The sequence below is a fragment of the Barbus barbus genome (assembly GCF_936440315.1).
Source record: "Barbus barbus genome assembly, chromosome: 5".
Lineage (NCBI taxonomy): Eukaryota > Metazoa > Chordata > Actinopteri > Cypriniformes > Cyprinidae > Barbus > Barbus barbus.
In genome coordinates, this window is record NC_136733.1 from 27,740,621 (window position 1) to 27,796,324 (window position 55,704).

Genomic DNA, 55,704 nt, shown 5'->3' on the forward strand with positions numbered 1-55,704 from the left:
GTGCATTACAGAGTCAAGAAGATATTTTGAAGAATGTTAGCTAACCAAACTGTTTGGTGACCGTTGGGGGAAAAAAAACACTAGGACATTTTCTCAAAAATGCTCCACAGACAGACAGTATGACATGTGCCTGTGTAAATGATGAAAGGTTTTCTTTTTGGGTTATTGTATGTTTCTATTTAGTCTTAAATATATATATATATATATATATATTAATTTTATGAAAGGCAAACATAAAAATCAGCTTGTTACCACATGAAAACTCAGTAACATGATGACAGACTAATCTAGTGACCCTACAGCTGTCAACTTTCATCTTATTTTTTTAAGGAGTATTATGTTGTGTGTTGAAATTCTCACAAATTTATATATTTGGCAGATGCTTTTATCTGAAATGGCTTGCATTCAAGGTGTGCATCTTATCAACATGTGTGTTCCCTGGGATTCAAATGGATGTTTTTAAGGTAGCTAGCAGGTATGGACAGACAGGCAGGTTGCTACATGCTAGTAAGAACCAGTGTAAAAAACAACAAATATAAGCATCACCAAAGGGTGTTTATGATTTATAATGGCAGTTGATCATTAACTGTGAAGTACTCGCAAATGTAAAAGTGATAAAGACACTGGTTTTCGTGCAAGGTTTTAGCCAGGGGGTTGTTTTTGCAGGCAAGCCACGACCCAGCTGCTGAAATAAAACCAGGAAGACTTCAGCATATGCTCATTATGTCATGCATAAAGCATTCTTCAGCATTCATCCCTTCCTCTCACTCGTCTTCTTTTACTTTGCTGTCGTAGGAGCCATGGCCTTTGTATGCTGAAACGTATCCACTGGTATCAGGGATGTATTCTCTTCCTGAACGGCCTCGTCCCTTTCCCGAATCATCAAAGCGCTCCTTATGAGAACCAGTGTACTTGCTGGTGTCTGTTAACCTGTCTACTGCAGAGGCTTTTGCCACTTTCTGTGCAGAGAAAAAGATTATCAGTGGTTATTGTGCATGTTTATTGCTTATCTACGAAATCCGACTGGCTTGGTACTCACAGTGACACCGACATTGGCAGGTTCTTTGCCAGCAATGAGACCGTAGAGAAGCTGTACTGCCTCTTCCTGGCTCTTCCCTTTAAAACGTTTTGTAGCCAACTCAGCCATGGCTTGAGCGAACTGCTCAAATGTAATTACACGTGCTGATTTAGCCCTAAAACACATAAACAGAAACAAAACAGCACAGCCTTAGGTCCAGTCATGCATTTGTCTATTGTGACGCACAGCATTTCATGAAAAACTGTTCGCTGTCAGTCATTGTGAGGATAATCATACTTGACTTTGCTAAAGATGATGTCCACATCTGTGCTGGTGACAGATTTGCCATCGATGACCTTGCAGTCCTTACACATCTTAACAAAGTTTTTCCCGTTCATCTCCTTCCCCATTGCTTTGGTGTCTCCATGAACTGCAAATTTATGAAATGCCATCTCAACATCTGCCAGTGATACTTCACCCGAACCTTCAGCCATGCTGTCAGATCAAGTATGAGAGAAAGAAAGAATTTTAAAGAAAGACAGAAAAAGAAAGACAGGTGTTTTAAGGTTTTGCTTATGAAATTTTATTGCATTATTATAACACTGATCTTTCCACTCCTGGCCTCATGATTGATCCAGTTATAGTATTACTGATATACTATTAAATAGTTAGAATTATTATAGAATTATTTTAAATTAGCATTTATTGTTAGATTTTCATATGTATTTTTGTGCTTTTGTCATTTGTTTTTTGTTTAAATATTTTTGTTTTGCTTTATTTTTATTTCAGTTCTAGGTTTAGTAGTTTTTTGTGTAATGTTTTTGCAAAATTATTTTAATAGTTCCAGCTGTAAATCTTAGACATGGTAACATGGTTCACGTCGCTAACTCAGTTAGCAGGATTTGATTGTTGCTGATTTCTCTTGATCTTGGATCATTTGGTTCTTCGAAGCTCATCCTGGACGTGCTGTCATAGCAACAGGTCCGTAAACTTAAACCTGCTCGGGAGCAGGCTTATTTCATGGAAACAGAATTAGATAGCATCTTTTTAAACAGAAATGATCATTAAAATCTGTCCCAGCCACCGCTACTTTATTACAAGATTTGCAAGACCCCTACAGGTCCAGGGGCAATAATTTAAAATAATAATAATTAAAAAATTAAAATTATATATATATAATTTTATATATATATTAAATATACTAAAATTGTATTTTAGCCCTTTACTGGGGCAGTAACCTCAAAGGTGCACCTATACTCCTAAAAGGGAGCATATTAGTACTATACAAGTATGCATGCTTTAAGGGTATCGATAAGTTACAAAGGTGCACCTTTGAGGGTACCTCACCCAATGAGGTGGCATTCATTTAATAATTTGAATTAAAACTATAATTTACACTCAATACGTTATTATTGTGTACTGTTTTATAATGTACTACAATACTGAGGTGCAGATAATTGCCACTATTTGCAATAAGTAGTATAAACATCTTGCTATTTTAACATAGTGTAAATAGAATCTATAGAATTCTAATAGAATATCGCTAAAAATACTGCTATATTCACTTTTTGTAACACAGAAGCATTCCAGATCTTCTAGTGGAAAGATGTCACGTAATGAACTCGCTTAGCATTTTAATGAAAATGTGTGTGCTTTGTGTATTGTTTTTTTTTATATAAAGTTACTTTTTTACGCAGTGTTGTACTGTTTTGTTAAAATTGTCATATATTTATGTCTGCTTATGTACAGCTTCTGTAATGTTCTAGTTACACCCAGAGTTACTGTTCCACACTGCTCCATTATCTTCAATCCTCACAAATATCATGCCCCCCCCCCCCCCCCCACATATCATAATGTATATTACTCACACTAAAAGCCTTAATTTAATGAAGTCCACTTTAGCTGACTTTGAGCTTCCGCTCTCTCTCTCTCTCTCTCTCTCTCTCTCTAATATTGGGTCTTTTATCCATAAATATATATAAAATATAAACAAATATGCATCTATTTATATTTTTATAGTCAGAATAATGGAATACAAGTAGATTGAATCACAATTACTCAAAAAATGCATGAAACTCTTGCTTTATTATAAATGAAAGGACTTTGGTAAACAAGTAATAGAGCTTATGTTCCTTTATTCCATAGGCACTTATTGTACATAGTCAAATAATGCATCTACATGTGCACTATCATCTGAAAACAGTACTATGAAAACATGCTAACTATAGCTCATGCATAAAGCCCGGTTTGGTCTTGTAGGCATAACAGATTCTTCCGGATGGGTGTGTGTTATTGAGAGGGAGATCCAGCCTACCTGACAGTGAGTTGGACAATCCTGGATACTGATGCTAAGCTGCTACTGAAAGGATGCTGAATGTGGGTGTGTGTTCCTCTGTCTTCGTCTCTGCCCTTGGTAAGTGTGTGTGTGTGTGTATGTGTACAATGACGCAAGACAGAGGGGAGGAGAGAGCACAGCCCAGCACAGATAATTACATCACTCGCTCTTCTCTCTCTCTATTTCTGCCACAGGCCCTCTTGTCTTTCTGCTTTTTGATTTTCTCTGCCTCTTTGGCCCTTTTATTTGTCCTCTTTTCTACTTTTCTGACTAGATACAGTAGTCCTTCACTTTCAACCCTCTCCCCCTCCTCCCCCTGCTCTCCTCCTTCTGTCTTTGTTTTTGTCTCTCTGCTGCCACACCCGTTCCCATCAGTCTCTGTGGATCAGCGTTCAGATGTTACATAGTGAATCCACACACATTGTGATGCTCTAAATGTTATTTGCTCTTCTGGCTTCAGGGCACCTCTGTCTAATGTGTCTGAGCAACTCACCACTTACAACACAACCACATATAGATGAAGACCCACTCACAACAGACCACCATGGCTGACAACACAACTAAAGGAAAAAATGACTGTTTACAATCTTAAATATAAAGGTTATTTATTGGCATTGGTGGTTCCATGGAGAAACTTTAACATTCACAGAACCTTTCCATTACACAAAATTTACTATATAGTGTAACAAGGTTTATTCTTTTAAAAAACTTTTCACAGAAAGATTCTTTGTGGAACTCAATATGGTATTTTTCTTGCATCCGTTTGAAACTCCCCCTTTTGAAACCTTTTTTAAAGAGTGTACATTGACAAGAATAAAGGGAATTTGGTCATATTCCAGTTGTAAATGTGATTTTGCAGTAATGACTTTAACAATGATTGCTACAGCCAGAATAAGCCAACATAGCCCACCGTAACTTCACATATAAACATATAATTATATATGTCCAAACTAAGGTAAGTCCTAGCGATACAAAATGTAATAAACACATTGTTGGATAAAGAACAACACTAGATTTGTTTGCTAACAATTTACAAAAATTGCAGTCAACTTGATGGGCTACATTTTGCAATACATTTTGGAGTTAAAATAATGAGCTGATCAAAGTACAAAATGAGTTAAATGCTTTGTAATTAATGTATTTCCAGTATTTCCTCGGTCAAACAATTTATTTGTAATAAAATATTTATTCAGCAGTACAACAGTTTAAAACCAGTAATGGAAAAAGACTGAATAATAAGCATAGCATAACTTTGCTTTATATAAACTACAAGAGCTCCCTCTACAGTGTGCTAGAAAAATTGGTCGCATATTACATTCACCAAAAACAACCTGAAGACAGATGAATCCTGAAGGTCACAAGCATTATACACATCCATTCATAAGTTATTACTTGTTGAAGGTATAGATTACAAGCTGCAAAAAGGGTTATAAATGTCTGCAATACTTCAGCCTTATAGAGAATGACAATTGGAAAAAATACCAAAATGTCTGGAGACATTTGTTCATGTAAATGTTTTGAGATCGGTGGAAGAAGTTTGGAAATTTAACATTGAAGACACGAATATGAATACTCGTAAAGGTTACTTTACAAAAGCAGTATTGAAGCTAAATGTATCCATTTACTAACAAATGGTATATACACATTTTTCCACGTTTATGGTCCATGTGAACACAAAAGCATTAGGTATGTAGCTGCTGCATATTCAAGAAGATGAATGGATTGTGATCATAATTCATAAGGAAGCACATGGTCACGGCTGTGGCTTATAAACAATATTCAAATGGTATTAAGAGGGTGTTGCAGTGTGTACAAAAGAATGTGTGTCTTTTCTCTGAAGTGCAGGTCTGGCAGCTCATCCAGATGGTGGCTCAGCATCCTTTACTGTTCCCTCCCTGGGCCTGCAAGGACACCACTGGGAATGCACAGGGAAGCAGGACTTTTATTATTATATTCATCGTATTTTTGACTTGATGTAAGAGCAAGGGCATTGCTGTGTGGTGTTGCAAACCAACCAGTATTTATATTATTTTTATTTCTTCAACTAAACAAGAATAATTTAATTTATTCTTCATGAATTTAACGAAAGAAAGAAAGAAAGAAAGAAAGAAAGAAAGAAAGAAAGAAAGAAAGAAAGAAAGAAAGAAAGAAAGAAAGAAAGAAAGAAAGAAAGAAAGAAGGAAAGAAAGCAGTGGGATTGCAGTCAGTTTGAAACAACATGGTACATGAAATCTTAATTTTAATGCACCTCTGGCAGATTACGTGCTTTTATTTAACTATAGGGTGAAGTCAGCTAAAATGGCCTATCAGGTAAAATGGGCCAAATATGGTTGTAGCATCATATCTCTTTACTTTTTTACAGAAAATCACAATAACTGATCTTGCATTGTTGGTTCAACACTTGATGACATGTAACAATAATTTTTTAAGGTGGGCAGGGAATACATTTTCAGCTAAAATGGGCTGCACACACACACACACCTTAGACAGAAATGAGGGTGAAAATAGGTTTATAGCCAGGCCTAGATATGTATCCATACAAAATCTTAATAGTCTCTAAAAAAAATAGCATTGCAGACAGTATGGCAGGAGGACAAGCAAAGAAAGGAAACAGAGAGACGAGAAGAGAAAGGGAAAGAAAGGAAGATGTCAGTAAAATGGGCTGCGTACACTCACACACTTTTACACAGAAATTGAGGGTGAAAATAAACAAGAATAATACATGTAAAAAAAAAAGAACTAAAAAAAATAAACTAAAATGAGACAAAAACAGTGAACAACTACCCAAAATAAAATAACAATAATCATTTTAGTACCATCTGTGTTAACAGATTCATGGGTGCAAGAAAAATGGTCAGGTAATGGAAGAAATATAAATATACGTATGCGAACCATGCTGTATAGTGAGTTTCCCTTCATGTCACCAATCAGTTTGACCTTGACATTCTTCATATCCAGCATTTAATTGTGTTTATGCTTTACCTGCATAATACTATGCTGAGTGTTTACAGTACACACTGAGCTGTAGTTTACTCAAAGAATGCAAGCACTGACTAGACAAATTAATTCTAACCAGTTTTCTTATTTACAGGCAAAACAGTTTCAGATTTCACTGCAGTACAAATATGCTGAAATAGAGAGTGTGCCTTGGCTATTCACTTTCATTTGTTAGAATTGCTAGAACCTTAAAGGAATAGTTCACCCAAATATGAAAATAGTCAAAACTTGTATAACTTTGTTTCCTCTATGAAGCATAAAAGAAAATACTTTGGACAAATGTATTGTCCATGAAAGTCAGTGGGCTCTAATATTGTTTTCAACATCACTTTGGAACGACATGAGAAAATAATTTTCTTTTCTGGATGAGCTATCCTTGCTTTAACATTTGCTATAATGCTGAAATTGTGTTCTGAATGATTTTTCTGGAATAGAAAAGCAAGTTACATGTGCCTTACAATCCCTCATCTACATAAACTACTGTGGTCCCTTCCTCCACCCTTCTTTCTGATCTATAAATACGGGTGCGTGTTCCAGCTTCAGTTGCTCTTTCAATTCACCTTTCTTTCTCACATCTTTGTTTTAGAAAATGGCAGAATCTGACTACCTCGACTACACCTGCCCCCTCTGCACAGACAGCCAGCGAGACCCCGTCACCATCCCATGTGGAGACACCTTCTGCCTGGAGTGCATTAAGATCTACTGGGACCATTCTGACCACCTTGGTGTGTACAGTTGTCCGCAGTGCCAGACGACCTTCACTCCTCGGCCCATACTCAGACGTAACGTACCTCACGTAGGGAACCCGGAGCCTCGGCCGCCCCCACATGAGATCACCCCGTTTCCATACTTCAAGCGTGATGCGCTGTGTGATTTCTGTACCGGTCGGCGGAACAAAGCAGTGAAGTCATGTCTGATGTGTCTGGCTTATTACTGTGAGACTCACATCAAGCCTCATTACGAATCAGCCACATTTAAACGACACAAACTTGTGGATGAGACGGGACATCTGGATCGGAAGATCTGCCCTCAGCATGAAAAAGGCTTAGAGCTTTTCTGCCGCTCAGACCAGATGTGCATCTGTGTGCTGTGCACAGTAAGAGAACATCGCAGCCACAACATAGTCAGCGCAGATGATGAACGCACAGAGAAACAGGTGAGACATTAGATTAGAATTATTGTGAATAAATCGGGGCAAGCTGTGACAGGGGTCAAATCTGAGAAACTATAAGTCAAAGTGTGTGTTTTTTTTTTTTACCAATGGTTTTGTACTGTGGTTTCAAAAATCTACTTCAAAAACTAGAATAATGAAAATTAGAATAATGTTTGTGATTTCAAAATCATAATTTTGTGTTATAAACGTCAAGTTAAAATGTAATGAATTTATATTTAAATATTAAAAAACTTTACAAAAATAATAAATTCATATTTAAATGGCAATGTTAATTGGCTGAAACAGTGTTATAGTATTGTAGTTACCAAAACTTCCTCAAAATAATGTTTACATTTTGTGTTTCATATTGAATTTAATGAATTGTTTCCTGGAAATAAGAGTAGAAATGTTCAATAGCTTTTTACAGATAAATCTGCAATTCTTTGAAATTCCAGAGTAAAGAGTCAGCTGACAGATAGCCATATTCCATGCATTATGCCTTATACTCTGTGGACTGTCACAGGTTTGAACATTTTAATAAAAGTTTGTGTTATAAGAATCATTTAGGATACATTTACAATACCGTTTGTAAGATTTTTTCCTTGTTACTGAAGGAAGTTTCTTATGCTCACCAAATCTGCATTTTTTATTATCACAAATACAGTAAAAACAGTACTATTGTGAAATAATACATTTTAAAATAACTGTACTATACTGTGCCATATGTTTGTTTGTGATTATAGAAAGTCTTGGTGGCGACTCAGACAGAGGTTCAGCACATTTTCCAGGATCGGGTGAAAGAACTTCAAGAACTCAGACACAATGTGGATGTTCTCAAGGTTAGTCCAATCAGGAGAGTCCTAAAGAAGCTTTGGGGCAAAACATTTCTCACTTTTATGTAATTTAAGTGTCATTATAACTCTATACTTCTTAATTTTCAGACATAATCAGAACAGTTCAATGACATTGACTTTTAAGATATGTGACCCTGGACACATAATTAGTATGGGTATATTTGTAGAAATAGCCAACAATACAGCATATGGATCAAAATGATCGATTTTACTTTTATGCCAAAAATCATTAGGATATTAAATAAAGATCATATTCCATGAAGATATTTTGTAAATAAATTAAATTTCCTACCATAATTATATCAAAACTTGTGTTTTGCATTGCTAAGGACTTAATTTAGGCAACTTTAAAGGCGTTCTTCTCAATATTTCGATTTTGTTTTCTCCCTCAGATTCCAGATTTTCAAATAGGCCTAATTGTATCTCGGCCAAATATTGTCTGATCCTAACAAACCACACATCATTGGAAAGATTATTTATTCAGCTTTCAGATGATGTATAAATGTCAATTTTAAAAAAACTGACACTTATAACTGTAAGGTTTTGTGGTACAGGGTCACATTTATGTTATTATAGGTCATTTACTCTTTACGAATTTAAAGAAAGAAAGAAAGAAAGAAACAAAGAAACAAAGAAAGAAAGAAAGGAAGATGTCAGTAAAATGGGCTGCGTACACTCACACACTTTTACACAGAAATTGAGGGTGAAAATAGGTTTATAGGCCTATACTGTATATATCCATACAAAATCTTAACAGTCTTTAAAAAATACAAGCATACACACATACATGCACACAAAAGACACCAATGCACAGAAACACACACCTATACAACATGATCAGTTCATTTTAAATTGCATTGTTTAATTAAATATTCATTCAACTTTCTATTTAATGAAATACATTTATGGTGTTGCTATGGCACGCTAAAGACAATAGTGTCAATTTACTGTTTGAAAATAAAATGATTTAAGCTGAAATTACTTTTTATATTGGCCCATTTTAACTGAACAGCTGGCCTATTTTACCTGAATGTTGTGCCATGGCTCAAGAAGGTACCTGCTGATATTCTAACTCTCATAATTTTAGAACTTTTATACTTTTTCACATTCAAAAAATATAAATCTATTTAAGAGACCCATGCTAATTTATAAGAATATCATTAGATCTCATGCATAGCTTATTTGATGGTATTATAAGTCATTTACCAAACGTGGCCCATTTTAGCTGACTTAACCCTACCATCATCACTCTTCTGTTTCCTGCTGGTCATACAAATTCAAGTCATCAGACAAATAAGATACTATTAAAAGTTCAGTAACAACAGCATCTCAAATTTATCAAAGGTAGAAAGAGTATAGAGTTAGATAATGTATTGTTTAATAACATGTACTTAGTGACCATTCTCTCAAAGGCGCCTGACTTTGATGCAGTGCTCTGTGCTGCCCCCTGGCGGTGTGGATGTATGCTGATGCTGACTGTTGCACCTTCTCTGCAGGGAAATGCACAGCGGGCTCAGACTGACAGTGATAAAATCTTCAGCGAGATGTTACAGGCGGTTGAACGCTGGCATGCTGAGATAAGCCAACTCATACAGGCCAACCTACAGGCCTCCATGGCTCAGGTACATGCTCATTAGATTCAGATTCATGTAGAGCGTGGTACTAATAACGCCAACATCATGGGTTTGATTCCCAGGGAGAGCAAGTGCTGATTATAATCCCCAGCCCCTTACTGTGGTGAGAAAACTTTTTTAAGTGAAAGTTCAAGTTAATGTTTGTTAGTCTATATGAAACTGTGTAATTCTACATCTCATACTGTAAAAAACTGAACCACGCTTTGATGAAGCTTTATACGAGTGCTGAGATGAAGAAAAGTCCTGACTACAGTTGCTAGTCCCTGCCCTCTGACTGTGATAGCTTTAATGCACAGGCACAGGGTTACGTAGAGAGACTTGAACAAGAGATCATGGAGCTTCAGAAGAGAGATGCTGAACTACGTCAAATACTTGATACAGAGGACAACATTCACTTCCTACAGGTAAATAAAATCAAACAGCCACTCACATTTAACTGGATTTTGGTCATTCAGAACGTTTACTTGCCTGACTGGATGTATATTATGGGTATTCAGGAATATTCAGGAAAGCTACTTGTCAGCACCGATTTTGTTAAGTGCCTTCGTTACTTGTGCAGAATTTTCCCACACTATCTGTTGCACCGGAGCCCATGGTGCCCAAAGTGCTGATAAACCCAGAGTTTTCTTTTAGCGAGATCACCAAGACCGTCTCTGACATGAAAGCACACCTGGACGACATCTGCAAAAAAGAGCTGGGAAACATCTCCAAACGAGGTAATCATGAAGACTAACATTTAACCACTGCAAGACAGAGGAACAGACATGAGATTTACCTCTGTTTTGGCTTTATTATGTCTAAAATTGTCAAAATAATGTGCAGAGATGGAAGGCATTACTCTGCATCAAACACACAGACAGCAAATGAAATATAATTAGCTCTGCACCCCTAAATTATGGATGTAAATGCAGAGGCAAAGATTTTTCAAATGTTTTTGAAAGGTGTATTTTTTGCTCACATAAGCTTTGTTTATTTGATCGCAAAAACAATAAAAACAGTTAATAATAAAAACAAAAAATTGGGAAAATTCATTACAATTTAATTTTAATACATTTTAAAATGTCATTTATTCCTGTAATGACAGCTGAATTTTCAGTCTTCAGTGTCAAATGATCCTTCAGAAAACATTTTAATATGCATGCTAGCTCACAAAACATTTCTTAGTATTATCAATGTTGAAAACAGTTGTGCTGTTTAATATTTCTGTGGAAACTGATACCTTTGTTCTTTGGTGAATAGACCTTAATCAGGTTAGATGCCATATGTGAGGGATAAACTTACAGTTTTTACAATGACATGCAGTAAAGGTCCTATCATGTCATTTTCACAACTTTTACAACTGTTGTATGGAGTTGTATCTACTATTTATTTATTTGTATGACATTCGTAACTGTTTCATCTTAGTGAGTGACACCTCAGTCTATATCCTGATTCCGAGATCTGGAGGACGTTTGAATGGTGAGAGGACTTCCTGAGATTTCATTTACATTTCACTTTATGTAGAATAAAGTTTGTTACAGAACAACTCTTGTCATTTATGTACCACATATTTTCAGCTCCGATAAGATCTGATTTGCCAGAGCCTAAAACAAGACTGGATTTCCTCAAATGTAAGTGTATAGACAATTCCACATCATTAATTCATCTAATTCACTTTACAGATAATAACATATCCCCTTTTTGTTTCTTCTAAATGAGCCTCTTTTCTCAACAATTTCATTTCACAGATTCTTGTAAACTTACTTTTGATCTCAACACTGCGTATAAAGAGCTGGTCCTTTCAGACGGCGATCGTCGGGTGACCCGGAAAAGAACAACCCAGTTCTACCCAGATCACCCAGAGCGGTTTGATGGGTTTTGCCAGATCCTGTGCAAGGAGCCTCTCGGTGGAATACGGCATTACTGGGAGGCAGAGTGGCAAGGTGAATTTTCCATTGGAATTGCTTACAAGAGCATTATCCGCAAAGGTAAGAACTCAAACAGCCTTCTGGGATACAATGATAAATCCTGGAGCCTCCTATGCTCAGACTCAGGATACTCTGCCTGGCACAATAAGATGGATAAAGATCTGCCGGGTGCAGCTCGTGTCTCACGGATCGGTGTGTACCTGGATTACGCCGGAGGATCTGTGTCCTTTTACTCTGTGTCCGAGACAATGGAGCTCATCCACAAATTTAAAGCCAAGTTCTCAGAAGCACTGTATGCTGGGTTTGGCGTTGGATCAACTGTAACTCTGTGCATGCTGGAGAAGAACTACCGAACATACCACTAATAGGTTCTGGGCTGCACTTTGACCCTGAGCTCTTTCAGACAGAATCTTGGAAGGGTGAACAGTCAAATGGGCAAAATTTAAAGAATCATACTGAATTGAAGACCACATTTTATCAGAGTGGTGGTCTCACAAAGACGTTTCAAGGTCACATTTTGCCATGTAAGAAAAGATAAAAATATGTATTATTTTGCATCAAGAAAAAGTCTACTATTAAGATTCTTTGCATTGTGACTATTAGTATTTTCAGCAGAATTAGGCTTATTTTACCCCCAAACTCTTATTAATGTAATTCAAAATACATCCTCTCATTCTTACATGAAAAATACTGATACTGCCTTTTAAAATCAATTAGTAATTCAAATAATGAAGACACTGTGCTTACAGTCCTCACAGCCTTGATTTAATTTCATGTCAACCATTAAATATAGCGCTAGAAATGAGAATTATAATTTAAATCGAATGGAAATGGGTGTTAAAATGGGACATTTCTTTGTGAGATTCCTAAAAAAAAAGTGGCAGTGAATATGTTTAAAAATAAAGCAGGCTAATCCAGTCAATCTCTTTAAATAATCTTTAAAAAAATATATTATTTCTTTTGAATGAAGTGTCATGTCAAAACCTGCAGCCAATCAAACTTAATGCACAATCTTTGGGTATAGATAAGACAAGATGCAGCTACATCATGAGAAAAGTGTGTATTTGAGGGATTATGCACATGTAAATAAAACAAGCCTTCTTGTCATTACTGTTTATTGTTCATTTGAATGGTTTCTACGAGCTTTTCAGTAATTTCACCCATCACCAAGTAAACAGAAATATGTACAGATGAGAGGAACGATCTGTCACTCTGTTTTTTACATGGATTAGAAACATTCAAATGCAATTCCATCTTCCCCTACAATTAACTGTACCTCTTAACTTTTAAGTTAAATATTGCTCCTTCCTCTCTCTTTCTTGTCTTACATCTACCCCAAGCTGTTACTGTGGCTTTGTTTCCTTAAGCATAAGGTCAAACTGATGATATTGTCATTTAAAACAGGGCAATCTTACTCTGCTCAACAGTATACAGTCAACTCAGAGAGGACAAGTACAAGTAGATCAGGAGCCCTGACATCCAAAGGAGTCTCTATATTACCAACAGAGGGAACCAATCATCATCACCGAAAAATATTCTCGTTCACACCAACAAACAGAAAATCTGAAATAGGCCTATAAATAAGTGATTGTAAATGTCCACAACCATAATGCCCCCACATTAGTGAATAGAGATCAATCTCCACTTTCATAACAATTGAAAACAAAACAGTCAGACAGAACCAATTAAATCAGATCTGTTTTCTATTATAATTTACATATAATTTTATATTGTAATATATTTAAAAAAATGTTTTAATAAAACAAAAAAGTGTTGTGTTGTCATACTTAATATAATTTGGAATGTTTATTAGATGCTTCACAGTTCAAATCATATGCTGGTGTGACCGTAAGCGGTTTGTAGTCTGAAGTATGAAATTTAGCTCTTTCAATTCAAAGGTTTGAGTTGCCATTTGTATCGTAGAATTCCGTGTTGTCTGTAATTTCATCAACTTCTTCGAGTCAGCGCTCTAAATTCTTTTTATCTGACCGACTGCATATCCACCTGTCTATCATATTCACCCCAAGACCCATTTTAGGAAAAGAAAAACATCCACTGTAAAAAACAAAAACATTTGAGAGGTCACCATGAAAACGATGACACTCCACTCAATAAACAACCAATAGTTGGTGTAGCAGTAATAGTAAGTCAACAAGTTTATTAAATACCATTCAACTTCTCTTCAGCTAAATCTGGCTAATAATTTAATTTTAAAAATAGAAAGCCATTATTGTGGAAATAATGAATCTACTCACTAGTGGGATACACAATGTACGTGGTTTGGCATCTTCTAGGGAATTTGGTTCTTAAAGAGATAACTCACCCAAAATTAAAATAATTTACTCACCCTTATGTCATTCCAAAACTAAATGACTTTGTTTCTTCTTAGGAAGACATTTTACCTAAAGGTATCGTATAGAATATGTTGCCTAAACAACATTCCACTCATTTTAATGTGCGCACATAAAACACTTTTTTCACAATTTTAAGACATTTTCTTTTTATTCCTCAGAAGAAAAAAAGTCATACAGCCTTGAACCACCATAAGGGTTCAACAGCATATTCATCTTTAGGTGAGCTATCCCTATATTATAACGTACATGAGATGAGCCAATGAGAGGTTTTACTAAATTAAAAGCTGCCTCCATTGTTATAGCTTTGCGTGATGTCAGGCTTAAATAACTTATATCCTCCATGACTAACAGTATCTAGCTGCACACTCCCATCAGCCTGAACCAAAACCAGCATACTGACATCATACTGTACCTTAAAACAAAATGCACACACACACAGACAAACATAATAGCCTCCACCAAATTCAATCAGACACCACAGTTGTTCAGCTGGAGTTCAAAGGGTCTAATGGCAGAGTAGTGTCCATGTTTTGCAGCTACAGCACTCGCTGTCCATTTATGATGACATCATCAAACTCCTCCTGTGACAGACAGAGAAATAATAAGTACTGAAACCGTCCTGTAAGCATTCTGTTAGTCAATGTGTGTGGATTTGGCTCTAACCTCCTCACTCTCTCGGTACTCCTCTTCTTCCTCATCGTCCTGTGTGTATGTGGCCCCATGGGCACGAAGTAGGGCCTGCACCTCTTTGTTGGGTCGGTAAAGGGCACAGTAGAACGGGGTGTGGCCTGCATATGAGCGCTGATTCACCAATGCACCAGCGCTCAATAATAACTCCACTACCTCTGACCTCTGACTTTCCACCGCCCAGTGCAATGGAGCCCGACCTGACCCCAAATCCTACAAAACCAAAGTTAATGATTTAAAAAATATTGAACACTTTAATTATGATCAAACTGCAGAAGAACCCCATGTTCTTCAATAAAAATATGGTTGGATATTTATCATATCATTGAGGTACTATTATAGTTTTTATTAACATTTTAACATTTTGTTTTTAATTTGAGTTAAAACGTTAGTAATTTTGTGTTTTGTCATTTTACTAGTTTTTAATATGGCCATCTTTTGAGTTATTTTAGTACATCAATTTAAACTACATTGAAATGAGAAATATTACCTTGGCAACTAGGTTTTTTTTTTCCAATTAATGTTTTTTTTCCCCAAGTAACTCAAACGTGTTAGTGGTTTTCATTTTAGTTTCAGTTACAGCTACAATAACCCTTTTTTAAATCAAAATGTAGCTTCTCACCCGTTGATTTACATCTGCTCCTGCCTCCAACAGCATTTTGATGATCTCACAATTGCCCCTATGTACAGCCAGGTGCAGTGCACTCACACCTTAAAGAGACAGACGGACAGAGAAAGGGACAGGATGCAAAACATAGATATATAAAAAACAAAGGTATTATTCAGAGTGAAATATATTTGCTTGAGTTCGTACCTGCATAACTGGTTATGTTCAGGTGCATCGGGGGCGTCCGTGCGCAGCTGGTCAGCTCTCTCACACATTCGGAGCGAAGCTCTCTGACAGCCAGGTGTAAAGGTGTGTTTCCACCCCTCTCTTGGATCTCCGCACTGGCTCCACTCCACAACAGTGCCCGAACACACTCACTCTGGTCTACGATGACTGCTAAATGTAGAGCGGTCTGAGCAAAGGAGGAGGGAGGGTGGAAAGGTTTAGAGATAGGTTGCCACTAGTGTTGCGATCAGGGCTTGTTTGTTTGGTCAGTTGCGGTTTGCATTATTTTCAGAGAACAATTGTGTATTAGGGTTTGCTAGGTCTTGGTTTATGTTTCCCTATAGGTGTATATACATGAGAAAATTTGAGTTCTACGTGAAAGTTGTTTAGTAATTAATTATATATATATATAAAACAATTACAGGAATGCATAAAACATTAATGATAAACTGCAATATTCCATAAAAATAAGAATTGGAAAGTTTGCTTTTATGGTGACTTCAACAGTAGGATGAAATGTATTGGTTCATTTAAATATGCAATGTTTTATGCAACGATAAATCACTGGAAGTAAAACAATTCTTCTTGATCCACAGGTTCTGGCTTGTCAGAGCAGGTTGTTTTCTTTTCTAGAGGGATCTGGCAACACTGTTGAACATTTACCTGACCCAGGTCATTTTGGATGTCCAGGTAAGGTATCCAGGTGTTGTCCACCACAATTTCTTCAAGCAGGCACTGAACAACACCCCACTGCTCATGAATTAGCGCCAAATGAAGTACCCTGTGAGACAAGAGGAAATCTAATAGCCTTCCAAATTGAACACATGTACAGAAAATGGAAAACTACATATACTTACGTGTCACCGTCCTCTGACAGAAAGTTGAGCGTGTTGAAGAGCTGTTCCCTTCGCTGCCGACCCTCCTCAGTGTTTGAAACCGCCAGTCTGTCTGTACCTGCAGGCTCGCTCAGGATCATGGAGCCGATCCCGTCGGAGAGGCACCCCACCACAGCATCCTCATTAATCGAGTCCCCTATGGCAGAGTCGAGCCTCTCTCCGCCGCCAATCGACACACAATCCACGGTATTCCTGTTGTCGGGCTCGTCCGAGGGAGGGAGGTCGGGTGTCCACATGTGTTCAGCCTCGGTGTAGGGAACCTCAAAACCGAGTCCGACCCCGCTTAAGGAGTCTAGCCCGCTGTCACACCAGTCCTCCGGGACAGAGTCCACGGCGCCCCTTTTCTCCATAGCGTAGCTCGGTCCAGGCCGTGCATTGTGTCCCCGGGATTCACCCTGAATATCTTGCGCCCCGTCCATTTATATATGAATGCGCCGTTTAAACGATGTCAGCTGTAACAAGAGAAACTGCCTTTCCTGACAAACAACTATCTGTTGCGCCGTTTTCGCTTCTATCCAGATGGATTCCGTCTGAGGGTTTTTGATGTTTTTAGGGGAACAGGATGAGCTCTTTCTGGACAAATTCCCAAACAACAGCGCCAAGCGCTGTCGCACAAGCCTCAGATTCCCTCCATGTCCGGAGCATTATAAAACTACAAATTGCAAACCTTGTGAGCGGTTTGCTATTACCCAGTTTGTCCAGAAAAGGCCGTATGGCTGCGTAGGTGTTTTCCTGGGGAATTCCCAAAGCCACTCGTAATTAGACACCGTGCGGGACAGCGCATGCGCAAGGCTCAGAGCGCGCATGCGTCGCACTTATAATTAATTGTCTGTTACATTAGTTTCTTTGGGAATTCCAACGCGTTGCGTTTCAAGTGGCCATTAATTTGAGCTGGCATAAAAAAACAAGCTTGGGTGAGTCAAAATAATAATACCCAGATAACAATAGGAGAGATTGGAATGTTTTATTTTTGTCTGCTACAATTACAGTAGTTAAAAATGTACAGAATTATCTATAAACTAGAAATGTATCAGGTCAAGTATAAAGAGTGTTGTTGTTACAAAACACTGCACTACCAGGACGAGTTGTAACACTATATTAGAAAACATAGACTTATAAAAATGTTATTAATGTTATTTACGGTGTTTCCTATCTGCTGTTTAAAAATTAAATTTACCACCCCACCATTATTTAATTTTAAACAGCAGATAGGAAACACCGTAAATCAAAACAGCAAATACAACTAATTACATTAAATAATACATGATAAAATATAACATTAATAGTCAGTATGTTGTTAACTCTGTACAGAAATACACTGGAAAGTGTTAAGAAATCTCTCGGTCTGCACAGCTACACTGAAAAAAGATATACTAATGTTTTTTTAAGATAAAGTGGTTGCAATCAATCTATTTTAGCTACATTTAAATAATCAAATTTAGTTGACTAACTTTCAGCAAAATTTGTTTATTTAAATGTAGCTAAAATAAGTTGATTGCAACCACTTTATCTTAAAAAAAATTTGTAAATTCAAATTTCAGTGTATGGTATTTCTGTTTTTGTATGTCGCATAGGGGATATTGTAGCCATATTTTAACAAGTAGCCTAAATCTGCTCATGCGAACAATGAAACTATGACCAGATGTAAAATTATAAGCTGCTCTCTGTCCTTTTTTCCCCCTGTAGATTAATGTATGTATGTATTTATTTGTTTGTTTGTTTGTTTAAATATGGTGTTGTACCTTCTGTCATCTTAGGAGGACATGGTGGTCATGGTAATTTCTAACTAATGGTGTTACAATTCACCCTGTATTACAACACTCCTTAGTCCTCCTCTATCTATATTTACCATTGTCAGTTCTCTCTACTGGCCCTTTTTTATCAAAGTCATTAAATAAAATAAAATCTTACAGGGCAGGAAGTTTAGTAAGGATAGTTGGTGGTATTTTAATCATATCCGACACCAGGTGGCAGTGTATATGTTAATTGCATATTTGTGTAGCTATCTCTGGTAAACAAAATAATTAATCCTCACCAGTATGGCAATAAGTTTTGACTTGCCACACACCAGTGGCAAGGAATCTATTTCTATTTATTAAGGAAAATTCTGCAAATAAATAAATAAATAAATAACTCTTAATCATAGTACATTTTTTATTTCCTTTTTTTTTATTTTGCAAGAAGCAGGCATAATGTTTAATATGTAAATTTGTGACTCAGAAAGTGTGTAGGTTCACCAGAAACTGCACTAAAAATGATTAGAGGCAAGGACACTCTTTTTTTTTTTTTTTTTTGCCCTGCCTTATGTCTTAATCATAAAGTGCCACTGTAGATTGAGGGAAGGATGATTCAGAGTGACTATGAAAGTAGAAAGAGAGTGATGAAAGAAAGAGTCACTGGATATGGTGAAAGGAAAGGTGTTTTGAAGGTGACTGTGTGTGTGGTTAGGTTTTACACTGTGAGGAAAAAAGTCCCCACAGGAATAGGAATATAAAACCTAAAAGCCAGAGGTCTCTGCCATGAAAACAGTGTAATAAACACACTAAGCACTCATCTCTTTCGGCACTACTTGACTTCGTCCTAAACTCAAAAAAAAAAAAAAAACCTTAATCTTTCCCTCTATCTTTCTTTCCTTCCCTTGCTAGCTTGTACTTATTTGAACAATGACTGAGACTTGGTGTTACGAGCACTTCCTCTGTCTGATTGCCTCTTCAAAATGAATCGGTTTTGTATTCTCCAATTGTAAGTCACTTTGGATAAAAGCGTCTGCCAAATGACTAAATGTAAATGTAAATAGTTTTTAATGAAAAGTTTTTTTTTGTCGTGTTTTTTTTTTGTTTAAGTGCAAAGGTTTAAAGCCAGGATTAGGGTTAGATGATATCATTAGCTCAGTATAAAAACAATGAAAACTCCCTAACATGACAGAAAACCAGACATGTGTGTGTGCATGGGCATGTGAGAATCCTAAAAGGTGCTTGGCTGAATGGAGCGTTACTGGAATTTGAGGTGATTACTGACAGTTTAAGTTGGCCTCTCCCTCTCTCTGTCTTTCTCTCTCAGTCTCTGTGTATCTGCATTGCAGTTTTTTCAGCGGGACAGACTCCTTATGCCTCTGAAAAGAAACCCACTCCCATACCCATCAATCTCCTTCTAGAAGAGAGGGAGTGTGAGATAAGAGAGACAGAGAGGCATTATAGGCATGTTTTCTCTTTGACTTATAACTTGATCTCCTACCCATATTCAGACGCCCCTGCGCCTCTCTGTGCTCCACTGCTCTGTCAATTGCTCATTGCCTGGACTGTTTCCTCTCTTTGTACTGTATACCGTACTGTGATCTGTGCTTTTCTCTGTTTACTGTGACGTCCTTTGTGTTGTGGTCTGTACTGTGATGAACGTTCGCAGCCTCTGTCGAGAGCAATTAGGAAATAAGATTAGCCCTGCACTTAATTTATGCAGCCTTACAGAGACCACCTATTGATCTCAGCATGGGGCTATGTAAAAACGTTCTCCTTAAGAGAAGATGTTTTTTTTTATTATTATTGTATAATAATAGGATGTAATTATTATGGAAGAAAATATTTAACTGATATTATATTTCTACAAATTACTCTTCTCTTCTAAATACATAGGCATTAAGTTAGTCCCCCCTTTGCAGTTATAACAGCTTCCACTAGGAAGGCTTTCCACAAGTTTCTCCATTCATCATGCATTTGTGAGGTCAGACACTGATGTTGGATATGAAGGCCTGGCTCTCAATTTCTGTTCCAGCCCATCCCAAATGTGTTTGATGGGGTTGAGGTCAGGTTCTCCCACACCGAACTCATCCAACCATGTTTTTATGGACCTTGTTTTGTGCACTGGGTCAAGTCATGCTGGAACAGAAAAGCACCTTCTCCAAACTGTTCCTACAAGTTGGAAACATAGCATTTTCCGAAAGTTCTTGGTATGCTGAAGCATCAAGAAACTTTTCTTCACTGTAACTAGGTGGCCTAGCCCAACTGAAAAACAGCACCATACCATTATCCCTCGTTACAGTTGGCACAATGCAGTCATGTGCAGGTAATGTTCTCCTAGCATTCGCCAAACCCAGACTAATGCTTTAGACTGCCAAACAGAGAAGCATGATTCATCACAGAACACATTTCCACTGCTCCAGAGTCCAGTGGCAGTGTGCTTTACACCACTCCGTCTGGCACTTGGCATTGTACTTGGTGATGTGAGGCTTGCATGCTACTGCCCGGCCATGGAAACCTATTCCATGAAACTTCAACTGCACAGTTTTTGTGCTAATATTCATGCTAGTGAAAGTTTGGATCTATTCAGCTATGGAATCAGCTCAGTGTTAGTGACTTTTACACACACCAAGCGCATAATAGTTTACTTATGTTTTGGTGCAATTTTTGGTGTGTATATTCAATTGCAATTTTTATACACTGAATTAAGTATGAAATATGTATGTGTATCTTACACATTTTAATTCCTAGCCTGCCTGCATGGGCAATTCAAAAATGTGTATGTGAAAGTCTTATGTGTGTGTTAATGTAGGAGAGAAAGAGAGATGGGGTGGTTCGTCATTATCCTGTACTGTTCAAATTTGCCCAAGATGGGCATGCCAGTTATTTAAATGGAAATGAGGAGCTGTAGGAGATTCCCTCTCTAGGGGTGAGGTTGAGATTTGACGGGGGGCTGATGGTGAGTGCTGAGCTGCAGACCAGATCTGCTGTCACTGCACTTTTCTCTGGTCATTCCTCAAGACACACACACATTGCTTTACACACAGACTATAAGAGGCTCCTAATCTCAGTAATACTCTCAGTAATGTATCTCTGAATCGGCACTGCAGAGTGCTGCACTGCGCTATATACAATCAACATTCACACACAAAAGAACAATACACTTTGTAAAAATACATCCAAGCCCTGTAACTGTAATTGTATCTAGACTGCACAAAAGGACCCCTTGCCTGGAGTGCAGTTTTATGGTGTTTATAAAGAATATTTTAAACTGCTTGGTTTGTTTACAGCATAAAAAGTCTCTGGACTTGAAACGGTGTGCTAGCTTGTGAATGTTTAGTAGAGGAAAACTAGCTCAGCCCACACAGTCAGAGTCCATCTCAGCACTGCAGAGGACTCTGAACCAGACCCGAGGAGTCCACTATGATTAACACCCTTTGTTCAGGATAACAGCAATCATTGTTTTGTCATCTAGGTGTGTGTATAATCAAATACTCATCATATACATTACCTCCCAGTAGAATATTAGTTTGTATAAAAGCAGCATTAGCCAGGCTCTATACAGTCTGTCTATCTTCTGTCAGTAAAGTGCAATTGCACATAAATGTTTTTTTTTTTTAGAACCTGATGAAGCTCATACTTATTTGAAATAATTTGAGCTGTATTTGCGTTATGTAACACTGTTCCAGCTGCTGTTATACCCCTGCTCCTATCCTCTAATTCACAGAGACGCCACCATCTTGTGCTCTCTCCCTCCGTTTCACCTTTGCTTAGCTTTTTTATACAGCCTGGCACACTCACATATGTTTTTTTGGCAGGGACTTTCCATTGACTTCTATTGTTTTGATACCAAGATAATGATATTTTCTATGCCTAAGGGTGTGCGATGTTGTAAAAAAAAAAAAACACCTGACTCTGAAGCTTTTCATACTTTTTGTTTTCTATTCAGTGGTCATGACAGCCGTGACGGAAATTCATTTTTCTGTTAAGGAAGGCTATTTGCCCCCTTAAATTGATTTCCGTTCTTACCTTTCATAAATTCGCAAATGTCATTTTTTTTCTAACCTTATTAAATATGACTTGCATGTCATCAAAACCAAAATTACTTTATTAACATACACCCCTATCTCACAAATTAAAACCTGATTAATTTTTATTTATTGTATACCCGTTATTTGCATTTGTTAATTTTGTCTCCTCTTAATGGAACTTTAATGAGACTTTAATTCATCTTTGTTCATTAAAACAGTTGATTAAATTGTTAGAAATGTTATGAAACATGCTTAAACATCTCTGCGAAACAACTGCAGTACTTTTCCATCCCCTAGGTAAAAATCCTTTTTATGCTAACCTTCATGTACCCTTCAGTCCTGTTCTGAAGCTATATGAAGATAATCGGTAATCGAAAATAAACAAATGATTCTCTGTGACCCATTGATTAAAAGGAAGGTTCTCAGGGTGCAGATGTGACCTAATTAAGACTGATAATGAGCAACACACTTCTAGTGTTCACTGGTCCACGCTTCAAAAACTCACCAATCACATCACTGCTCACAGAACTTACGTTAGCAACTCATTGTTACCTTGCAGTGACCTTGGCAGGCAATCTCTGTTTATGTTTGTTTGCAGTCTCACCTGCCAAAAGGGCATCTTGATGGCCTGTCCACGTGCAGGTTATTCTGAACATTGATAAATCAATCTAGCACTGAACAGCTAAGCCACTTATCCACCTTATTTTTAACCTAAGAGCAGACTTGGCCATTTGTAACTTGAATGTGTTAGACTTTAATTGTCAGCCACTTCCAGTTGTTTTAGCTCAACAAAAACAGTCTCGTACATTCATAAGAAATAGCTTAATTTCTTAATGAAAAAAATATAGTGGGCAGGCCACTGCCTCGCCTTTATAGCAATAGAGCTTGAATAGTAAGTTGTATATTCAAGTTTTAAGTATCAGTCAGAATATGAAGAATTTAGGGAGCATTTGTGGATTAAAAGAAAAAAAAAAGAAGAAAGAATCACTGTACTGTATGTCAGACTGAATCACAACACACACACACACACACACACACAAACACAAAATGCCAAAAATGCAGCTTTCTGTCCTGTGTTGACATGAAGTTTGTGTGGGCCTTATCAAAAGGCTCATTTGTAATAGCAGTAAAGCTCATGGTACACATACACTTTTAGATGATGTAGATCGTTTTGATCAATGTAGCCATTTATATGTGTGTGTTGTTGATGGGTGTATGTGGTAGTCTTCGCCTCAAGATCATTTTCTGAATGTCAGAACATCTTTACTGTCTCTATCTATCATCTCTCTCTAACTTGATCTCTCTCTGCGCTCTCTTTATCATTCACATGAGTCTTGTAAGAACCGTAATGTCTGGCTCTGCTGCTCAAGTACAGCTGGGATGAGACTGTAACTTTCCCTCTCCTGGTAAATATTTGATGCTGTTTGCTGTTATATGCCTGTCTGAACACACTTTCATCACACTGTGGTTCTTGTTCCAGAGAATAAATCTTTCTGGTGTTTGCATTCTGAGGAAAACACTTTTTTGTGGAAAGTTATCGTGTAATACTTCACACTAAGATTCAGGAAAACCATCTCAAGAGTGCACTGGCAGTCACAGGGAAATTCACGAGAGGTCTAGAGTACTATAGCACTGAACATGTGAAGCTGAAGTGACAGTGTGTTAAGCGTTCATCTGTATATGCATGACTGTGTGGTTTTGTCTGGGAGTTGGAGCACAGCAGATTAGCTGTCAGCACTTAGGTCTACTTTCCTTCTCTGATGTGATTCTTTCTGATTCCCTTTTCTTCTTTTTTCTTCCTTCATCTCTCTCTCTCTCCGTGGTGAATCTCCTCTCCTTAGAAAGAAATTAATTTTGATCTTTAACATTTGTTCTTTCAAAGCCATTTTGTATCTAAATGTGAGAAAGATGGCATTCTCTCTGTGTGTGTGTGTGTGTGTGTGTGTGTGTGTGTGTGTGTGTGTGAACTCTGTGTGAGTATAAATATACTGATTGATTTCAATATATTGATTTGTCAATGTGGTTCTCATTGCATTGATCTATTCATTAATGGATTTTCAGGTCAATTCCATAACAGTTAAAGCTGAACTTTCTAATTTTCATTATATTCACACACAAGTGATTTAGGCATTGTATATCATTAACGAACAGTGTTGTTGTTGTCGTTATCATTTAATATTCATTTGGCCCCTGTTCATTTTATTAATGATGTTCAGTTAAACAAAAACCAGCAGTGATTATTCTCTCTTTGGTCACTTGACTTTATTTACTGCTCTCCTCCATCAGTGGCTAACCAGTATCATGACAGGTGCCACTGTTTTCCTGTAATTCTGTCCAGTTCATTTCCTCCTTTGTGTTTTAATCTCCTTTAATGCTCTCACCATCTCTATCTTTCTGTCTCTCTTCCCTTTGTCCCTTTCTCTGTTTGCCCTCCAAATCCATGAACTGTCGCTTATTATGTCATCCTCCCTTAGATAACATGATTTGAGGATTAGGATTATAATAATATAACAATGAAATACAGGGTAAATCGATTCTGAAATATTCCTGCTTTCCCATTGATGATTACCCAACTCTCTCTTATTATATCATAATTAATATTAATTGTCAGTTTTCACTTCATGCATTTTATGCACTGGCTCATAAATTCTTTTATTTCTTTTTTTTTTTTTTTTGCTAAAGAGAGTTCATGTCAGAAAACATCAGGAAATATCAAAGTAAACTGATATTGATGACCACATCTCAAATGCTCCTTCTGCTTACTGTTGTTTTACTGCTTTGCAGTTACAGACCAAAATAGAATTTGCTTCACTGTCAAAGTTCAGCAAGATCAAAGGTCAGAGAGGTTCATGTTATGCTGTGCATCTATAATTTTCACTTGTTTAGCAGCCAAATACACATGCTGCTCTACTGTCTATTTCATTTACAGCAGCACACATTCTGCCGTTGCCTTTCTCTTTCACTCTCTCTCTCTCTCTCTTAATTTTTAATGCTGAGACATTTGGTGTATACAAGAGGGTGTGATTGCAGTATCACTGTTATGGTGTAAATAATAGATGTTTCTGGTATTATTGAAACTCTAAGTGTTCCTCAGCACAACTTGATGCTCACAGCAGCATGCATTTCTTAGTAAGGACATGAGTCACCAAAAAAAACTAATGTCAGTGTTGACACAAAGTACATTTTTGGCAGATTTTATACTAAGAAAACAGCTTGAAATGAATTTAACTACTATTTCTATAAAAGGTTTTCTTCACTGACTACACACATTGCAGAGTTTACAAGTGGGATCCATTTTGATGTGTTTTATAGCTACAAGCAGCTTTTTGAAGAAGAGTTTTGTTAGAATAATTGTGTGTTTGGATCAGTTTTTGCCTACATTGTGGGGACCAAAGGAGGAAATAAGCTCAACAAACACAATAAATAATGTCTAAATGAAAGTAATAAAATGCAGAAAGGTTCATGTAAGGGTTAGATTTACGAGGAGTGGAAAGAAAACATGTTTGACTCAACAACAGAAGTCAATGGAAAGTCACTACTATAATAGAAAAACAAGTGTCATCATAATGTGACCAAAGCCCTTAGCTTTTTGTGGAAGTCTCAAATGATCAGGTGTGCTAGATGATATGAGAAAAGGGGGAAAACATAGGTACTGTCATATTTTGTAATTTGTGTTAGTTATTCTGAAGAGCTATATTTGTCTTTTAAACTTCAATTTTCATTAGAATTCTGATATTGGCTTGCGATCATCTACAAGTAAAAACTATAAATATGATAGAATACCTATTTCCAAACATTTATTTAACTGTAATGATTTAAAATTGAAATAATTCTTAACACGGCACTTGTCCTGAATAAAACATTGTTGCAGTGAAGGATCATTTGTATTCTATATGAAGAGAAATGCCAGCAGCACAGACAATAGGAGCTATACTTAGCTTGTGTAAGAGCTCTGACTCATTCCACATAAATTAGCCGCCATTACATTGTCTTATCTACACTCATTTTCATTTAATTTCTAATGTATTAATTTAGCAGCTTCTCTCTTTACTGGTAATGTTTTAGGCAAGCTCGTGGGATTCATTTGGCTATTCGTGGCTTACACTCACTAGGTTTCTATCCAACAATTTTTATGAAAATTCTGAATTTAGAAATACTGAATGTAAAAGCTTGAAATGTGCATAAACTCCAAAATGCGCAGTTCTATACTGAGGTTGGTTTTCTCGTGTCAACAATCACATTAAATTGATGGAAACATTACATTTTTTACAAAAATAATGACATTTAGACTATTTAAGCATGTGTTTCTGATCTTACAACAAAGATGCTGACAGAGAGGCTTCTTCCAGTAATGTGTATAGTAGATTAAAACACACATAATGTTGCACATTTTCTTTGTGAAACATTTGGATGGAAACGCAGGTAGTGTCATCCTTTTTAGTGTGTGAATGCTTTTCCAACTGGGCCAAGGTAAACACACACACACACACACACACACATTCTCTCTGTCATTCAGAAAACATCTATGCAGGTGATGCAGTGCTGTGTATTGGTTTGTGATTTATGCTTTCACCGCCTTCATCCCTGCAATGATTGCATCCTGGACAAAAATCCTTCAGCATAGCATGCACACTTAGATGGAAATACACATTTGTGTACACACATGCACAGAATCAAGTAACAAAGAAATCATTATGCCATTATATTCCATTTATTTCTTTAATAGTTTATTCATTTATTTTTATAACATATATTTATTAATAATTTACGTATATCTTTATATATTATTGCTGCATTGGAGCCTTAGTCAGTATAGACTCTCTCTGCCATTCCCATAGAGCTATTAGATCTCCTCCCGCATGCTTCAGAATACACCTCAAAAATATTGGGTGCAAAAAAGAAACAGTCTGTTTCTATACACAGCTCGTAACACTATCTAGCCATTCTAATGATGCATCGTAACATGCCTTTGTCTGGAAATGCCCATAGTATAAAATCGCTATTTTCCTGTCCATTACAGAACAAATGCAGATAAACAACACAATTTAGTTTTTTTTCTTTCTTTTTTTGTTTTTGGCAATCAATGTGTAATTCTTTTTAAATAATGGCAAAAGCTACACTTCATTGTGTGAAATACATGGATGCTGCAATATCGATATTCTGAGATATGTACAGTAATGAATGGGGGGGTTGGTGAAACAGAGGAATCCTGGGATTTGGACTGGGGACTGTGGTGTGTCAATGTTGATTTTTGCGTGAGGATGGAATCTCTTATGGCCCTCTAGCAAATGTGGGGGTGGCTTATCAGTACATGAATGTTCATTCTCTCTTCTTGCCTTGTATACTTAATAGCTATATCTATAAAACTATGCAGAAAGAGACAGAAAATGAAAGAAAGCATGTGGGGGAGAGGCGTAGAGGAGTCTGTGCTGAGGTATGGTTTTATACTCTTTTGTTTGTCCTCCTTTTTTCTCTTTCCAGTTGTTCAAAATGTGAGGGATGTCTTAGCATTGACCCTGGAGAACATTTTTCATACTTTACAATGCTTCTGAGTCACATGCTGAGCTGCCCTCTAACTTCATCCCTCCATCTTAATATCTCTTTTGACATCAAGCAACTCGAATCAGTTTTGTTTCTTAAATTTCTCTTTTTCTGTTGGAAGACTATTGTTGTTAAGCAGGGCTCAGGGATATCAGTATGTGTGTGAGTGTGTGTGGTGTAAATGTGTTTGTCTATTAAGTATGATTCCCGCTCTGTTCCCCAGCGCTCGCCATTGAAGTCCGAAAAAGCAGTTTTATTCTCCATAAAGTTTAGAATGCCAAATCTGATTTACTCCAGTCCTCCCTCATCCATTTGCTTTTTTGTTTTCACCCTACCCCTCTCTCACCCTGTCCAAACTATGCATAAAATTAGCAATGTCAAGTCTGCAGCACAGGGCGTGGCTGTCGCCTCGTCAGCCACTCCCAACCTCGTCTAAGCCCCTCCCCTATTCGCTGTCAGACATAGGCCGATTCGCTAGACTGGGTGCGGCCCAGGTTGGGCGCAGAGGAAAGGTGGGACACATCCTTTTTCCGGATCTCACAAATGGACTTCCTGCGAGCCTGGACGCCACGGATGGCCGTCTTAATCTTCCGCCAGCCCAGATGGTTGAGCTCAGCCAAATTTAGCACCACACAGATCCCGCTAACTGCGAACATGAACACCAGGAAAACTGTCTTCTCCGTGGGACGTGACACGTAGCATTCGACCTCCTTCACGCAAGGGTAGCGGTCGCACTCAAACATGGCAGGAACGTTGAATCCGTACAGGAAGTACTGGCCGGCGAGAAAGCCGATTTCCAGAACGTTCCGGAACACCACTTGTATGACATAGAAACGGGAGATGCCCTCCTGCTGACGGATCTTGGCACTTTTGGAGTATGTGACCCCTTGCGGAATGTTGGGAATGTCTTTCAAATCCAGACAGTCGCGGTCGTCTTTGCTATCCGGGTGCACCAAGATACCGTTGATGTTGCGGAGCTTGCGGTTCACCCCGTGTCCGTGGTCGATGTACGGGCCGTGCAGGAGGGTGTAACTGCGATCTTTGTGCTTGGCAGACTGGTGCACCGAGTAAGTGATAAAACAGAGGCTTGGCGTACACACCAAGATGATCTGGAAAACCCAGTAACGGATATGGGAGATGGGGAAGGCTTTATCGTAGCAGGCCTGGTTGCAACCCGGTTGCAGCGTGTTACAGATAAACATAATCTGTTCATCCTCGTACACCTTTTCTCCCACTATACCCACGATCAGGATCCGGAATATCACCACCACTGTCAGCAGGATCCTTTGGGGGAGAGAAAAGAAGAGACAGAAAGAAGCAGAGGAAAGCAGTAGACGGGATTGAAGAGGGGAAGGAAGAAAAAGCGAGAAGAAAAAAGTTAGATTAAGTAACTAAAAGAAGTTAGATTTAATTTTTTTATTCAACGGCACAGCGTTAAACTGCTTTTCTAACTCCCTCTATCTCACAAACGCAGACACGTGCACAAAACACATGACAAAATAGTGAGTAATTGCTGTAAGAAGCAGAGGTAATACAGGCATTTGGCATTTCTAAATTACCTGCTACTCCTTTTATGCTCTAATTTGTAATTTTTTTAATTTAAAAAACATGTTTCTGTTTCAGCTTGATATGAAAAGTAAGCCATTCCTATTTCCCCGACATTCCATATTTTCACACTTTTTCATTTGAACACCCTAGTAAAAAAGTAATATATTTAAAATCCATTTATTTCATACTAAGTATAGTTCAAATCTATTAACATATTTACTAATATATCCTTCAAGACTTATACTGATATAAAAATGATAATGAAACTTTATTTGGCGTACTAATTTTGCACAATGCCCATTTCTTAATAATACATCTAAAATGTGTGTTAATGTCACAATGAGGATGAGGATTGTATGATCTTTGAATAATATTGGTCTTTAAATGCACAATATTTAAAGTGTACCTAAAGTATACTTGCGATAGTCCCACTTTAGCACAATCAAATATACTAAGTATGTCTTTAATTGGACTTCTGTACAATTAAAGTGCATTAAGTACAAAATTAGTTGTTCCAATATAGCAGACTTGAAGTATACGGGTTTAGTATACTAAAAGTACAATTGCAGGACATTTTATTAAGTACATAAATATGAAAATGTATTTGAAGTATACTTAGTATGTTTAATGTCTGATGAAGAGTGTTTAAGCTCGAAACGTCACCTGTGGAGAGAACATAATTAAATACTTCTATATCTCTGGAGTTGTGGTGTTCCTACTTTGATGTTTTCGCCCTTAAGTATACTTAGCATGAAATAAATGTATTTCAAACACATTTAAGTATATTTATTTTTCACTAGGGCAGTCTGACTCTGTTCAACAATGTGATTTTGTGGAAGGGCAATCAGTTTGTATGACTAATGGCAGACCTGTTTGACAAAGTATCATTGGGTGTATTTTACTTAATGTGATGCTGCACAGACCAAAAAGTAAAAATTATTTTCATGTAATCTTAATGTTATATTGTATAATAAAACTGATCAAAAAGATAGATCCCACTTTATTAGTATTTAAGTAGTCTAGGCACTGATGAAGCTGTAAAGAGGGTGAAAAGTGAAGAATGTGCAGGTCTGGGCTGGGTGTGTTTCATGCCTTAATTTTAAAGTGTTATTATATATTCCAAATTAATATGTTAAATAAATAGCTCTACTGTTTATTTGACAAATATTGCATCTAATCAATTCATCTGCACTAAAGAAAGCAAATACCATGAGAGGGTCACTACGGGAAGCAGAAAGTATCTGACTTGACAGCTTCTTTTTCAAGTCAATGTGACAAATCTTGCCGATCTGTAAGGTGCCACAGTTGAAGACAAAAACATCTAATATTTTGGCTAATGCATGGAGACCTGGATATGACATGCTGTGGATAAATAAAAGATATTGTGGCCCCAAATTAAGAATTAGTTCACATGACAATGAATTCATTGCTTTGTTTTAGTCAAATCGTGGACACGTTGTACTACTCTGCTCCTTAGTTTTAATTTGGGTAAATTGTGGCAATAAATCAAGAGACAGAATGAATATATTGTGGGAATGAATTAAGACAATGTGGTCACAATTTATCTAAAATGAGGGGGCAAATTCCTAATTCATTTTTTTTTATTTTCTGTAAGTGATGCACAGGGCTCTGGACTAGTGGCACAGAAATTACACACTTCATGAGCTTCAATGATATTGAAAATATCTGTGTAGACCATTCAACAACAGCTTTTATGTTTTAACATTCATTCACGTGCATGCAGGCATATGTTCCCTGCTGATGATAACTGGGGCATTCTGCATCAAGGCTATCAGAGTTTGTGTTGGGGCGGCTGACCCCATCTCTGCTCTCTTATCAGCTCTTCGCAAGCTTAAATTGGAACTCAGTGAAAAAATTAATGAAGAAACACAAACACACACACACACACACACACAGAAATCAACACACAAGCACAGACTCAGACACATCTGATCATAGTGGCAGATAAGAACAGAGGAGATGTGTGATCTCACGATAACACATGCAGCATACTAATGTGACATACAACACACAATGTGAGTGTCATGAGGAGAAGTACAACACCTTGAAGCTTTGCACATGGGACTCACGTGAGTGTGCCATTTAGAGCGAAACATCTCCACCCTTGTGCCTCACACACACTGTCTCTCTCAACAGATGCAGCCTGAGCACACAAATCTTCCTCAGTCTGCCTAGCTCTTTTCCTCACACACACCTACACACGATCCACACACACCCTTATGCTGAGACCGTCCTTCACTCACAATAACCTTGCTCTAGTACCAGCCATGACGTTATTTCATTGCAGGCTGGTCTTGATGCATGAGCACATACATTTTCTCTCTTTCTCTCTCTCTCTCACACACATACACACACACACACACACGGTGAGCTATATAATACATATACAGTACCGGTATTTTGCATTTAGTATTAAGACTTAGAATCATAAAGTACTTCATTTAGGTCCTGTCGACCATGTTAAACTACTAACTCCGCAACAATGGCATTTTCTGTTCATCCTTAAAGAATGATTCATATAGCCCTCAGTCCAAGTCCCTCAGCTTATTTTTAGCACATTGGGTGGTGTTTCTTAGTAGCTGAAGATCTGTTGGTAACAAAAAGGTTGTAGGATGCTTGAAATCTAACTAGCACTAGTAATATAATATAGCATAGCACTTAACCCCAGGTTTCTCTACGGAGACTGTCCTTGTAACTGAATATAGTGCCATTCTACAGTAAACTTGCATAAATTTGTAGAGACATTGAGCATCGGCCCTGGTTGTGTAGCAATTAATAGTAAAATAATTGTTCTTTTCTATATTTTATATTGCTGTTATTCAGTTGGCATATTAAGTTTTTATGCTCTCACCAAGGTTCATTTGTTTGATTAAGAACACAGTAAAACATTGATTTTGTGAAATATTATTAGAAATGAAAAATTAAATTTTATATTTTCATATATTTTAAATGTAATTATTCCTTTGAGGCAAAGCTCAAATTTTCAGCAGCCGTTACAGTTGTGCTGCTTTATATTTTTGTGGAAAATGTAGTGTTTTAGTGTTTTTCAGGATTCTTCAATGATTTGACATTTTAAAAGAACAGCATTTATTTGAAGTACAAATTTTGTAACAAAATAAATATCTTCACTGCCCCTTTGATAATTTTAAAAGTAAAGAATAAAAGTATTCGTAAAAAAAAAAAAAAAAAAAAATTCAAAGGCCCCCAAACTCTTAAACTGTAGTGCATTTTACTGGATAGAGAGTAATAAAGACAAACTTTTGATTCCCATCAATGGTGGAGAGTCTCAAGTGAAATTTCCTCCTTCCAGACTTAATTGAGCATAGAGAATGAAAGTGAATGAGCTGAAGTGATGAAGGCATTCCTGATTCATTTTCAGAATGACAGCTGTTTATACAATATTAGGGAAATACAATTAAGGACAGTCAATGCAAAAAAAAAAAATTGACTGGTTTTTATATTTGTATACTCTCAAAGTTAATGTTAAAATGTAATGTCATTATTCTCAATTCTTCAAGGGATGCGTAGTTCATTGCCTCAAAAAGGAATTTGAATACTTGTGCCTTTTTCTCTTCTTTGTCTTCAAATCAAGATTCACAATGTTGTGATTAATTCCATAGCTCGTTGATTAGATTCATGGCATAGAATTCTTCATTATAGAATGAATATTTGAAAATTGTTTCAGAGAAATTGAATGTGAAAAGAATAATGGGAAATAATTTGTGCTCTGAATCAGACAGACTAATGTTAGCTCTGTGCTGTCTAGGACGGTTAGCACTGGTTTTAATGGACATATGGTGAACATTTGTGTTGCGCTAAGTAGGACAGTTATGACTCTTGATCAAACTCAACGGCACTTTACTGTAGTATAACAGCAAGAGATGTTTCTCGGTTCAGACGACAGACGGTTTAACCTTTATTTAACACTTAATAATGATTACCGTAGGATACGAAAAAACTAACGTTAGTTCTTCAGCACTGTATCAATGACCAAAGGCCCTGGTGGGTCTTTAAATTAGCAGCACATCCCCCACTCCCTGCTGGCGTTACTATAGCAACCACATAGTGAACCACTCAGCACTCTGCACTGTACCAGAGAGAGAGAGAGCGATAAGGAGGGAGGGAGAGAGGAATGATTGATGGAATATTGGGAAAGAGAGGAAAGAGTAGAGCCTGGAATGAGAGAGAACGGGAGCAAGTAGGCGTACCAAGGGCACAGGAAGGAATAAACCTGCATAGGCTACTAAAAGTGTGGAAATGGGGGATGATGAAAAACACATAGGGAATGAGAAAGAGAGACATTTCAAGGTGAACTCAAGAGAGAAAGAAAGAACATGAATATGAAGAGAAAAGGTAGGAGGCAAGATGAGACAGACAGATGGGCAGAGGCAGACTAGAGGAGCAATGAGACAAATAGACAGATACAGAGAGACAGATGGAGACAGACGACTGGGAGCAAGTACCGAGAAATAGCATATTCAGGAAATAAAACATACTGAAAGGACTCCTTTTAAAGCACCTGGTGTGTGTGCATTAACACGCATATTGTGAATAGCGTATCAGTTTGCGGCAGTGTAATTTACAGTGAATGGAGCGTGTGTGATGGTGGAGCTTTGTGTGTGTGTGATGGTGGAGCTTTGTGTGTGTGTGTGTGTGTGTGTGTGTGTGTGTGTGTGTGTGAGCAAGCAGCTGGAAATGTGTACGGTACACTGACTCTCTCCATGTTTGGACATAAGACTGTCAAGGTTTCTGTGCTTTTGTTGTTCCTAAAGTCACACAGACCTTTAAACACATTATTTCTTTATGTAGTATGTGTGCCCACATTCCACTTTTCAAGCACAAAAAATATTTTATTACTCATTTTTTGTCTTTTTTTTTTGTACAAATATCCAGAATCTTTTAAATCAAGAAAAAGAATAAATATATCAAAAATAAGTGAGTTTAAGCATAAAAGCTGAAAAAATATAATTAATATGCCATTGGGGAAGGAAATTTTTTTTCCTCAAATAAACAAGACAAAAATACTTTTTTCAGAGTACATGCATACACACAAGAATAGTATATAAGTATTTTATTTCTCAAGTACTTTCACACCCACAAACCAACAAAACAATTTTATTTGGGTGAACAAAAGTTTTGTATTTATTTTTACACACCAGACAGAACAAGAAACGTTTACTAGAACTAACAGCATCTTCTCACATCAATTATTCATGAACAATTATGAATAATTAAGCTTTTATGAGATTTTCAGCTCACTTTCTCTGTGTCTCTCTCTATCTTCTCTCTTTCTCCACATCAAAACACACTCGTTCTTCAAATAAGCAATGTCCTTGGTAGGAAAGCATCTCCATGCCATGTATTTATAGCTGACTATCTCATCTGATTGTATACAGCTGGCCTGACCTGTGTCATGTGTCCCGGTGCCCCACCTAATATGAAGAACCTGTGCTTTTTCTCATTTATGCATGGATGTGTACTAAGCTATCAAAATGAGGCCATCACAGTTGATGTTTTTATAAAAAGCTAATTGTAATGTCTTTAACCCCAACATTTTTTTTTTTTTTTTGCATTTTTAGGATTAAAAAATATTATAAACTGATTTTCCAAATGAGGGTGTCCTCAAATGGACGTTTTATCATATTAAAAACAGCTGTAGACACACTTGTCTCCAAAGGATAGCTAAATAAACCACAACACACACACACTTATTCAAACATGGAAAACGAGGACACCGGGATAGATATGTGTTTGCAAATGACTATCACTCTAGAGATTTACCTCACATGCTCTCCATCTCTTCCAGTAACTCACTCACTCTCTTTCTCCTTTTCCGTCTCTTCTGTGTCAATAAAGACTTCCTACTTCAAACAAGATACAACTAGTAATGCCCTACATCCTAAATGAAAGAAGACAAGTGAAGAAAAAAATTAATTCCAGAGGGACAAAACCAAGTAGATGAAAGGATGAGGAAATGAGATGTAATGTTAGTTGTATGCGTGCACCATGACTTCAGAAAAACAATTTGTACACAGACTTTATCAAAGCATGCTGAGCTGCACTCACAATGTCTGTATGTGTGTGTGTTTGAAACGATAAGACAAAATGAAGGGCTGCGATTTTTACTTTTAAATAGTGTTCCTGTAGTGCTGTCAGTACAGCATGGTGCTCTACTTCCAGGTTCCCCCTTAATACTACATATCTAAAGTTAAGTTTCTTAAATCTTTTTGAAAAAAGGTCTTTATTGCTCACAAAGGCTGTATGTATTTGACCAGAATACAGCAAACATTTTATTATTTAGAAGTATTATTACTATTTAAAATAACTGATTTCTATTTTAATAAATGTAATTTATTCATGTGATGGCAAAGCTGAATTTTCAGCAGCCATTTCTTCAGTCTTTAGTGTCACATGATCCTTTTGAAATCATTCTAATATTCTGATTTGGTTAGATGCTCAAGAAATATTTCTTATTAGCAATGTTAAAAATAGTTGTGCTGCTATTCTTGTGGAAACTGTGATGCATTTTTCCAATGGATTCTTTGATGAATCTGTGTGTGTGTGTGTGTGTGTGTATTAATAAAATTATATAAATAAATACATTTTATTGCATATGTACAAATACTTTTTTTAAAGAAATAAGGTTAGTGACAAATTTCTAAGTAATTAGTATAGTTGCTAATAATTAAGGTTGGAGACTTCGTAATTGTAAAACTGAAACAATTTTTTTTTGTAAATCTGCTTTGAAATAATATCTTTTAGAAAATGTGTTATACATATACTTGCATTGAATTGAATAGGGGCTTGTTTCACTCCTCTCTCTAGTGCTGCAATAAAGATTGAGTGATATATGACCACATGACTCTTTCTGCTTCCATCTCACAGGTGCCGCTTAATCATCTGCGTTTGCACAGGAGGTGTGTGCATGTGCGTGTGTGGCAAGAGATTATGAAAGATAGAAAGAGAGTGATGATTCTTTCTATATTTAATCTGTGAAAGAATATTAGTAGATTTTAACGTGATTATAGCTGCAAAACATAGGTAAGTGTTATAGTAATGAAATGTGTGTATGTGTGTGTGTTCGTTTGTTCTGCTGACCCATATGTTGTCCAGACCAAAAAGTAAATGGAGAACGGTATAGATTACACTGTTGTGACCACTCAAAACAATGGCGGAAAGAATATATTGACTAGTTGAAACTACAACAGATCAGCTTTCAACTGTAAGCATGCAAATACAGCCACACATAAGTGTTTGCATGTGCTTTTGTTGGGATCAATTTGGTAAAGAAAGATCAAACTCTGAACCATTAAGACTCTCTCCCAGCGAGAAAAAGAACAGAGAGAGTGAGTGTGTGTGACAATACTCATAAAGCCTGAGACTGAAAGTGGCTGAGCTGCAGTGTGTGTTTGTCTCTATGTGTGTTCTGAGGGAGGGAGGGATTGCAGCAGCTGATGAATGATAGTAGAGGCTTTATTCATCTGTTCATTTATTTATTAATTCTGTCGCTATGATTCCAGCCTCAAGTGCTTGATCAGACCTCAAAGGGACAGAGAGAATACTCTGATTACCTCACAAGCTCACATACATTAGCAGACACGTGTTTTCAACAACATAACACTGCCATGCAAATTCCATAACAGCTCCACCTTTTGAAAAACATGTTGTGTGTCTTTGCATCAATCTATATGTGTGCATGTGGGTCTGGTTTTGTCTACATTGTGTGGATCAAATGTCCATACATATTGTCTCGATGAAGAAATTACTTAATAAACCCACTAAATAATGTATTTATGAAAATTTAACATGCAGAAAGGTGTCCATAAGGGTTAGGTTTAAGTTTAGAGGAAAGGAAATATCATTAGCTTAGTGTGAAAACAACAGAAGTCAATTGAAAGTTCCAACCATAATAGAATAACACATGTGTGTATGTGCATTTCCCTCATTTATAATGTTACATAATGTATGAAACAGTTAGCTAACCTCAGACAAACCTACATTAAGGATTCATTAAACGATGGCAAGTCACCTTTCCATTTAGTGTCAGATGTTTTGTGATCGATTGATGTTAAGTGATTGACTGCTGGTTTAAGCAGTGCTGGACTGATGAAAGTTTATTACATCACCTAAGGTGAAATCAGTATTCCTTTACATGCTGAAGATTCATTAGATGGAAAAAACACTTGAGAGGCATTTTTGACAAAATACTAAATAAAAAAAACAATTTGACAAGCTAAAAAAAATTTAAAATCTCCCTGAAAACTGTAAATACATAAAAGAAGTAAATAGACGTTGACAATGAGATACCTGATAAATTGTCATTGTATGAGGAAAGTGTTGTGATTGACTAATTACATATTTTTTTCCAAGAACCATCGCTTAGAATGCAATTTTCAGTATGTGTGCACAGAAACAAAATACATACACTTAAGTGTCCTGCACACACTCCCTTACATGCCCACTGTGCCACAAACCACACAACCTCTCACAGACAGGAGAAGGACATGCCCTTGATGTGGGGCTACCTGCAGTTAAGGTTAATGAGCACAGCAGAGAGTAGTGCTTACTCAAGTCCGATACACACACACACACACACACACACAAATGTGCACACTTTAAGCTCCCAATCTCAACATGCCTTCATGACACACATGGTTAGTGTGGGTGGGTGTGTGTTTATGTGGTAAGGGGACTGTAATATTCTTCCCTGATTTGTCAATACGCTTTATATCAACTGTTAATTTTTAGCAGCCATCTCTTTATTAATAGTAAATCTCTGGGTCTGAGTCTTTAAAGCTCATAATACAGCACAATAATTTATTTTGCATTAAAGAGAAAGACTGGGAGGACTGTATAGAGTTCTAAAACGACCAAGAACATTTGTATTTATTTCTGTACAAAAATGATTTTTAAATGTTTCTGAAAGAAGTCTCTTATGCTCACCAAGGCTGATCAAAAATACAGTAAAACTGTAATATTGTGAAATATTATTACATTCAAAATAACTGTTTTATATTTTAATATATTAATATTAATCTATATTATAATTTAAATGTAATTATATTGTAAAAAATAAATAAATAAATAAAAAACTCACCTAGTGCATTTACTAATGTGATCAAATTGAACCTTCATATATAAAGTTTTATCAAGGTACAGTACTTTTGTGAGGTGTGTGTGTGTGTTGCACTACAGCTCTTACCTGCCGATCATAGTAGAGTGCTGCTGCACCGCAGCCTCCAGCAATCTCTCCAGTATAGTCCACTCGCCCATGATTCCGCGTTTATGGCTCTCACTCCTCCTCTGACCTTCAGCCTCAGCTGTCACGACCTTTGCCCTCAGCAACTCTTCCAGTGTCCCTCTGTTGACCTTTGATGGGATTCTTGGGGCTTCTCTTGAAGCCGCAGCTGTGTGCGTCTGAGTGTGCGTGCGTGTGTGTCAGGTTAGCGCTCTAGTGCGGAGATGAGCTAGTGTAGCATCTGCAGCAGAAAATCTGATGATACTGAGGCTGAGAGACTTCAACCATACTGCATCTCTCAGTCGCTCACACACGCCCACACACTGGCCACCTTCACTGTGTTATCTCTCTCTCAGGGTGTAGAACGCTCTACCTGCTCTTGCATCGTACCCTGTGCTACAAATACACACTCTCTACACTTATCTGACCTTTTCTACCCTTTCCTCCACATGCACACTCAACTCAAACTCTCACACACTCACTCACTTGATGGTCACTGCGGGTACTCTTTTCCCATTAGTTGAGGTGAACGCTAAAGAAGCACACATGCAAGAGCACACGGATGATGAAGCGGGTCTCTGAATCTCATAGCAACGCCTGAGCGCACCCTCGTACACACACACAGACACATACACACACTATCGGCTGTGCTCCAGTGTGTGGCAGCAGCAGCAGCGGCAGCAGCAGACGAGGATTGTCAAGGTTACGTCCGGTTGACTGATGAGCCTGTGGTCATGTCTGTGGCAAAGGGCTCAGTCTTCTTCAAACCTCATCCTCTCTTTTCTCTCTCTCTTGCTTGCTCTCTCCACACCTTCCCCGTTCTTTTCGTCTTTGTGCTTTACTGCTGTTGCTGCTGATGATACCTTTCCCTCCGCTCCTCCGCTCCTCCTCTCCTCTCTCTCTTTCCCTCTGTCACATGCCGTAAGCATGCCACCCTCCCTCCATCCTAGACCTGCTCTCCTCTCCCCTCCCCTCTTCTCTCTCTCATTTTCCTCTGCTTTGCTGACTGTTTCACTTGTGCTGCTGTTCAGAATATGCCTGCTGCAGGAGCCAAACAGGTTCTAATCTTGTGCACTTATCTCACCACATACACATTAATAATAATACATCCTCACTCTCAGGACCTCTTTTCTCTCCCAAATTTTTCTTTTTACTCTAGTGTCAAGAGGATTATTGGGGAAGGGTGATTCTGCTCTAACCCATCCATTCTTCTCTTCTGTTCTGAATCATTTTTCTCCCCATCATCTCTATCCAATCCTAACGTGATTTCTGCCGAGGGGAACGCTAGAGCCCTGCATTTCAGCCCAGGCCTGATGGGCCCTCGACTTTTTTATGCCTCTAGAGCCGGGCTTCGATCGGGCCAGTTTTCACGTCATAGTTCAGACGCAGGCCGGGTCTCGGGCCTGTTTAAGGGTTCTTCAAATTTTTATATTTTTAAAAAAAAAAAAAATTGCCATGCTGGTGGAAACAACATGAGACCATGTCAAGAGCGCAGCTGAAGACTTCTGCGTTCAAACGCACGCAATAGGCTAAAGCTTGCCGCAAAGCCCCAGCAAAAGTAATTACCATGAATGTGTCCAGGGGAAATAGTAAGGAGATATTTTAATTATTTACGAATAAACTAGGGTTTTCTGAGTCCGTTTCGTGGATGAAGTTGCCGATCCTGACTCGTCTTTAGAGAGAAATGCATCTTTATGGATTATGATAAAGATTATAATGAAAGAGTTTTGCTTTCTATAGATATATTTATCATATCTGTGAGGGATGTATTCACTTAGTTTCGGTCCTTTTTTGTGAAGCACTCCTGTTCAAGACGAGACGCAAAAAGTGCATCATGTTTGTTTTCTTTATTTTATAAAAGCACAACGTTTTGTCGATATTGTGAGTGCACACAAATAAAAGTAGACCCTTTACAGTTCTGAATGATGTGTTACTCTTATGAGAAAAAATGACGGCGTAACTATCCACTGAAAGAAATGTGAGTGATTGCGCTGGCGTCTCCATGTCTTGCAAAGCGTGCTTTAGCTTCCACTCTCCACACAAACTATTGGATATAGCGCACATTTATATAGGCCTAGGTTTAACGTCTAAACATTGTTATGTGCTTGAATTGTTTTATATCTATAGATTTTATTTTAGGCAAGTCGTGATGATTTGAGAAGGCTAAATTGATCAAACATAGACTATGATCAGCTTGTATGCCGCTTGGTCGTTACTTTAAAATACAAAAACTTATATTTAACAAACAAAAAAAAATGCTCCAAACGTTTTTCTAAATTAACTTAATAAAAAAACGAAACAAAATATAATCACTTTGCCATTACATACAAAACTGAACTATTTTAATAGCTGAAACAGTATTTTAATCTGATTTGGGAGAAGGGGGAAAAAAGACACTATTTCTACCGAGGGGGATTCCCCCGGAACGTGATTGAATGCAATCTGTATGGATAGGGACACAATCCCCCCCTGGAACGCAGGAGGGCCCGAGTGAATATGCTGTACAGGGGGCCCAGAATCTGTAGCGACGCCCCTTATCTCTGGTATTTTATATTTGGTCTTGGCGGAAGAGATATGCTATGCTGCTGCTGCTGCAGATGCACCAACACCATGCTGCTGTGTGTAAGAAATATTGCTGCTGCACATATGAAATAACCCCCATATAGCATACATGAATCACCACGTGGCAGATCTATACAGGTGGAGCTGGTGAAGGTGAAGGGTTTCTTAAGCGCACTGCAACTGATACAAAAACAATAGCCAAGTATTTGAATGTTGAGCAGCAAGCTCATTGGTTGCTGATACAAAAGGAACCAATCAGCTGCCACCTAGTCGTTTCATGCCAGAACTTTGGATATGGGCTATACTTTTATTATTTAGAAAGTGAACAAAACTTTGTGACGAATATTTTATATATAGATTGATTTCTCTTCTCTAAACTGTTTCTCAAGCACATTCTCTCATCACTGCTGCTACTTGAGTATGACATATCACAACACTACGGAGGCCGAGGCGTGTCCTGAGAGTCATAGAAGATTAACATGGCAGAGGTAGAGCTGCATCTTCCACCAAATAATTACAAATCCAATGTTTGGAAACACTTTGGATTTTATAAGAGAGATTGAAATTTGGATAAAACCTATGCAATTTGTAAAAATAAAGAAAAATATAAATATCAAATATCTTCTTTTATGCTCCACTGAGGAAAGAAAGCGATAAAGGTCTGGAATGATATGTAGGTGAGTAAGTAATGATAGAATTTTAATTTTTGGGTGAAATATTTTAAGTTAAAACTGCAGGTAATCACTTTTGTACAGTGTAAACTAAAGTCATAGCTGTTATCTTATTTAGGGGGAAACAGCTTTTTCTAAATAAAGCTATAATCCAATTTCTAGAGCTTGCACCCACATATTTAAAAGATTGGCCTGTCATGCACTTATATTTCATTCAGTTAATTTTCTTATATCTCTCTCTCTTGCCTCATTTCTCTCACTGTTCATCACTGCGGCCACATGACTCTGAGTGCTGCATTTATTTGATTAATATTTCCCGTTTATTTCCTCCCCCCTTTCCTCCTCAAACTACTTCAAGTGAATTTTGCATCCGATGACCCCTTTAAAGGCTTGATGATCATTTTGATAGAGCACCTACTTAAACTGTAATTTACATGAATGTGTATTTGTACGGCTCTCTGTAGCTGCTGTGTGATGACTGATACAGCTCAACTGTATGCATGTGTGCGTGTGTGCGTGTGTGTGTGTGTCAGTGTCATGGTAACGTTGTGTATAATTACATTAGTCTTGTACACAGAGAGAGGAGAGGAGTTCACTATTCACATAAGCAAGCAGTCATTAACCTTTATCATACTCTCACTGCCTGTGTCTCACTGAGTGACTCTGAAATGAAATAGTTAATCACAAAGCAGCAATGTCATTATCAGGGGGGGCATTATGGGTAAGGACACGCTGACTTTGGCTATGTCAGGTGTTTTTACTCTCATAATGCACACACGCATGAACACTCAAGATGTTCACAGTGAGGAGGTGGATGAGGGAGGGTTTTCTTCATGGTCAGACTGTCAGGGCTGCTGTGTCAGGGAATGCACAGTTTCAGAAATGATGGGCTGTCAGGTTTTGGGTGGCTGTGAAGCTTGAAGGCAAGAGGCACTGTCAGGGCTGCTGTGTCAGGGAATGCACAGTTTCAGAAATGATGGGCTGTCAGGTTTTGGGTGGCTGTGAAGCTTGAAGGCAAGAGGCACAGGTGTGTCATCTGTGACGTAGAACAGCTATTTCTCTTTTTCTCTCACACACATGGGGGTATTCAATGTGGATTCGAAATTATCTATCTATCTGTCAATCTGTCTGTCTGTCGTTCTATCACTCTATATATATATCTATCATTCTATCTATTGTTCTGTTGTTCTGTCATTTATTGTTCGCTCCATCACTATTTTGTACATTGCCTATTTGTTTATTTGTATATTATTCTTTATTATCTGTGTCCTGTCCTGTTGCTGCCTTTCTGTTGCACTGTGGAGCTTCTGTCACTATAACAAATTCCTCATATCTGTAAACATACCTGGCCAATAAAGCTCATTCTCATTCTCTCTCATTCTCACTCTATTGTTCTATCTTTCTAGCTGTCATTCTATCTATCTATTGTTTTATCTATAGATATAGACCACAGACTTTTGAAAATTTGTGTATATGATTGTTGTGAATATCTTTTATCATGACTCTATTCTGAAATATCATTTAAATTTTACACGAGTTTCACTGCATCCAGTTCAAGTCCCATTAAATACATACAGCATATATAGGCCACTCATTTGCAGGGAATTTTCAGGGATTCTCCAAAATCTATGCTGGGAATGTTCCAAATGTTGCAGAAAACATTCACAGAACCCTCTGAAAACAATAGTACCTTTATCATTAACACTCGGCAATGGTACATACACACACATACACAGATTTACTTAAAATGACTCTGATGTGCAGATTGTTTTCTTTTTTATTTTCTCATATTTGGAGCATATGCAGAATAGTGAGGACCACTGTTCAACAAAATGTTGCATATTGGTTTGATTTAAGTTTATGTATTTGAAAAATAATTTGAATTTTAAATGTTATAACACAGGCATTTCTCAAGGCACCAAGACGGACACATGTTCAGACTGCATTTGTTCTCCTGTAGCTGTTGTACTAATTAAATGACTTGTTGGGAATTTCCTAAGGGTCACAGGAATGCAATCTAAAAGGAGGATCAACTGGGTTGAAAGCTGAGTTAGCATGTGCTAATCTATATGTTTACTTTAGTTGTAACTGCAAATGAGATTCCCTTATAGCCTGCTGCAGAGGTTACAGTAATGCAAAGTTAAATATAGAGCCGATTTACTCTGCTGGGGTACCAAATCAGGCCATTAGCAGAAACGGGGTTGGAAGGAAGTGGACCTGTGTGCAGAAGACTAAACGGGGAAGAACATCGTGTGAATGAGATTATTTTGATTTTACAGTATTAAGAATATCATTTGTATTTAATCGTGTCCTGAATCGTTTTAGCCTACAAAAGAAAATCTTATGAGAATGTCATGTCAGGCTAGAATGCTAAATTCTATTAACAAATTTAATTAAGCATGAAGAAATTTAATGACTCTAATTGTTTGTGTTGCTTGTGTGTGTAACTATAGAATATTAGGATTATTGAAATTTAATTGATATTCATTTCATCCCATCAGTTTAACTTTGAAAAGAAACATGACAATGACTAATTGCTATTCATCAGTTTTCTCAGTGAGATACTATTATAGTGTTTAAGTTTTAGTATTTAGTTTATTATTATTTTATCTCTGTTAATGTTTAATTTATTTCATTTTTTTCTAGTTTTAGTTTTAGTTAACCCAGTAAAGACATATTTTCATGTAAAATCAATGTTTAAAGGCTCACAGTCAATCCAAGAGAAGGTGTTAGTTTAGCACTGCCATTGAAATTTGGAAGTACACACAGGTCAAACGCTTTGTGCTTTATACACACCATAGATTAGCCATCAAAAAAACTAATTTGCCTACATACGCAGTAGTAATTTGAGAATACCAGACTCTGTCGACAAACTAAGGACACAATCCACAACCGAGCCTCTGCAACCCCAGGGTTTAGCTGTGAGACTATAAGAACAAAGCTTTGTGTTTTTAAAATATGAGTGCTGGCGGGCAAGATAGAAACCAACATGAATGCAGCTGGGGGTTTTCTTACTTATCTTTGCCATTTAGCAGATGCTTTTTATCCAAAGCTACTTACAGTGCACTAATTGCAAGGACAGTCCACTCGCTGGAATAACAGAGCAAAGTGTTTGGCTCAAGGGCACAAAGAGCCAGATCTCTTCTCTTGCCATAAACTCTCTAACCTCTGTCTTAGCCTGGTCCATATTATTATGCTACCACCTCCCTAAATACTGTCTAATTGTGTCATAATTTAAAGTGGAAAGGATTTGAATCCATATACATAAGCAATGGACTTCCATTTAGTTTCTAAATTGTAATTAGTGCAATTTATAGCAAATTCCACATTTAAATGCAATTGAAATTTTTTGTTTGGAAGTTATGTTAATAAAGAGCTGCCAGGGATGGGAATTGTTTTGGCCGTATAGCGGCGTGATGTTTTGTTCAGTTTTTACAAGTTCAATTATAACAATTATAACAATAACAAGCTTTTCCAGAGACACTGTCAGTTTAGAATGCGACTGGGTTGGGATACGACTCAAAAGCATAGTAGATAAATGTAGGTAAATGCTCTTAAAAGCCACATCGGAGGATTTGGAAAAAACCTGGTCCAGAGCTGTGGGGATGGAAAAAGTGTTATGTGTGGAGATGAGGACATATGGGCAGTAACTGTTTTCACACTGAGTCTCACCTTGCTGTGATACCTGGCTGACCTTTCGGAGCACACAGGCGATGAGTGTGGGTGGAGGATTAAGCTGGATTGTTATTTGCCTTATTTGTGAACTACAGCCACAAATATTATATCATTCTAATGCTGTATATGAGAAATGTTGGGCAGAATCTCTAAACATCATATTCACATCACAAATAAACTTTGCTTACAGTTATGTAGGCTATATGTACTTTTTGTTTAGTCAGGTATAAATGTATTATGCATATATGTATTATGTATACATATATGCATACACATATAAATGATGTTTCAAACAAGATGTGAGCTAATATTCTTTAAACTCATAAACATCTGTTTAGGAAATGAGGAAAAAATGCAATACATGCTAATATGAAAAACATGTCCATCCGCCACAGAGAAGGCTGCTTTTTGAGAGACATTTTAGAAATTAAATAGTGATGGAATTCCATACTCTGCCAACAGGACAGCAGTTTTAACGAATGGATCCATTAGAATTTCTCCACCAACACTTTACCAAATCAGATGGTCTGCTTGATTTTATCAAGAGGACAGTGCTCTCTGTTGTTTGGAAAAGGCACTGCAGCTGGTACCAAGAAGAAGCATTGAATGACCCTTACATTCCCATGAGAAGCATACAAGCAAGTGGAACGAAAAATGCTGCAATAAAACTGCTGAAATAGCAGTATTACCATCTGTATTTCCCTTATACGTACATGAAGCTTCGTAGAGGGCATCTCATGTTGTAATTCATCTCACAATAATAAGAGATGGACCTCTGCACTTCTAGTAATAGTGTTTATATATGATTCTAGAATGTAAACTAGATTTTGGAGAATATAAATGTACAGTATATCGCTGTGAAACCGCAACACCTGGATAATACTTCACCTACATTGGTAAGGCATTTCTTGCAGGCCACCACTTATTTTTGTTATTTATATATATATATATATATATATATATATATGTGTGTGTGTGTGTGTATATATATATATATATATATATATATATATATGTATATATATATATATATATATGGGTAGTTGACAAATACAAATTGGACTGTGTCCTATGCAAAAATGTGACAGCAAAAAACTTAAAAAGTTGAAAAAAAAACTTAACATACAAATAACATGAGAAAAATGTATCTTCATTCTTAGTTACAAATAGCATGAGAGAGGTTTATGTTAGATGTGTTGTTAGTTTTTTTTTTTCACTGATATGTCAACTACCCCTATATATATCTATCTATCTCCGGTGGCCGAGAGAGCTCAACACGCTGCAACTTCAGAAAACACATGCAAATAGAAAAAACACCTGCAAATTAAGAAAGCAACTTCATCAATTAGACAACACGCTCGCTGCAAATGCTCACAACACAACCAAACAAAGAAACACGCTTCAAATACTCACAACACAACCAAACAAAGAAACACACTGCAAATAGAAAAAAACACCTGCAAATAAAAAAACAACTTCATCAATTTGACAACAAATGCTCACAACACAACCAAATAAAGAAACACACTGCTAATGCTCACAACGCATTTCTTTGTTGGTTGGTTGTGTTGTGAGTATTTGCAGTGCGTTTCTTTATTTGGTTGTGTTGTGAGCATTTGTAGTGCATGTGTTGTCAAATCAATTAAGTTTTTTTCTTTTTTTCTATTTGCAGCACGTTGAGCTCTCTCAGCCACCGTATATATCATATATGTATGCCATGTTAAATAAATATAAGACCCACTTTGCTTCTCCCGAGCAACCATTGCTAATCTTTAAATGCATCTGGTACATTACCCAATTTATACATGAATTAGAGAGTGTCACATTAAAGACTTCAAAGCACCTTCAGGCTCTGAGACTCCCTGATCCTTAACTAAAAGCTTTCAGGACTCATGAGACAATCACTCAGCACGCTACATCATATTACAATCCTGCCAGATTTTGTAGTCTAAATACAGAACTGCGTGCTGAGTGCTTCTACACATATGCAACTACTATGAGGCGTATAAAAATAAACTAAATGTGTTTTGATACATAGAAAATGGCACATCCTTCCTGAAATGTCACTGAAGCCTTAAAGATAGCAAGCATGAGGGAGAGGAATGCAGTCTTCGGTTAAGATAGAGTTTCCACGTGGCTGGAGAGTGGTTTTGAATGTCAGCCTGAAATAAGTAAAATATTGTATGACTGATCTTGGATCATCTATTGCCAACACTCAGATACATGAAAACCAGATGTCTGAAGGATATATTAGGGCCTTAAAACTTCTGTATCTGTAAAATAATAATATATGGACTTAAATTGAAAGCTATTTTTTCTAAAGAAGTAAACTGATAAATTACCAGAAAATGTTTAAGCTCCGTAATAATAATAAAATAAATGATCCTCATTAGTATCATTATTATATAATCAGCAGTGGATTAGTCTCCTCTAAACCTGATGACCTCCATGGAACAAAGAGAAAAACAAAGGGATTGCAGTAAAACCCATCTGAAACACGGTACTTCTAATACTTAATATTAAACAGTTTTGTTACACTTGGCTTTGAGTCAAGGAAATTTGTAATGGAGAAGAGAAGCAAATTCATAACGCAACTGGTACTGTAAAAATAGGCAATTTTGTGTTTACGGTTTTATTGAAGTGCATTCTGGGAGAAAATGATTGACATCGCGGCCATTTTGGCTCTGGCCGCCCCGCTTCCATTGTGTGTGATAGTAAATACTGACACTGCCAGACAAGCCGAGCACATATTTCACCGCGCGAATTAAAACACATTCACCTGAGGTAAGTGCCCCAATGCATCACTGTCTCCTCTCTGAAATACTTTTCAACAGCTTTGTGAAACTTTCCTGCAGAATAACGTTTATTTTAAGTGTTAAAACGTTAAAATCCCATCGTCTGAAAATGAGAAAGCCAATGGCGAGAGAAATAGGCTCTCCTTTTCGTGTCGGAGGACACACTGAAATCCGTCCCACTTTCGTATGTCTCTATTTACTTCGGTCAAACGGCGTAAATTCGCGGCAGATTTTCCTTCTAAGCGATTATTTAGTTACCCAAGGATGCCTGCTACCGTATTGTGGTATGGGTTTTGCGTTGTATGCATTAGATTTTGAATTTTATTTCAAAGTTTACGTCCTCCCCTGTGCCTCAATGCACGGACTCTCTCCAGTTGCCGTTCAAATTGCAGCCATAATCTTGCGGTTTAGGGCGGGGCTTAGACAGGCTGATCTGCCCCCACAACTGGATGAACGGCCTGTGATTGGCTAGTTTATTCCGCTCTTCAAACTCTACTGGCTACTGCTTTATTGTTGTTTTACAGTCGTCTGTGATTGGTTGAAAGGCTTTATCAGTCCACGCTGAGTGGTTACTTTTATTTATTGGGTTTAATGTGACGTGCTGGAGGAAGTGGCCTGAAATAGCATATATGGGGCAGTGAGTCAAATACCAAAACAAGGGTAAAACTAGAGACGCTATTTATAGTAGAGATTTACTCACTTTTATATCTTAGTCTGTCTGTGCACAAGACTATGTGCTTCATGTTACACAGCTAAGAGAAAGCACTATTAAACATGTTAACTTATACCTACAGCTGTTTTACATTCCTGCCTTGTATGTCATAATCGGACCTTGACTTAACTGTGTTCTAAAATACTCAGTGTTTTCCTTTTTCTCAGGTGATATTGACTAACAATGGCCCGTACTAAGCAGACTGCTCGTAAGTCCACTGGAGGAAAAGCTCCTCGTAAGCAGCTGGCTACCAAAGCTGCCCGCAAGAGCGCTCCCTCGACTGGAGGAGTCAAGAAACCTCATCGCTACAGGTGATATTCCAGACTTTTAACTATACACAGCAAAGAAAGAGTTGCAAGGACCCCTGCGTTAAGCGTCTTTCTTGTCTGCAGGCCCGGTACTGTGGCTTTGCGTGAGATTCGTCGGTATCAGAAGTCCACTGAGCTGCTGATCCGTAAGCTGCCATTCCAGCGTCTGGTTCGAGAGATTGCCCAGGACTTCAAAACTGATCTGCGTTTCCAGAGCGCCGCCATTGGTGCACTGCAGGTACTTATTGGGCTTATTAAAGCTAACTAAAACCATAAAATAAATTTTCATTAGTGGATATAAAATCAACACTAAATAAAGTTTGATTTTGATTTGATAAACTTTATAATAAACACATTTTATTTATATATAACTTTAAAAAACTATAAAGACATTCAAACAAAAACTAAACTAAAATAAAAACACTTAAATTACAACTTTAGAATTTAAATTAAAACAGAAAATAATTTAATTTAAAATATTATATATTTGGTCTTGTTTTTTGTTTTCCTTAAATGTTGAACTTTTTTGCACACATTCCTGTTTGAAGATTTGGATTTGGATGTGATTGGATTTTTTTGCCTAATTAACTGACCGATTTTTGCATGTATTCTTGCAGGAGGCCAGTGAGGCATACCTGGTCGGTCTGTTTGAAGACACTAACCTGTGTGCCATCCATGCCAAGCGTGTCACCATCATGCCCAAAGACATCCAGCTGGCACGCCGCATCCGCGGAGAGCGCGCTTAAACTCACCCCTTCTTTCTATTGCCCTCTTTATTTCTTTCTGTCTCTCCACTTGTTCTCCTCCTGCTTTTCTTGGTAGAGTTTAGAGTATCAGTGATGGGGAGTAACTGTGTCTCAGTCTGCTAGTGCTGTCTAAATGACGCGTAGGGTACCTATATGTGCATGTAACAGGTGCTGCTGATCACACACACGCACGTACACAAACACACACACACACACATACATACATACACTTACTCTCACACATTCACATTTGGAGCGTAAACGAGGTCCACCCCTGCCCACTTTAGGGCCACACATTCAACATGCATGTAAAGAGAAGAAGTCTCGCCCTGCGCTGACACTTACTCCGCTGTCCAGAAAGAAAAACAGGGTGATGTCTGGGGTCAGTCTGCTTAAGGGGAGCGGAAACTTCCACAGCAGGGTGCTACTAAAACTGCCTCAGTCCACCTTATTGAAACCTGTCCTCGCCAGTCCCCCAACTCGCATATGTTTTTAATCTCACCTCGTTTACCCTCCCCTTCCTGCCCCCTTGATCCATCCAGTTCTTACATGTCCTGCTTGAATCCTTACTTGGCCCTTCATAGTGGAGGTGAGTGTGGGGTCGGACTTCTTCTCTGTGTGTCTGTGGGTGATGTGATCAGCAAAGCAGAATCGTATTCAACTGCAAACCAGCATCTATTGGTTAAAAAGTTGTTACTTGTAATATTGATGATTGCTATTATTGTCGATATGGTGTCTTTTCTTTTTTTTTTACAATGCATACATGAATTGTTCTTTAGGGGGGAAAAAAAATATTAATCCGTTTGAATCAGTTTGAATTAGTTTAATTTTTCCTCTTTCATATTGTAGTGAAAGCCGATCCTGCTCCTCCTGTTATAACTTCAGGCAGCCACAGGGGAGCGCTCTAAACCAGCCTCTCATTCAACCTCACTGTTTGACTAACATCCTGCTCTCCCTTCCTTTCTTTGAATTCTCTCTCTTTTTCTGTCTCTCGTTTTCCACTCTTCCAATTCTGGTTTTGTCAAATTAAAGATCGGCATTAGAGTCACAGAGTGTAGCAAAAAATATTCTTTACGTTTAGTACTCTAGTACTGAGTCTTTAACTTTGGGTAGAACTTTGCTCTTTCCCTCTATTCGTGATACACAATGTAACCTCATGTTTGTGCTTCTTTTATTTTTCTTATTCGGAAATTTAAATAAGCTGATCTTTGTATTTTCCAAATTTCTCATATTCTGGTGGTAATAAATAGATGTTACACAAACTGACTTTTCAGTGTCATTTATAAACACACCCAAATTCATCATGGCCTAGTCATATGATCTAGTGTTTAGAGTATCTTTTAAATATTGCTCAATAAAAATTATTGAAGAAATGGTGAAAGTTGAATCCTGCTTTCCCCCCCCCCCCCCCCCCCCCAAAGCTTCGTTCATTTAGTATTTTTTCATGTCATTACATTGTTTAGAGCATGAAAAAATATATAGAATTTTGAAAAATTATATTTTATTCTATGTCACTAGGACTAATTTGTCTAAAAATAAAATGGCATGAATAGACATCAAAAAGGCAAAAACAATGGGATTTTTTTTGTTTACATCAATAAATTTTTAGGTTTCAGGATTTTTTTATACTAAACTTTAAGAATGATTCTCAACTATGTTTTAAAATATATAACAAAATGATTTGAGATACCGTTTTGTTTTATGCAATATGTGTGTAAAAAATGTCCATAAACTGGTCATAATGGGAGTAATAATCGGCCAGATTTTCATAATAATATCTAATATTTCATAAGAAATTTTATATATAATTTATTTTCCTATTCAATTGTTATGTCTCCCAAAATGCATAATAAACATACTTTTAGTCCTGGTGTCCTCTACAATGGACATGTATGAAATTATGTCCTATTTCATAACAGAAAGTCAAATTTGAATTTGAAAACCCATAACAATGTTGCTTTATGACAAACAATTTGAAAAATGTTCAGATTTGAATGACAATTACAAAATATAATCATATTTCCATAACGATGTAAATTTTTCACTAAATTAAATTGAGCCATCTTTAGAGCTATGAGAGGGTGTGGTCATGATGAAACTTCCAAACATTTAGTATCTCTAAAAAAGCCCTGAATGTGCTCTGTACAGGACATCCAGACTTAAAACTGTGACATGTGAGGTCTCAGAGAAATTCACTGAAATAGAATGTCCACTACAGAGGCAAAAACTCCATAGATGGGTCTCAGGAGGATATGGTACAAAAATTGAACATCAAAAATTTAGAAAGCAAATTAATTTACAGAAAGAGAGCAACTTGTACATACAGCTGTATCGTCACTCATATATTAAATATACACATTTGACTTTCACGGCAACTAAAACAGAAAAAATGTCAGTGATAGTGATCCATAAATAACAAGGTGTTTGCTGGTATAAATCATAGACTAGACCACACGATGTGAACTGTTTTCTGTGCTACCCGATCTCATGAATGTGCGTATAAATAGCACGCCAAAAAAAAAAAGAAAACTCGTGGTATTGATAAGCAAAAATGGACTTGTGTATGCTACGCGATGGGTAGCGTTAGGGTTGTGGGGTAGATGCGTATCATATGCACGCCAAACACGCGCGTGTCGTTTATACGACAAAGTCAATTTTTTCGTATCAATACCACGAGTTTTCATTTTTATTTTGGCGTGCTATTTATACGCATTTTCATGAGACCGGGCTGTTTCTGTGATATTGTCACCGTTAGAATGACCAGCAGAGGGAGCTGTTTCTTTCCAGCGATATACATAGCATCGTAGCACAACAGGTAGCATACACTCCTTCGAGAAGATGGTCGAAAAGCTTCATTTATATATAACACTTTACTGTTCGACGACTGAGCTTATGTGTTTGTCTTCTTTGTTTTTGCTTTCTTTTTGACTAGTCACTCATCGCCAGGTGTTTTTAGAAAGAAGCACTTGTAATTTATCCTGTAACTACATTAACATACTCTACACCTGTCATTCAAAACCTGTATTAAGTGTATTTACAGTTGCATAGTTTGAGAGAGTCTGTAATATGGTAGAGTAAGTAATGTATTTGTCTGGTTAAGTATCATGTGGGTGATTCGATAATTACATTTGGTGTCCGAAGTCATTATTTTTTTCAAATGGTTATATTTTTTATTATTTTTATTATTTGTTACTCATTGTTATGAATTACAAGATGTTACAGTCCATAGCAATATAATAATTTATTTAAAAAGTGTCTTAAATAGCTGAAAATCACAATTTCTTGTTGTCCAACTTATGTATTTTTTCCATCATGTATCAATGTGTAATTTTATAGTACTTTTCTTTTGGTAATATTTTGTTCATTTTATTTATAAAAGCCCTTAATAGTCACTTACTTAATTCTACAACATTAAATTATTTTAAAATTAACTTTTTTCTTATAAAAATGTGTGTCCATAAATCTTACGTCAACTCTGTTACTGTACCATATTTTCCCTTTAAATTGGTGGAATTATCTCCCACAACTGTGTAAGATACAGGAAATGATGTCACTCCCTCACCGATAACAGCTGAAGCACTGAAAAGTCTATGTGCTCTCTCTAAGAAAATATTTTAATCTAAATAGTTCTCACACCAAGAGTTATTTTGTAGAACGTCAACGTTACCACAATATCAAAAGAAAAACAGAATGTATTACTGATCACACATTGGGTTATTTAAAGGTATTTTAATCATGTTTTCATTAGTGTCATGTGCTCTTAACATTTATGCCAGCAAGTGGTGTTTTTGATAAAAAATAAAATAAAATAGTCAATTCTGTTACCATCAAACTCTGTTACCAAGATAGAATAACAATACTGACAATAGTGTAACAGAATTGACAGTCCACCTGATAATTCTGTCAATTCTGTTACTCAAAGGGTCAACTCTGTTTATGAACTATTTTCACAAAAAAAACAATAAAATTTATTGTTTATAATCTCATAAACATTTTTGTTTGGCAAGCACTAAATTATTCAAATGTAATATGTTTTCAGTAAGATACTGGAAAGAATTTCTGTTAGTGAACAGTTTTTTTTTTCCGTAACTTTCTGAAAAGCCAAATGTATCTCCAATTATGCTGCTTTCTGGGTTATGTGTGTGCGTGCTCGTAAGTGTTTTGTGTGTGATTTGTTAGATTTGAAGGCTCAGCAGCTTCTCCTTTTGTCTTTTTGTATGAACTACAGACAATCTGTCACAGAGAGAGAGAGAGAGAGATTAATATCTGGAGAAACAGGGGGAGGGTGAGAGGAAAAGAGAGTTGACCGAGGAAGACTACACAGACGGACGGACGGACGGACGGACGGACGGACGGACAGATAGATAGATAGATAGATAGATAGATAGATAGATAGATAGATAGATAGATAGATAGATAGATAGATAGATAGATAGATATACATATTTAGATACACATACATTTAAAGGGGCAAGAAAGTGAAGGAAAAAGACCAAACAGCTACTGTACAATATTTACTTATTGTTTTTTTAAAACGTGTTATACACACTCAGAAATGTTCATATGAAGTAAAACAATGTCACATGATACATTTTTCAGATTTAAAAAAAATATGTTCACTTGTGACCTATACATAAACATTTGCACACACACACACACACACACACCCTTCGTCCTGGAAACAGTACATGTGGTTTTATTCAGGTCAGAGTGGGATTATGAAGCACTCAGGACGGGTGGAGGGGTGGATGGAGAGAAAACAAGTGAGAGAGGGCATGAAAGATGGCACAGAGGAGAGAGAGAGAAAGGCCTGTGAGTAGTTTAGAGTTACTGAACTCCACATCTTTCACTGTCTTCATACAGGTATACTCATGAGAGATGTACATAAAGAAAAAAAGAGGGAGTGAGCGCACAGAAAAAAAAGAAAAAAGTTTAGTATAATTTATTTTTAAATAAACCACTTGGTTTGGTATTTTGTATCTGATGCAGTGACACTGACATTTTTTCGTCTTCTGGGGGCCACTGTATTACATAGGCTACATGTTTATAGGGCTATCAGTGTATATTGTTTCTCACATTTTTAGCCAGTTTTTTACTTTTACTTGCCAGCTTTAGTCTTAAGCATCTTAAGTCATTTTTGTGGATGTTGGAAGTTCACATATGTGTAGTTCATCACATTAACTATAGGTATTTTGCACTAAATTTTGGCAACCAGAAAATGTCCAAATGTTTTGTTTTGTTTTAATTTGTCTGCTGTGAAAATAATGTGTGCTATAATGGTTTTGAAAGGCATTTAATTTTATATTTTGTTGTATTAGCTAATGCTAAGACATTCATTAATTTGTAGACGTTATGGTCTAAAAAATTGGGTAAATGACTGCAACTCTAATACTGAGTGTGGGACCAATAAACTGAGACAGATGAGGAAAGAATGATAGAATAGTCATATCAGCCAG

At 37.1% G+C, this 55,704-nt stretch overlaps 5 protein-coding genes across 7 annotated transcripts; 2 read left to right on the top strand and 3 right to left on the bottom strand.

Annotated features, from left to right (window-relative positions):
- Positions 1 to 764: 764 nt before the first annotated feature.
- LOC306869435 (tubulin polymerization-promoting protein family member 3-like) lies at positions 765 to 1,512 on the bottom strand (the record flags this gene model as incomplete). Its single annotated transcript, XM_079416214.1, has 3 exons — positions 765 to 959; positions 1,040 to 1,193; positions 1,316 to 1,512. 3 exons carry the CDS (start codon positions 1,510 to 1,512, stop codon positions 765 to 767), a joined length of 546 nt encoding a protein of 181 aa, XP_079272340.1.
- A 5,383-nt stretch (positions 1,513 to 6,895) lies between these two features.
- Positions 6,896 to 13,004, top strand: LOC306869212 (tripartite motif-containing protein 16-like). Of its 2 annotated transcripts, XM_079415878.1 has the most exons (8): positions 6,896 to 7,506; positions 8,247 to 8,342; positions 9,854 to 9,979; positions 10,288 to 10,395; positions 10,551 to 10,707; positions 11,396 to 11,449; positions 11,548 to 11,601; positions 11,719 to 13,004. In XM_079415878.1, the coding sequence occupies exons 1-8, from the start codon at positions 6,940 to 6,942 to the stop codon at positions 12,261 to 12,263; spliced, it is 1,707 nt and encodes a 568-aa protein (XP_079272004.1). In that variant the 5' UTR covers positions 6,896 to 6,939; the 3' UTR covers positions 12,264 to 13,004. The 2 variants fall into 2 exon arrangements, with proteins under 2 accessions (XP_079272004.1, XP_079272005.1); XM_079415879.1 differs by lacking the exon at positions 11,548 to 11,601 and having other exon boundaries at positions 11,776 to 13,004.
- Positions 13,005 to 13,690: 686 nt separating this feature from the next.
- LOC306869213 (NF-kappa-B inhibitor alpha-like) lies at positions 13,691 to 17,447 on the bottom strand. 2 transcript variants are annotated; one of them, XR_013784152.1, is made up of 7 exons: positions 16,629 to 17,447; positions 16,435 to 16,552; positions 15,754 to 15,958; positions 15,562 to 15,650; positions 14,916 to 15,152; positions 14,495 to 14,833; positions 13,691 to 14,216 (listed from the first exon to the last, which is right to left on the bottom strand). XR_013784152.1 is itself a non-coding variant. In XM_079415880.1 (6 exons), exons 1-6 carry the CDS (start codon positions 17,084 to 17,086, stop codon positions 14,789 to 14,791), a joined length of 1,152 nt encoding a protein of 383 aa, XP_079272006.1. In that variant the 5' UTR covers positions 17,087 to 17,447; the 3' UTR covers positions 14,027 to 14,788. The 2 variants fall into 2 exon arrangements, 1 of the variants encoding a protein (XP_079272006.1); XM_079415880.1 differs by having other exon boundaries at positions 14,027 to 14,833.
- A 10,636-nt stretch (positions 17,448 to 28,083) lies between these two features.
- Positions 28,084 to 39,679, bottom strand: LOC306870006 (gap junction delta-2 protein-like). The gene is made up of 2 exons (XM_079417015.1): positions 38,744 to 39,679; positions 28,084 to 29,256 (listed from the first exon to the last, which is right to left on the bottom strand). The coding sequence occupies exons 1-2, from the start codon at positions 38,812 to 38,814 to the stop codon at positions 28,428 to 28,430; spliced, it is 900 nt and encodes a 299-aa protein (XP_079273141.1). The 5' UTR covers positions 38,815 to 39,679; the 3' UTR covers positions 28,084 to 28,427.
- An 8,434-nt stretch (positions 39,680 to 48,113) lies between these two features.
- LOC306869390 (histone H3.3A) lies at positions 48,114 to 51,514 on the top strand. The gene is made up of 4 exons (XM_079416153.1): positions 48,114 to 48,471; positions 49,362 to 49,505; positions 49,587 to 49,740; positions 50,120 to 51,514. Exons 2-4 carry the CDS (start codon positions 49,378 to 49,380, stop codon positions 50,246 to 50,248), a joined length of 411 nt encoding a protein of 136 aa, XP_079272279.1. The 5' UTR covers positions 48,114 to 48,471; positions 49,362 to 49,377; the 3' UTR covers positions 50,249 to 51,514.
- The last annotated feature ends 4,190 nt before the right edge of the window (positions 51,515 to 55,704 follow it).

Excerpts from the sequence above, each read along its gene's own strand:
- LOC306869390 (XM_079416153.1), top strand. The coding sequence starts at position 49,378 with ATGGCCCGTACTAAGCAGACTGCTCGTAAGTCCACTGGAGGAAAAGCT. Across the intron at positions 49,506-49,586 it reads AAGAAACCTCATCGCTACAG|GCCCGGTACTGTGGCTTTGC; the intron begins GTGATATTCCAG and ends TCTTGTCTGCAG. Across the intron at positions 49,741-50,119 it reads CCGCCATTGGTGCACTGCAG|GAGGCCAGTGAGGCATACCT; the intron begins GTACTTATTGGG and ends GTATTCTTGCAG.
- LOC306870006 (XM_079417015.1), bottom strand. The coding sequence starts at position 38,814 with ATGGGCGAGTGGACTATACTGGAGAGATTGCTGGAGGCTGCGGTGCAG. Across the intron at positions 29,257-38,743 it reads CACTCTACTATGATCGGCAG|GATCCTGCTGACAGTGGTGG; the intron begins GTAAGAGCTGTA and ends TCTCCCCCAAAG.
- LOC306869213 (XM_079415880.1), bottom strand. The coding sequence starts at position 17,086 with ATGGACGGGGCGCAAGATATTCAGGGTGAATCCCGGGGACACAATGCA. Across the intron at positions 15,959-16,434 it reads TCCAAAATGACCTGGGTCAG|ACCGCTCTACATTTAGCAGT; the intron begins GTAAATGTTCAA and ends TCCTTTGCTCAG. Across the intron at positions 15,153-15,561 it reads GAGCAGATGTAAATCAACGG|GATTTGGGGTCAGGTCGGGC; the intron begins GTGAGAAGCTAC and ends TTGGTTTTGTAG.
- LOC306869212 (XM_079415878.1), top strand. The coding sequence starts at position 6,940 with ATGGCAGAATCTGACTACCTCGACTACACCTGCCCCCTCTGCACAGAC. Across the intron at positions 11,450-11,547 it reads ATCTGGAGGACGTTTGAATG|CTCCGATAAGATCTGATTTG; the intron begins GTGAGAGGACTT and ends ACATATTTTCAG. Across the intron at positions 11,602-11,718 it reads AAGACTGGATTTCCTCAAAT|ATTCTTGTAAACTTACTTTT; the intron begins GTAAGTGTATAG and ends TTCATTTCACAG.